Raw genomic sequence first — 72,089 nt, forward strand, 5'->3', positions numbered from 1 at the left:
ACATTATTAAACAGGCCTTTTCCGACATGGGAAGTCAAAAGTTGGGGGCTCCATCCAGTACATATGAATGCTCGCTAGCTGCATGGTCTAGAAGCAGACTAGAGTAAATCATCAATTCATCAAATCAATTGGTGTATATTTTTTTAGGAGCTAAGACGCCGGCATGAACCATTTTCAAGCGTTTAAATTCCTCCTACCTGAAAAATGATTCTTTAGATTGACATCAACAAGAGAACTCTTTTAGAAAGAGTGAGAGAAAGGGAGATATGATTGCATACACTATTCTTAGAAGGGAAATCATGTACTTGTTCATGGAGAGATACAAGTATATCGACTATCTACACTACAATTTTGAAATAAAAGAAACAAAATTGCAAATGTCTATTCTAACTAGATATGTTGATATTTCTAAATAGTACCAAAGCAATACTTATTCTAAGCTGGGCACTCAACTTCTGAAATGCGCGAGTATTCGTAGGTCGATTTTTTTTTTGTTTTTATTATTATTACTAGGCAGCACATGTGTTTGCCCGTCCAGTGAAACTCTTTCATTTCATTTTTCTTTTCCGCAAGGTTGGGAGTCGGAGGAAGAGGGATCACACGGGAGGAGACGAAGGGAGAGCAGTCACGGGGCCCCACTTATTTATGGTGTCTACATTTTTTCGGGTGATGCTGACTGTTGTGCAGGGTTTTCAGTGCGCAGGGGGTGCCCCAATTATCCAATTGTTGGATAATTGGAGAGATGGAGAGAGAGAGAGAGTTTTGATGCCTCTCTCTTGACAAAGAAGATGGCTGGGAGTTTGCCTACCTAGCGTACGTGACTTGTGCTCAGTGAAGTGTGGGACCTCACGCATGGGAACCACACGTAAGTGACATACTTGTTGCTCTAATAACTCGGGTGATTATTATATTGTATTAGTACATAGTTTCCTATGGATCCTTCTTAGTCACTCCAAAATGAAGCTTTTGGGAGGTTTTTGAAATTTCCATGTTTGAAACCAAAACGACTTCTCTTCATGCATGCTTGACTTCATAAGACAGAGTTTAGCTAGGGGTATGGGGTAGATACATGATTTTCCTGGTTTGAATATGTCTAGACCTTGTTTATCAACTTAATTGAACGCTTACTATATGACATAAGAAGACTATGTGCCTTGTTTTTTCATTTTTTTAATTTTTTTCTAAAATTTGTATACCCATTTGAATCTTGGTCAAATTCTAGGTTTCACCAAGATTTGAATAAGTTTAAAACATGAATATGAAAATGTAAGCATGTATGCTTCTTAGTCACTCCAAAATGAAGCTCTTGGGAGGGTTTTTGAAATTTCCATGTTCGAAACCAAAAACCACATATCTTCATGCCTGACTTCGTGAAACAGAGTTTAGGGTTAGGGGGAAGATACATGATTTTTCTTGTTTGAATATGTCTAGACCTTGTTTATCATCTTAATTGAATGCTTACTATATGACATAAGAAGACCTTCGTTTTTCATTTATTTTTTCTGAATTTTTATGCCCATTTGAATCTTGGTCAAATCCTAGGTTTAACCAAGATTTAAACAAGTTTAAGACATGAAAATGAAAAGGGAAGCCTGCATCCTTCTTAGTCACTCTAAAATGAATTTTTTAAGAGCTTTTGAAATTTCCATGTTTAATTTGAAACCCAAAACCACTTCTCTTCATGATTGACTTCATCAGACAGAGTTTAGGGTTAGGGGTAGATACGTACATACATGATTTTTTCTGGTTTGAATATGTCTAGACATTTTGTTTATCAACTTTAATGCTTTACTATATGATCGACATAAGAATGCTATGTGCTTTGGTTTTTCATTCTTTTGATTTTTTATGAATTTTTATGCCCATTTGAATCTTGGTCAAATCCTAGGTTTGACAATGATTTAAACAAGTTTAAAACATGAATATGAAAATTAAGCATCTATCCTTCTTAAGTCACTCCAAAATGTAACTCTTGGGAGGGTTTTTGAAATTTCCATGTTTGAAACCAAAAACCACTTCTCTTCATGCATGCTTGACTTCATAAGACAGAGTTTAGGGTTAGGGGTAGATATATACATGGTTTTCTAGTCTGAATATGTCTAGACCTTGTTTATCAACTTGAATGCTTACTATATATATGACATAAGAATGCTATGTCCTTTGTTTTTTCATTCTTTTGATTTTTTCCTGAAATTTTATGCCCATTTGAATCTTTTGGTCAAATCCTAGGTTTGACCAAGATTTAAACAAGTTTAAAACATGAAAATGAAAAGGGAAGCCTGCATCCTTCTTAGTCACTCTAAAATGAATTTTTAAGAGGTTTTTGAAATTTCCATGTTTAATTTGAAACCCAAAACCACTTCTCTTCATGATTGACTTCATAAGACAGAGTTTAGGGTTAGGGGTAGATACGTACATACATGATTTTTTCTGGTTTGAATATGTCTAGACATTTTGTTTATCAACTTTAATGCTTTACTATATGATCGACATAAGAATGCTATGTGCTTTGGTTTTTCATTCTTTTGATTTTTTATGAATTTTTATGCCCATTTGAATCTTGGTCAAATCCTAGGTTTGACAATGATTTAAACAAGTTTAAAACATGAATATGAAAATTAAGCATCTATCCTTCTTAAGTCACTCCAAAATGTAACTCTTGGGAGGGTTTTTGAAATTTCCATGTTTGAAACCAAAAACCACTTCTCTTCATGCATGCTCGACTTCATAAGACAGAGTTTAGGGTTAGGGGTAGATATATACATGATTTTCTAGTCTGAATATGTCTAGACCTTGTTTATCAACTTGAATGCTTACTATATATATGACATAAGAATGCTATGTCCTTTGTTTTTTCATTCTTTTGATTTTTTCCTGAAATTTTATGCCCATTTGAATCTTTTGGTCAAATCCTAGGTTTGACCAAGATTTAAACAAGTTTAAAACATGAAAATGAAAAGGGAAGCCTGCATCCTTCTTAGTCACTCTAAAATTAACTTAATTGAGAATGCTTACTATATGACATAAGAAGACTATGTGTGCCTTGGTTTTTCATTTTTTGATTTTTTTTAAATTCTTATGCCCATTTGAATCTTGGCCAAATCCTAGGTTTGACCATGGTTTAAACAAATTTAAATCACGAATATGAAAATTAAGCATCTATCCTTCTTATTAGTCACTCCAAAATGTAAATCTTGGGAGGGTTCTTGAAATTTGCATGTTTGAAACCAAAAACCACTTCTCTTCATGCATGCTTAACTTCATAAGACAGAGTTTAGGGTTAGGGGTAGATATATACATGATTTTCTAGTTTGAATATGTCTAGACCTTGTTTATCAACTTGAATGCTTACTATATATATATGACATAAGAATGCTATGTCCTTTGTTTTTTCATTCTTTTGATTTTTCCTGAAATTTTATGCCCATTTGAATCTTTTGGTCAAATCCTAGGTTTGACCAAGATTTAAACAAGTTTAAAACATGAAAATGAAAAGGGAAGCCTGCATCCTTCTTAGTCACTCTAAAATGATTTTTTTAAGAGGTTTTTGAAATTTCCATGTTTAATTTGAAACCCAAAACCACTTCTCTTCATGATTGACTAAGACAGAGTTTAGGGTTAGGGGTAGATACGTACATACATGATTTTTTTTGGTTTGAATATGTCTAGACATTTTGTTTATCAACTTTAATGCTTTACTATATGATCGACATAAGAATGCTATGTGCTTTGGTTTTTCATTCTTTTGATTTTTTATGAATTTTTATGCCCATTTGAATCTTGGTCAAATCCTAGGTTTGACAATGATTTAAACAAGTTTAAAACATGAATATGAAAATTAAGCATCTATCCTTCTTAAGTCACTCCAAAATGTAACTCTTGGGAGGGTTTTTGAAATTTCCATGTTTGAAACCAAAAACCACTTCTCTTCATGCATGCTTGACTTCATAAGACGGAGTTTAGGGTTAGGGGTAGATATATACATGATTTTCTAGTCTGAATATGTCTAGATCTTGTTTATCAACTTGAATGCTTACTATATATATGACATAAGAATGTTATGTCCTTTGTTTTTTCATTCTTTTGATTTTTTCCTGAAATTTTATGCCCATTTGAATCTTTTGGTCAAATCCTAGGTTTGACCAAGATTTAAACAAGTTTAAAACATGAAAATGAAAAGGGAAGCCTGCATCCTTCTTAGTCACCCTAAAATTAACTTAATTGAGAATGCTTACTATATGACATAAGAAGACTATGTGTGCCTTGGTTTTTTTTTGATTTTTTTCAAATTCTTATGCCCATTTGAATCCTGGCCAAATCCTAGGTTTGACCATGGTTTAAACAAATTTAAATCACGAATATGAAAATTAAGCATCTATCCTTCTTATTAGTCACTCCAAAATGTAAATCTTGGGAGGGTTCTTGAAATTTGCATGTTTGAAACCAAAAACCACTTCTCTTCATGCATGCTTGACTTCATAAGACAGAGTTTAGGGTTAGGGGTAGATATATACATGATTTTCTAGTTTGAATATGTCTAGACCTTGTTTATCAACTTGAATGCTTACTATATATATGACATAAGAATGCTATGTCCTTTGTTTTTTCATTCTTTTGATTTTTTCCTGAAATTTTATGCCCATTTGAATCTTTTGGTCAAATCCTAGGTTTGACCAAGATTTAAACAAGTTTAAAACATGAAAATGAAAAGGGAAGCCTGCATCCTTCTTAGTCACTCTAAAATCAACTTAATTGAGAATGCTTACTATATGACATAAGAAGACTATGTGTGCCTTGGTTTTTCATTTTTTCATTTTTTTAAATTCTTATGCCCATTTGAATCTTGGTCAAAACCTAGGTTTGACCATGGTTTTAACAAATTTAAATCATGAATATAAAAATTAAGCATCTATCGTTCTTAATTAGTCACTCCAAAATGTAAATCTTGGGAGTGTTCTTGAAATTTGCATGTTTGAAACCAAAAACCACTTCTCTTCATGCATGCTTGACTTCATAAGACAGAGTTTAGGGTTAGGGGTAGATATATACATGATTTTCTAGTCTGAATATATCTAGACCTTGTTTATCAACTTGAATGCTTACTATATATATTACATAAGAATGCTATGTCCTTTGTTTTTTCATTCTTTTGATTTTTTCCTGAAATTTTATGCCCATTTGAATCTTTTGGTCAAATCCTAGGTTTGACCAAGAGTTAAACAAGTTTAAAACATGAAAATGAAAAGGGAAGCCTGCATCCTTCTTAGTCACTCTAAAATCAACATAATTGAGAATGCTTACTATATGACATAAGAAGACTATATGTGCCTTGGTTTTTCATTTTTTGATTTTTTTTAAATTCTTATGCCCATTTGAATCTTGGCCAAATCCTAGGTTTGACCATGGTTTAAACAAATTTAAATCACGAATATAAAAATTAAGCATCTATCCTTCTTATTAGTCACTCCAAAATGTAAATCTTGGGAGGGTTCTTGAAATTTGCATGTTTGAAACCAAAAACCAATTCTCTTCATGCATGCTTGACATCATAAGACAGAGTTTAGGGTTAGGGGTAGATATATACATGATTTTCTGGTTTGAATATGTGCTTTGGTTTTTCATTTTTCTGATTTTTTTTAATTTTCCGCCCATTCGAATCTCTGTCAAATCGTAGGTTTGACCAAGATTTAGACAAGTTTAACACGTGAAAACGAATAAGTAAGCATGGATCCTTCTTAGTCACTCCAAAATGTACCAATTGATAGATGTGTTAACTTTGTTTCATGGAAAAATTAATGTCATGTAAATGAGTTAACTTGGATTTCCTACCCTTGAATCCATAGGAAACTTTGTTCTAATGCACTATAATAATCAACCGAGTTTTTACACCAACAGGTCTGTCACTTACGTGTGGTGCCCATGCGTGAGGTCCCGCACTTCAGTAACCACAAGTCACGTGCAATAGGTCCGCAAACTCCCAGCCATTTTCTTTGTCAAGAGAAGACGCATCAGGATGCGTATTGGAAGTCTCTTGGTCCTTCAGGATCCTTCGGTTGTCCCTCTCACAAAAAGAACAAATCTCTCTCATTCTCGGCCTCGCTCGACTCGCTCGCTCGCACCACCTGCTCACTGACAAACCCTGCACAACAGTCAACATCATCACCCGAAAAAGGGGAGACACCATAATGCTCTCCCTTCTTCTCTCCTTCCGAGTGATCCCTCTTCCTCCGAGTTTCACTCGACGGGCAAACACATATGTGCTGCATAGTAATAATAAAAAGGTAGAAAAATCGACCTACGAATCTATAATTAAATAGGTTAAACTAGGGTTTTGCCCAGTACTACAGATCAAGGTTCAAAAAAATCCAACTACGGGGTTCGAACAACCCCATTTCTAATCAAAGATTTTTTTCGACGTCATCCAAATGGCCTCAAACTATAGCATGGGCGGATCCAGACTATAGCCAAGGGGGGCAGCTGCCCCCACTCAATTTTCTGAAATCTTGTAATATGTTAAGCTAAAGGCTGGTTTGCCCGCACTTAGAAATGATATTTGCATCACTTATCATATGTTTTCCCATTTGAATCTTGTCAAATCCTAGGTTTGACCAAGATAATTTAAACAAGTTTAAAACATGAAAATGAAAATGGAAGCTTGTATCCTTCTTAGTCACTCTAAAATGAAGTTTTGGGAGGTTTTTGAAATTTCCATGTTTGAAACCCAAAACCACTTCTCTTCATGCTTGACTTCATAAACATGAAAATGAAGACTTTTGCTAACGGAGGGAGTAAGCACTCTTGCTATCAAAAGTACCAAACGATGCATACCAAAATGATTTTTTAGAGGAATACTAGTTCGGATTATATAATTTTATATTAGCAGGCCAAATCGAACCCCGTAGTTGGATTTTCAGAAATTGATCCATAGTACTGGGCAAAACCCTAGTTTTAAGCTTATTTAATAATAGATTTGTAGGTCGATTTTTTTACGTTATTATTATTATTACTAGGCAGCACATGTGTTTGCCCGTCCAGTGAAACTCTTTCATTTCATTTTTCTTTTCCGCAAGGTCGGGAGTCGGAGGAAGAGGGATCACACGGGAGGAGACGAAGGGAGAGCAGTCACGGGGCCCCACTTATTTATGGTGTCTACATTTTTTCGGGTGATGCTGACTGTTGTGCAGGGTTGTCAGTGCGCAGGGGGTGCGAGCGAGCGAGGCCGAGAATGAGAGAGAGATTTTTCACTACAAGAGAATTGGCCCGTAGAGACACTATTTTGGCCCCATAGAGACACTTATTTTGTCTCTACATAGTTTTAGGGACATTGTCCACAATGTCACAAAAGTGTCACTACGTGCAGTGTGTCTTAGACCGTAGAGTCACTTTGCAAAATGTCAATATATAACATAGGGTCACCTTGTAGAGACACCAAGTTGTGTATTTACACATATATAGGCACTTCAAAGATACACTTGGAATATGTGTGTACACGTATAGAGGCATTTTCATACCGCATTTTAACTTGTCTCTAAAATTATAGATACCTTTTGTTGTGACAATTTATCCATCTCTAAAATGTAGAGACATTTTAATGAGGCATTTATTTAGTCTCTAGAAATATATAAAGACATTGCATAGAGACATTCGTATTGTCCATTTCAATAATGTAGAGACACTTGTTATGGCGTTATATTATGTCTGCGTAAATATAAAGGCATTGCGTAGAGACATTCATAATGTCTCTTTCGATAATGTAGAGGCATTTGTTATGGCATCTTATTAAGTCTCCATAAATATAAAGGCATTGCGTAGAGACACTCATAATATCCCTTTCAATAATGTAGAGGCACTTGTTATGGCATTTTAATCTTATCCTGAGATATATAGTCCATGTAGAGGCATTTTGGCATGTCTGAAAAAGCAATATCATATAGGAGTTCTCTTGTGTCATCCTTAGATACTCTACAATGTATCATTCCAGTATGTTTTCTCTCTCAAAAATAGGAAGTATCAAAATTCACTAGAAACATAATACACATGTATACCAAATATATTACAACACATGAACAAAATACAATTGAGTACACATTTGATAATTTCAGTATAAATATACTGAGGGTTCAATGATTGATAAAAGAAACACAAATATTGAACTTAAAAACAGACCACAACACCTAAGTGTGAGCGCTAGATGTTCATGAAAGAAAAAACAGAAAACTAAACATGTTGTGAGCACGAGATAACCTCCCCTTGCTAGGCAACATCACACGAAAAACTAAATAGCATAGTATTTAAAATAATACACACTGCTCTTCCGCTCTTGTGAAATGATCAGCACTTCGAGTTCCCCTGATCTCTTGTCACACTACAATCACCAAACCAATGTAAGTATAGTCTAAAGAACAAATTGCTGATATAGATTGTTGTGTTGCTCCTATCACAAGTGAAAAAAACAAACAGATTACCTTTGTGAAATTTACTTGCATTGCAAGATCAGAAGACATGTTACCTTAGTTTGAAACATCTTTTACTCTCTTAACCTACAAAATGAATAGTTGTCCTTGAGACACTTGATATGCACAAACATCGATTTCTTTGCGAATAAGCAGTCATGATTTAATTACAAGTAATATTAATTAAAATGCATTAATTCAACTTACATGAGTAGATGGCCAAGCAATGCAATGACCAATAGCATCTTCTACAGTTTGGATATCTTCAAATGGTCGAGGCAGTTCTTCACATCCAAGTTTACTAACATTTAGAACACTGATTGCCCAAAATGAGTCACCCAATGTATCCCCTTGAACCATATATTTGCTATCTCTACTTTTTAAGATTCCTTTACCAACCACCAAGCCTTTAGTTCTTGGGGCCAATGAGAGCAAGATGACAATTTTTTGTTTCTACAAATAAACAGAAAAATTAATTTATATCAGGATGTGACTTATCTCTAAAATGTAAGGATACATCAAATTCGTGTACTTTGTCTGTTTAGATGATGAAGCAATCTAAAAATTACAAAATGTTCATGATCATAACCCTGTGCAACGATCAAACCTAGAGAATATAAGTGCACCACAACATGACCATAAACATATGCAACGATTGAACTAAATTGTTTTTCTGTGTTGGCTATTGCTACACATAGGTAGCTAAATATTTTACAGTGCAAACGACAAAAAAAATACTTGGCATAGTCTATCAAGAGGCGAAAGGCAGGGATCGTAATAAGAAGGCACCTCAAGAACATAGCATGGCACAAGCCCAAGTTTCAGGGGTGCAAATCTAAACAAATAACTGGGAAGTAAATATGATGCTAAAGTATTATTTTGCACACATAAATAGGTAAGTATGGTTATTTACCATTTCTAAAACCATCCTGGACACACGGCTGTAAAAGTCTAACAATGGAGTGGATGCATGCATAATTACACATAGGGCAAGGTGGATAAGCAATTTTTTACTATGATCTGCAAGCTATGGTTGTTACAGATGATAGAAACATGACAAAGACAGGATGCAGTGGACAGATGTTGTAAAACGAGCATTGTGGTTGGGTTATCTATCAAAAGAAAGTTCAGCTCCTAACTAATAATGACATGGATTGATACAATACTATGGAGACAAAAATCAGGTGTGTGCACATAAATCGCTCGACTCGCTATCGCTTCTTTAGACCCTTAGGTGGGGTGGCTGCCACACATTGAATATGAATTAAGTTGAGTGACTTATAAAACTACTTCATAGCGTGTTCAAGTTCTAATAATTAGGCCATCTGTACTGGTATGTAGTAGTACGATGCAAGTCCTCCCTTAAAGCTGTCACCAAGATTTTTGTAGAGCATGGGTATCTAACTAGTTCATGTAAAGTAGCAGTTTGCCCATAGGCATGTAGTGTTTTTGCATATTGTTTAGCTGCCTATGGTGTGTATGGGGAATAAAAGCTATCACATATGGCATGATCTGTTTTCAAGTTATGTAAAAGACCATGTCGCTAGAATTATGTCCATCTCGCCTAGTTAATGGTATACAATGTGTTAAAACTACTAAATGTAATGATTATTATACCTTTCGTGCAGTCTTATGTTTTGGTACTTCCTTTGTTGTGGATGTGGATGCCTATAGTAGACCAAACAAAATGAAAACAACAAAACAAGATTAGGTTATGCATAATAACATGATGGCAAATACATATGAAAACTTGTGAAAATAATTCCATAAAGCACCTTCACTGATCTTTGTTCATGTGGTGAGGATGAATTCTGGAAATGTTCTGTATCTTTAGCAGCACGCACACGCTGCATTATCAATAAAAATGCTTAGTAGGTTAGCCATTCCAAAGCATACAGTGTAATGAACCTACTTCTGCAGACATGTTCAGTGAGGAAGAATAATGTCCAAGCCAGAAAATATAATGATGTAGTGGATATAGCAGTACTATGAACTTACTAACAGAGAGTACATTAAAAGTGTATTTTACTAAAATCCAAATGACGAAAGGACAACCAGCAATACAACCTTTGTATTTTTGTTGGAAGTTTGAACAACTTCATTGGATTTAGCAGTCTCATTAACACTATGTTGGATAACATTGTTGAGTCTTTTCGAAATGCTCGCCTATGGGAGAAACATGATAAAAATAGCTTAAAATCAATGTTTTTTATTTCATTGAAAGAAGCATATATATTCATACAATACAACATGTAGAATCTCCAAAAAAAGGATACAAATACCGGATGTGAAGTTTCTTCAAGTGATTCCTTCCTTGTGGGTGCCTAGAATTTTGAGAAAAATGTAGTGGGGAATGATTTATGAAGTATTTGGTGAGGTACACCAAATAAGTTAGAACAACAATCCTAGAAGAAGTTGAGAATAGCGCACCTCCTCAGTTCCATTTCCAGGATTCTGAGATGTAGGTTCATTTGCAACTATTGCTTCCTGCAATTTATCAAATTTTCAAATATATTTACAATGTGTAATGAACCAAAATTTTAGTCAAACACACTAGGCGAGCATGAATAATTTGCATTTAAACAGAATTCCTAGTTGCAACCAGATGAAGCAGTTCTACTCCAGAGGTAAATGCAGCCGAACAATAACCAGTCGTAACACCCATTTATTATGATAAAAGTAGTGACATGGTCTGCAACGTAACCTTTGGATCACTTCCTGTAGTATGAATGTTGGCCATGGGTCTTTCAACACCATCAACCTCATAATCACCACCAAATCTATCTGAGATGTTCATCTATAAAAGAGTAAGAGAACTTTTTCTGAAATGACATATTAAGTGAAATGAAGCAAAGCAGACATGAATGTCAGCAATGAGAATAGTACTATAACCTTACAGCAAAGAGTCCACAAAAAAGAGTGAAAACTAGGGCTTTACCGTGATGTTATTGGACTGGAGCATGGGGGCTGGATCCTCCGGTTGGTTACCCTTCTTGATCTATCAAAGAATAACAAGAACAAGTTCTTGAAATGGTTGAACAAGCAAAGTAAATAGACATGAATGTCAGCATCAGAAGGTACTAACTTCATTTCCAGCAGTCATCACATCGTTCATCCAATCTTCACCGGGATGGTTTCGTGCCATAAAAGCACACATTCTTCCCATGAGTCCAGTAACATTCTTCAGATCAGCTTTCATTTCTTGAAGTTTGTTTTGAACCATGACTTCACTTGATGCCCCTGGAAAAGAAGTTGAGCCTCGACATAACCTTGCATCGCCCCAGTACTTCTCGTCATAGTATGTACCAATTGTTGAATCTTTTGCTATAACATCATCAAACACTTTGTCATAATCTTCTGGTGATAGCTTCCCATTTTTCTTCCTCTCAAGAATTGCTAACTCCTTCCGAGCTTTATGCTTCAAAATAAAAGGGAAGATCAGAAAATGACATAAATTAGCGGACAAGGATAGACTATGAGAGAAAAATGGTACCATCAGTTGTTGGACATTCTCATTTGTATATGTTCCATCCTTCTTCTTATGAGCTTCATCCCATAGATCAATTTTGCTGACAGGTCCTTTATTCTTGACTTCCTGTACAACAAAGTATAACTTAGAACTAACTAAAGATTAAAGTAATAATACGTTCAAAGAAAAATATACTACCATCTCTTTTTTCAATCTTGCGTGGCTTTTCCTTCCGGTGGTGTGTGAATGGCGTTGTTGCTTTCCAGCTTCAGAGTTCCTCTCACATGTTTTCTGGGCAAAGCAAGTTCAGTTAGCAAAAATAGAACTAAGCGTTTAGTTGATTCACTCGTAAAAAGGCAAACATATACATAACTGTGTGTTGCTCCTGGCACCAAGTCTCAAGTAGTGTTATCCACTGATGTTTATTAACACCGTCAGGAACTCGTCTCATGATTCGATCTAGTGACCACTTATTTGGCTTATAGTACTCTTTCTTCAAGGAAGACTTGTAATCTCTCCATCCTTTGTTGACAATCTTCAATATCCATCCTTCTGTAGTGTACTTTGTCTCCTCAGGGTACACAAATTTTGTCTAAAAATAAAAGCAATAGTTAGGACAAAAGCACTAATAAATTAAGGAAATCCTTTAGATAAATTGTACCTCAACATAAGTGATGAGATTCTTCTTTGGCTTTCGCATTAGCTTGTTGTCCCATCTTGGGATATGTAGTGGCACATGGGAAGAATTCTTGGCCAGACCACGAAGAAATGAACCAAGAAGGCCAGCTGACCTTTGGTTTGGAACGCCATTTTCATCAGTTTCAACAATTACCTTTCCACCAGATTTAATGTTCATCACATTAGATACTGTGAAACGACCCCTATACTCTTGAATAACTCCATTGGGCCCTACATATCAATGTGTAGAACATAAGCACCAACTTGCAAAATAATTGGAAAACTATGTGGAGTAATATGGAACCTACAGACTATTTTAATGGATCCAGATTCTGCAGAAACTCCAGAAATTGTAGTGTCAAGTTCTGCAAGATCTTGATACTCATTTTCTGAATCTACTAGGGGATCCTGCAAAATCTCCTCATCTTCATCCCCATTCTGTAGGGGTTCCAGAGGATCATCTAAATCCCCATGATCATGATCTTCCAAATTAGATACTGACTTCCTTGGCCGCTTGTGCTTCTTCTGCATTTCGTGTTAAAACAGAGTTACATGATCAATCAATAAAATCATTGTACTCTGGTGTGGTACGAGTTCTCTATAATGCAAGTTCCTTTATGATGCAATGTTCATATTAGATTCTTCTTCTCTTCGAAGATGAAAAACTATTCTAGCATAGATCCGTCCTATAACTTGCAATTATTTTTGGAAGAATAACTCATCAATGTGTAGGACACTATAACAATCTATTATATCCATCACCAACAGCTTATGTCTCGATGATCTATGCTCTATAGTATCTAGAGATAACCTCCATTACAATGCTCATTTATATAAAGAAAAGGAACAATGTGTATCTGAGAAGAAGAAATCATACTGGATGTACACTAGGGTCAGCCCAACGCCTCTTCATAGCTTCCGACTCATGATCTAATTCATCTCTATCTGTCTCATGGTCGCTTTCATTTGATGACTCAGTATCATATCCCTCCATTGCATCATCACTTGATCCAGTGTGGGTTGGTGCAGCAAAATGAACACCCGTGTTCAAACTAGCAGTACGCTTCTCGACAAAAAAGGTCAACTTCCGATCAGCTTCATGTTCAAGCAGCATCTTACCCACATCGTTGTCATTACTAATTTTAACCAAACATGCCTTATGACGTCCATGGCTATCTCTTTTGCAGTACAGAGCATCACTTGTTGTGTACCCATACTTCTCAACCATACCAAAAATGTCGAAATAGCATATCAGGTCTCTGTCCATTGTTTGTTCAACAAAATTCTGATGAGATGGAGCATCCTTCATGAACAAGTTCACGGTCCACGAGTCGTCCCCCATCCTGTCAAAGAGCATATATGTGCTTGTTAATCATTCCCGTGGATGAAAGTACGTCTTGCCTACTTCTTTCCTTAAGCAAACATATGTAGTTTTTAAAAGATTTCAGAAAAGGTTGAGCAATAGAGATCCTTCTGAGCTAATTATATATAGAGGTTCAACTATATTTTTTATGTTGCCACGGGAAAAAGTAATTAAGTGAATGTAGTCAAAGGTAACAAAACATGACTAATCGATAACATGGAGTATCAGGTGTCATCCTTGATTATCACAATGCCAAAAAAAATATTCTTCAAATAACCATATATGTTTAATCCCCATCAAATCTGAATTATTATGCTAGTTTGCATATTTAATTAGCAGGGAGACAAAGCATCACATCTAGCTGCAACAATTAGCATGATACTTCGCCAATCTTACTACGTCTTGTCCTATCTGAATACATCAATTAGGATTGATCGCTGCCCACCGGTGAGCGAAAACAATTAACCAACTCCCGGATAAATAGTCATCTAGAAATTGTAAAGCAACAAGCAAATACCGATGTGTTAAAAAAAGCTAGGTTTGGCTCTTGTCCAAGAACGACAAACGAGTCATATACAATCAAATTCATCGGTGCGACTTGAATTACCTGGCTAGCTCACTGTACAGATGCAGCTTCCAAGATAGAACAACAAAGGCACCCGCCACCAGAGGGGATTGAGGAAGATGATTAATGGAAGAGATGGATCAGGGGGAGACGCTCCAGTATTTGCAAGAGATGAATCGCGGGGAAGCGATGGGCTACCAGATGAAAAAAAACTTCAATAGAGATGGTACCGGCGAGGAGGGCATCTCTGCAGCCCGATTGCTAGATGATTTTGTGTGCTCTCTCAGCTGCCATCAATCGTGATTGTTTTGTGGAGGATGAGGTGGAAGTTACAGCGGATTGGGGGGCATGGTGCTAGTGGGTCGTGCAGCGGAAAAGGGAAACACCAAAATTGGTCGATTTGAGCGCCAGATTTTGGCGCCATCCCGCCCTATCTTTTAGCGAGGATTTGGAGTTTTGGACTGTAAGCACTATCGGTAGAGCAGGAGGAAGGTTACTGGTCTGGTGTCCGACGCAGGCTCGCAGCGGCGGGCGGCGACAGAGATGATGTTGGCCAGAAGAAGAAGGGGAATTTTATTATTTGCCCCACTTTACTTGGGTAGTATACGATTTGCCCTCTTTTACTTTGACTTCAACTTTTTGCCACTCTTTACTTTGGTAAATTTATTATTTGCCCTTTTCAATTATTTTCTTTGCTTTGAGGATTTAGGAAAAATGTCAAAGACAGAGCTACCCCTGTCGTTTAGATCAACGGGGAAGAACCCTAGTTAGATGTCGCCGCCGCCGCCGCCGCTCGCAGCACCTTGGCCGGCCTAGCTGCATTTACATGCCTGCCTCCTCCTCCCCGACCCCTCCTGCAGCGTACCTCGCTCATCTTCATCTATGTCCCTGTCCCTCCTCGTCACCGCCCACGGCGCCATCCCCGTGCGTGCGCCGCCGCTTGGAGCCTCGTCTCCGCGCTCCAACTGGATGAGGGAAGCTGGAGACCGGGGCAGGCGTTTATTGCGGTCAAGGCCCCGTTGTCGCCTCGCCTGCCACCGTTGTAAAATAAAGAGCGCCCCCTCCTTCCATCGCTTCCACATTCCAATCTCGTCGCCGTTCTCGACAATCGCCGCCTCCTTCCTCCCTCTCGCCACATTCCAATGTCGTCCTCCCGCAACCTTGGTGCCATGGTTTTTCCGAGTTGATTGTCGTTTAATGGTCACCCCATGATACGGAGGTGCAAAAACTATGGTTTTTGGGGCAGAACGAGGCAAACTTGGCCAAAAGATAGCAAACCACCATGGAATGTGCCAATTTTTGGCACACTTGTGCATGGTGGCATGGCACAACCTTGGTGGCTTGGTTTTCCAAGTTGGTTGTATGTTTCATGGTCACCAAGGTATGAAGATGCCGAAACAAGGGTTTTTGGGGCAGAACGAGGCAAACTTGGCTAAAAGATAGCAAACCACCATGGAATGTGCCAATTTTTGACACACTTGTGCATGGTGGCATGGAACAACCTTGGTGGCTACCATGTTAAGGCATTATCTAAAATGTCTTCTATAGTGTCTGTACATAATTGCTAAGAGACACCATAGGTAGTGTCTCTACGGACATGTCTCTGTACTTAAGGCATTTGCTAAATGTCTCATTTAATGTCTTCACATAATTGATAAGAGGCATAACCTGGAGTGCCTCTACGAATACGTCTCTACTGTTAAGACATTTTTAGAAATGTCTTTTTTAATGTATTTACAAAACTGTTAAGAGGCATAACATGGAGTGCCTCTACGAATACGTCTCTACTGCTAAGGCATTCTCTAAAATGTCTCTTTTAATGTCTTTACATAAGTGATAAGATACATAATACAAAGTGTCTCTATAAATACGTCTCTACTGTTAAGACACTCCCTACAACGCCTCTCATAGTGTCTTTACATAGTGATTGGATAAGTTGTTAAGAGACATAATAGATAGTGTCTCTAGGGATATGTCTCTACAGCATGTTTTTGTTGTAGTGTTTTTTAGAGGGACAACCGAATGATCCTGAAGGACCCAGATTTTCCAATACGCATCAGAGCACAGTTTACAGCAGGACACAAAATAAACAGGAAATTACGTCTAAATCCCTAACATTTACATGGTAGACCCCAGACTGAAGGCAAGAAATGCGATCGGGTCCTTAACAGCCACCGTCCGGATTGATCCTCGTCGGAGCCGGGCACGAACAACTTGGCGCGACCAAATCGGCATGGCTACAAAGCCTGCACACCATGGCCTCCGAGCTGAGCTAGAAACGCCCTGCCAAAACCGGAAGCCAACGGAGGTGCATAATTGGAGAGATGGAGAGAGAGAGAGAGAGTCTTGATGCCTCTCTCTTGACAAAGAAGATGGCTGGGAGTTTGCCTACCTAGCGTACGTGACTTGTGCTCACTGAAGTGTGGGACCTCACGCATGGGAACCACACGTAAGTGACAGACTTGTTGCTCTAATAACTCGGGTGATTATTATATTGTATTAGTACATAGTTTCCTATGGATCCTTCTTAGTCACTCCAAAATGAAGCTTTTGGGAGGTTTTTGAAATTTCCATGTTTGAAACCAAAACGACTTCTCTTCATGCATGCTTGACTTCATAAGACAGAGTTTAGCTAGGGGTATGGGGTAGATACATGATTTTCCTGGTTTGAATATGTCTAGACCTTGTTTATCAACTTAATTGAATGCTTACTATATGACATAAGAAGACTATGTGCCTTGTTTTTTCATTTTTTTAATTTTTTCCTAAAATTTGTATACCCATTTGAATCTTGGTCAAATCCTAGGTTTCACCAAGATTTGAATAAGTTTAAAACATGAATATGAAAATGTAAGCATGTATGCTTCTTAGTCACTCCAAAATGAAGCTCTTGGGAGGGTTTTTGAAATTTCCATGTTCGAAACCAAAAACCACATATCTTCATGCTTGACTTCGTGGAAATGTAGTTTAGGGTTAGGGGGAAGATACATGATTTTTCTTGTTTGGATATGTCTAGACCTTGTTTATCAACTTAATTGAATGCTTACTATATGACATAAGAAGACCTTTTTCATTTATTTATTTTTGAATTTTTATGCCCATTTGAATCTTTTGGTCAAATCCTAGGTTTAACCAAGATTTAAACAAGTTTAAGACATGAAAATGAAAAGGGAAGCCTGCATCCTTCTTAGTCACTCTAAAATGAATTTTTTAAGAGGTTTTTGAAATTTCCATGTTTAATTTGAAACCCAAAACCACTTCTCTTCATGATTGACTTCATAAGACAGAGTTTAGGGTTAGGGGTAGATACGTACATACATGATTTTTTCTGGTTTGAATATGTCTAGACATTTTGTTTATCAACTTTAATGCTTTACTATATGATCGACATAAGAATGCTATGTGCTTTGGTTTTTCATTCTTTTGATTTTTTATGAATTTTTATGCCCATTTGAATCTTGGTCAAATCCTAGGTTTGACAATGATTTAAACAAGTTTAAAACATGAATATGAAAATTAAGCATCTGTCCTTCTTAAGTCACTCCAAAATGTAACTCTTGGGAGGGTTTTTGAAATTTCCATGTTTGAAACCAAAAACCACTTCTCTTCATGCATGCTTGACTTCATAAGACAGAGTTTAGGGTTAGGGGTAGATATATACATGATTTTCTAGTCTGAATATGTCTAGACCTTGTTTATCAACTTGAATGCTTACTATATATATGACATAAGAATGCTATGTCCTTTGTTTTTTCATTCTTTTGATTTTTTCCTGAAATTGTATGCCCATTTGAATCTTTTGGTCAAATCCTAGGTTTGACCAAGATTTAAACAAGTTTAAAACATGAAAATGAAAAGGGAAGCCTGCATCCTTCTTAGTCACTCTAAAATTAACTTAATTGAGCTTGCTTACTATATGACATAAGAAGACTATGTGTGCCTTGGTTTTTCATTTTTTGATTTTTTTTAAATTCTTATGCCCATTTGAATCTTGGCAAAATCGTAGGTTTGACCATGGTTTAAACAAATTTAAATCACGAATATGAAAATTAAGCATCTATCCTTCTGATTAGTCACTCCAAAATGTAAATCTTGGGAGGGTTCTTGAAATTTGCATGTTTGAAACCAAAAACCACTTCTCTTCATGCATGCTTGACTTCATAAGACAGAGTTTAGGGTTAGGGGTAGATATATACATGATTTTCGAGTTTGAATATGTCTAGACCTTGTTTATCAACTTTAATGCTTACTATATATATGACATAAGAATGCTATGTCCTTTGTTTTTTCATTCTTTTGATTTTTTCCTGAAATTTTATGCCCATTTGAATCTTTTGGTCAAATCCTAGGTTTGACCAAGATTTAAACAAGTTTAAAACATGAAAATGAAAAGGGAAGCCTGCATCCTTCTTAGTCACTCTAAAATGAACTTAATTGAGAATGCTTACTATATGACATAAGAAGACTATGTGTGCCTTGGTTTTTCATTTTTTGATTTTTTTTAAATTCTCATGCCCATTTGAATCTTGGCCAAATCCTAGGTTTGACCATGGTTTAAACAAATTTAAATCACGAATATAAAAATTAAGCATCTATCCTTCTTATTAGTCACTCCAAAATGTAAATCTTGGGAGGGTTCTTGAAATTTGCATGTTTGAAACCAAAAACCACTTCTCTTCATGCATGCTTGACTTCATAAGACAGAGTTTAGGGTTAGGGGTAGATATACACATGATTTTCTAGTTTGAATATGTCTAGACCTTGTTTATCAACTTAAATGCTTACTATATATATGACATAAGAATGCTATGTCCTTTGTTTTTTCATTCTTTTGATTTTTTCCTGAAATTTTATGCCCATTTGAATCTTTTGGTCAAATCCTAGGTTTGACCAAGATTTAAACAAGTTTAAAACATGAAAATGAAAAGGGAAGCCTGCATCCTTCTTAGTCACTCTAAAATCAACTTAATTGAGAATGCTTACTATATGACATAAGAAGACTATGTGTGCCTTGGTTTTTCATTTTTTTATTTTTTTTAAATTCTTATGCCCATTTGAATCTTGGCCAAATCCTAGGTTTGACCATGGTTTAAACAAATTTAAATCACGAATATAAAAATTAAGCATCTATCCTTCTTAGTCACTCCAAAATGTAAATCTTGGGAGGATTCTTGAAATTTGCATGTTTGAAACCAAAAACCACTTCTCTTCATGCATGCTTGACTTCATAAGATAGAGTTTAGGGTTAGGGGTAGATATACACATGATTTTCTAGTTTGAATATGTCTATACCTTGTTTATCAACTTGAATGCTTACTATATATATGACATAAGAATGCTATGTCCTTTGTTTTTTCATTCTTTTGATTTTTTCCTGAAATTTTATGCCCATTTGAGTCCTTTGGTCAAATCCTAGGTTTGACCAAGATTTAAACAAGTTTAAAACATGAAAATGAAAAGGGAAGACTGCATCCTTCTTAGTCACTCTAAAATCAACTTAATTGAGAATGCTTACTATATGACATAAGAAGACTATATGTGCCTTGGTTTTTCATTTTTTGATTTTTTTTAATTCTTATGCCCATTTGAATCTTGGCCAAATCCTAGGTTTGACCATGGTTTAAACAAATTTAAATCACGAATATAAAAATTAAGCATCTATCCTTCTTAGTCACTCCAAAATGTAAATTTTGGGAGGGTTCTTGAAATTTGCATGTTTGAAACCAAAAACCACTTCTCTTCATGCATGCTTGACTTCATAAGACAGAGTTTAGGGTTAGGGGTAGATATATACATGATTTTCTAGTTTGAATATGTCTAGATCTTGTTTATCAACTTGAATGCTTACTATATATATGACATAAGAATGCTATGTCCTTTGTTTTTTCATTCTTTTGATTTTTTCCTGAAATTTTATGCCCATTTGAATCTTTTGGTCAAATCCCAGGTTTGACCAAGATTTAAACAAGTTTAAAACATGAAAATGAAAAGGGAAGCCTGCATCCTTCTTAGTCACTCTAAAATCAACTTAATTGAGAATGCTTACTATATGACATAAGAAGACTATATGTGCCTTGGTTTTTCATTTTTTGATTTTTTTCATTCTTATGCCCATTTGAATCTTGGCCAAATCCTAGGTTTGACCATGGTTTAAACAAATTTAAATCACGAATATAAAAATTAAGCATCTATCCTTCTTAGTCACTCCAAAATGTAAATCTTGGGAGGGTTCTTGAAATTTGCATGTTTGAAACCAAAAACCACTTCTCTTCATGCATGCTTGACTTCATAAGACAGAGTTTAGGGTTAGGGGTAGATATACACATGATTTTCTAGTTTGAATATGTCTAGACCTTGTTTATCAACTTGAATGCTTACTATATATATGACATAAGAATGCTATGTCCTTTGTTTTTTCATTCTTTTGATTTTTTCCTGAAATTGTATGCCCATTTGAATCTTTTGGTCAAATCCTAGGTTTGACCAAGATTTAAACAAGTTTAAAACATGAAAATGAAAAGGGAAGCCTGCATCCTTCTTAGTCACTCTAAAATTAACTTAATTGAGATTGCTTACTATATGACATAAGAAGACTATGTGTGCCTTGGTTTTTCATTTTTTGATTTTTTTTAAATTCTTATGCCCATTTGAATCTTGGACAAATCCTAGGTTTGACCATGGTTTAAACAAATTTAAATCACGAATATGAAAATTAAGCATCTATCCTTCTTATTAGTCACTCCAAATTGTAAATCTTGGGAGGGTTCTTGAAATTTGCATGTTTGAAACCAAAAACCACTTCTCTTCATGCATGCTTGACTTCATAAGACAGAGTTTAGGGTTAGGGGTAGATATACACATGATTTTCTAGTTTGAATATGTCTAGACCTTGTTTATCAACTTGAATGCTTACTATATATATGACATAAGAATGCTATGTCCTTTGTTTTTTTCATTCTTTTGATTTTTTCCTGAAATTTTATGCCCATTTGAATCTTTTGGTCAAATCCTAGGTTTGACCAAGATTTAAACAAGTTTAAAACATGAAAATGAAAAGGGAAGCCTGCATCCTTCTTAGTCACTCTAAAATGAACTTAATTGAGAATGCTTACTATATGACATAAGAAGACTATGTGTGCCTTGGTTTTTCATTTTTTTATTTTTTTAAAATTCTTATGCCCATTTGAATCTTGGCCAAATCCTAGGTTTGACCATGGTTTAAACAAATTTAAATCACGAATATAAAAATTAAGCATCTATCCTTCTTATTAGTCACTCCAAAATGTAAATCTTGGGAGGGTTCTTGAAATTTGCATGTTTGAAACCAAAAACCACTTCTCTTCATGCATGCTTGACTTCATAAGACAGAGTTTAGGGTTAGGGGTAGATATACACATGATTTTCTAGTTTGAATATGTCTAGACCTTGTTTATCAACTTGAATTCTTACTATATATATGACATAAGAATGCTATGTCCTTTGTTTTTTCATTCTTTTGATTTTTTCCTGAAATTTTATGCCCATTTGAATCTTTTGGTCAAATCCTAGGTTTGACCAAGATTTAAACAAGTTTAAAACATGAAAATGAAAAGGGAAGCCTGCATCCTTCTTAGTCACTCTAAAATCAACTTAATTGAGAATGCTTACTATATGACATAAGAAGACTATATGTGCCTTGGTTTTTCATTTTTTGATTTTTTTAATTCTTATGCCCATTTGAATCTTGGCCAAATCCTAGGTTTGACCATGGTTTAGACAAATTTAAATCACGAATATAAAAATTAAGCATCTATCCTTCTTAGTCACTCCAAAATGTAAATCTTGGGAGGGTTCTTGAAATTTGCATGTTTGAAACCAAAAACCACTTCTCTTCATGCATGCTTGACTTCATAAGACAGAGTTTAGGGTTAGGGGTAGATATACACATGATTTTCTAGTTTGAATATGTCTAGACCTTGTTTATCAACTTGAATGCTTACTATATATATGACATAAGAATGCTATGTCCTTTGTTTTTTCATTCTTTTGATTTTTTCCTGAAATTGTATGCCCATTTGAATCTTTTGGTCAAATCCTAGGTTTGACCAAGATTTAAACAAGTTTAAAACATGAAAATGAAAAGGGAAGCATGCATCCTTCTTAGTCACTCTAAAATTAACTTAATTGAGAATGCTTACTATATGACATAAGAAGACTATGTGTGCCTTGGTTTTTCATTTTTTGTTTTTTTTAAAATTCTTATGCCCATTTGAATCTTGGCCAAATCCTAGGTTTGACCATGGTTTAAACAAATTTAAATCACGAATATAAAAATTAAGCATCTATCCTTCTTATTAGTCACTCCAAAATGTAAATCTTGGGAGTGTTCTTGAAATTTGCATGTTTGAAACCAAAAACCACTTCTCTTCATGCATGCTTGACTTCATAAGACAGAGTTTAGGTTAGGGTTAGATATACACATGATTTTCTAGTTTGAATATGTCTAGACCTTGTTTATCAACTTGAATGCTTACTATATATATGACATAAGAATGGTATGTCCTTTGTTTTTTCATTCTTTTGATTTTTTCCTGAAATTTTATGCCCATTTGAGTCTTTTGGTCAAATCCTAGGTTTGACCAAGATTTAAACAAGTTTAAAACATGAAAATGAAAAGGGAAGCCTGCATCCTTCTTAGTCACTCTAAAATCAACTTAATTGAGAATGCTTACTATATGACATAAGAAGACTATATGTGCCTTGGTTTTTCATTTTTTGATTTTTTTAATTCTTATGCCCATTTGAATCTTGGCCAAATCCTAGGTTTGACCATGGTTTAAACAAATTTAAATCACGAATATAAAAATTAAGCATCTATCCTTCTTAGTCACTCCAAAATGTAAATCTTGGGAGGGTTCTTGAAATTTGCATGTTTCAAACCAAAAACCACTTCTCTTCATGCATGCTTGACTTCATAAGACAGAGTTTAGGGTTAGGGGTAGATATATACATGATTTTCTAGTTTGAATATGTCTAGATCTTGTTTATCAACTTGAATGCTTACTATATATATGACATAAGAATGCTATGTCCTTTGTTTTTTCATTCTTTTGATTTTTTCCTGAAATTTTATGCCCATTTGAATCTTTTGGTCAAATCCCAGGTTTGACCAAGATTTAAACAAGTTTAAAACATGAAAATGAAAAGGGAAGCCTGCATCCTTCTTAGTCACTCTAAAATCAACTTAATTGAGAATGCTTACTATATGACATAAGAAGACTATATGTGCCTTGGTTTTTCATTTTTTGATTTTTTTAATTCTTATGCCCATTTGAATCTTGGCCAAATCCTAGGTTTGACCATGGTTTAAACAAATTTAAATCACGAATATAAAAATTAAGCATCTATCCTTCTTAGTCACTCCAAAATGTAAATCTTGCGAGGGTTCTTGAAATTTGCATGTTTGAAACCAAAAACCACTTCTCTTCATGCATGCTTGACTTCATAAGACAGATTTTAGGGTTAGGGGTAGATATACACATGATTTTCTAGTTTGAATATGTCTAGACCTTGTTTATCAACTTGAATGCTTAGTATATATATGACATAAGAATGCTATGTCCTTTGTTTTTTAATTCTTTTGATTTTTTCCTGAAATTTTATGCCGATTTGAATCTTTTGGTCAAATCCTAGGTTTGACCAAGATTTAAACAAGTTTAAAACATGAAAATGAAAAGGGAAGCCTGCATCCTTCTTAGTCACTCTAAAATCAACTTAACTGAGAATGCTTACTATATGACATAAGAAGACTATATGTGCCTTGGTTTTTCATTTTTTGATTTTTTTTAATTCTTATGCCCATTTGAATCTTGGCCAAATCCTAGGTTTGACCATGGTTTAAACAAATTTAAATCACAAATATAAAAATTAAGCATCTATCCTTCTTAGTCACTCCAAAATGTAAATCTTGGGAGGGTTCTTGAAATTTGCATGTTTGAAACCAAAAACCACTTCTCTTCATGCATGCTTGACTTCATAAGACAGAGTTTAGCATTAGGGGTAGATATACACATGATTTTATAGTTTGAATATGTCTAGACCTTGTTTATCAACTTGAATGCTTACTATATATATGACATAAGAATGCTATGTCCTTTGTTTTTTCATTCTTTTGATTTTTTCCTGAAATTTTATGCCCATTTGAATCTTTTGGTCAAATCCTAGGTTTGACCAAGATTTAAACAAGTTTAAAACATGAAAATGAAAAGGGAAGCATGCATCCTTCTTAGTCACTCTAAAATTAACTTAATTGAGAATGCTTACTATATGACATAAGAAGACTATGTGTGCCTTGGTTTTTCATTTTTCGTTTTTTTAAAATTCTTATGCCCATTTGAATCTTGGCCAAATCCTAGGTTTGACCATGGTTTAAACAAATTTAAATCACGAATATAAAAATTAAGCATCTATCCTTCTTATTAGTCACTCCAAAATGTAAATCTTGGGAGTGTTCTTGAAATTTGCATGTTTGAAACCAAAAACCACTTCTCTTCATGCATGCTTGACTTCATAAGATAGAGTTTAGGTTAGGGTTAGATATACACATGATTTTCTAGTTTGAATATGTCTAGACCTTGTTTATCAACTTGAATGCTTACTATATATATGACATAAGAATGGTATGTCCTTTGTTTTTTCATTCTTTTGATTTTTTCCAGAAATTTTATGCCCATTTGAATCTTTTGGTCAAATCCTAGGTTTGACCAAGATTTAAATAAGTTTAAAACATGAAAATGAAAAGGGAAGCCTGCATCCTTCTTAGTCACTCTAAAATTAACTTAATTGAGAATGCTTACTATATGACATAAGAAGACTATGTGTGCCTTGGTTTTTCATTTTTTGATTTTTTTTAAATTCTTATATGCCCATTTGAATCTTGGCCAAATCCTAGGTTTGACCATGGTTTAAACAAATTTAAATCACGAATATAAAAATTAAGCATCTATCCTTCTTATTAGTCACTCCAAAATGTAAATCTTGGGAGGGTTCTTGAAATTTGCATGTTTGAAACCAAAAACCACTTCTCTTCATGCATGCTTGACTTCATAAGACAGAGTTTAGGGTTAGGGGTAGATATATACATGATTTTCTAGTTTGAATATGTCTAGACCTTGTTTATCAACTTGAATGCTTACTATATATATGACATAAGAATGCTATGTCCTTTGTTTTTTCATTCTTTTGATTTTTTCCTGAAATTTTATGCCCATTTGAATCTTGTCAAATCCTAGGTTTGACCAAGATAATTTAAACAAGTTTAAAACATGAAAATGAAAAGGGAATCTTGTATCCTTCTTAGTCACTCTAAAATGAAGTTTTGGGAGGTTTTTGAAATTTCCATGTTTGAAACCCAAAACCACTTCTCTTCATGCTTGACTTCATAAACATGAAAATGAAGACTTTTGCTAACGGAGGGAGTAAGCACTCTTGCTATCAAAAGTACCAAATGATGCATACCAAAATGATTTTTTAGAGGAATACTAGTTCGGATTATATAATTTTATATTAGCAGGCCAAATCGAACCCCGTAGTTGGATTTTCAGAAATTGATCCGTAGTACTGGGCAAAACCCTAGTTTAGCTTATTTAATAATAGATTCGTAGGTCGATTTTTTTACGTTATTATTATTATTACTAGGCAGCACATGTGTTTGCCCGTCCAGTGAAACTCTTTCATTTCATTTTTATTTTCCGCAAGGTCGGGAGTCGGAGGAAGAGGGATCACACGGGAGGAGACGGGAGGAGACGAAGGGAGAGCAGTCACGGGGCCCCACTTATTTATGGTGTCTACATTTTTTCGGGTGATGCTGACTGTTGTGCAGGGTTGTCAGTGCGCAGGAGGTGCGAGCGAGCGAGGCCGAGAATGAGAGAGAGATTTTTTTTAGAGGGACAACCGAACGATCCTGAAGGACCCAGATTTTCCAATACGCATCAGAGCACAGTTTACAGCAGGACACAAAATAAACAGGAAATTACGTCTAAATCCCTAAGATTTACATGGTAGACCCCAGGCTGAAGGCAAGAAATGCGATCGGGTCCTTAACAGCCACCGTCCGGATTGATCCTCGTCGGAGCCGGGCACGAACAACTTGGTGCGACCAAATCGGCATGGCTACAGAGCCTGCACACCATGGCCTCCGAGCTGAGCTAGAAAACCCTGCCAAAACCGGTATCCAACGGAGGTGGATAATTGGAGAGATGGAGAGAGAGAGAGTCTTGATGCCTCTCTCTAGACAAAGAAGATGGCTGGGAGTTTGCCTACCTAGCGTACGTGACTTGTGCTCACTGTAGTGTGGGATCTCACGCATGGGAACCACACGTAAGTGACAGACTTGTTGCTCTAATAACTCGGGTGATTATTATATTGTATTAGTACATAGTTTCCTATGGATCCTTCTTAGTCACTCCAAAATGAAGCTTTTGGGAGGTTTTTGAAATTTCCATGTTTGAAACCAAAAACGACTTCTCTTCATGCATGCTTGACTTCGTAAGACAAAGTTTAGCTACGGGTATGGGGTAGATACATGATTTTCCTGGTTTGAATATGTCTAGACCTTGTTTATCAACTTAATTGAATGCTTACTTTATGACATACGAAGACTATGTGCCTTGTTTTTCCATTTTTTTGAATTTTTTTCTAAAATTTGTATACCCATTTGAATCTTGGTCAAATCCTAGGTTTCACCAAGATTTGAATAAGTTTAAAACATGAATATGAAAATATAAGCATGTATGCTTCTTAGTCACTCCAAAATGAAGCTCTTGGGAGGGTTTTTGAAATTTCCATGTTCGAAACCAAAAACCACATATCTTCATGCTTGACTTCGTGAAACAGAGTTTAGGGTTAGGGGGAAGGTACATGATTTTTCTTGTTTGGATATGTCTAGACCTTGTTTATCAACTTAATTGAATGCTTACTATATGACATAAGAAGACCTTGGTTTTTCATTTATTTTTTTTGAATTTTTATGCCCATTTGAATCTTGGTCAAATCCTAGGTTTAACCAAGATTTAAACAAGTTTAAGACATGAAAATGAAAAGGGAAGCCTGCATCCTTCTTAGTCACTCTAAAATGAATTTTTTAAGAGGTTTTTGAAATTTCCATGTTTAATTTGAAACCCAAAACCACTTCTCTTCATGATTGACTTCATAAGGCAGAGTTTAGGGTTAGGGGTAGATACGTACATACATGATTTTTTCTGGTTTGAATATGTCTAGACATTTTGTTTATCAACTTTAATGCTTTACTATATGATCGACATAAGAATGCTATGTGCTTTGGTTTTTCATTCTTTTGATTTTTTATGAATTTTTATGCCCATTTGAATCTTGGTCAAATCCTAGGTTTGACAATGATTTAAACAAGTTTAAAACATGAATATGAAAATTAAGCATCTATCCTTCTTAAGTCACTCCAAAATGTAACTCTTGGGAGGGTTTTTGAAATTTCCATGTTTGAAACCAAAAACCACTTCTCTTCATGCATGCTTGACTTCATAAGACAGAGTTTAGGGTTAGGGGTAGATATATACATGATTTTCTAGTCTGAATATGTCTAGACCTTGTTTATCAACTTGAATGCTTACTATATATATGACATAAGAATGTTATGTCCTTTGTTTTTTCATTCTTTTGATTTTTTCCTGAAATTTTATGCCCATTTGAATCTTTTGGTCAAATCCTAGGTTTGACCAAGATTTAAACAAGTTTAAAACATGAAAATGAAAAGGGAAGCCTGCATCCTTCTTTGTCACTCTAAAATTAACTTAATTGAGAATGCTTACTATATGACATAAGAAGACTATGTGTGCCTTGGTTTTTCATTTTTTGATTTTTTTAAATTCTTATGCCGATTTGAATCTTGGCCAAATCCTAGGTTTGACCATGGTTTAAACAAATTTAAATCATGAATATAAAAATTAAGCATCTATCCTTCTTATTAGTCACTCCAAAATGTAAATCTTGGGAGGGTTCTTGAAATTTGCATGTTTGAAACCCAAAACCACTTCTCTTCATGCATGCTTGACTTCATAAGACAGAGTTTAGGGTTAGGGGTAGATACATACATGATTTTCTAGTTTGAATATGTCTAGACCTTGTTTATCAACTTGAATGCTTACTATATATATGACATAAGAATGATATGTCCTTTGTTTTCCATTCTTTTGATTTTTTCCTAAAATTTTATGCCCATTTGAATCTTTTGGTCTAATCCTAGGTTTGACCAAGATTTAAACAAGTTTAAAACTTGAAAATGAAAAGGGAAGCCTGCATCCTTCTTAGTCACTCTAAAATCAACTTAATTGAGAATTCTTACTATATGACATAAGAAGACTATGCGTGCATTGCTTTTTCATTTTTTCATTTTTTTTAAATTCTTATGCCCATTTGAATCTTGGTCAAATCCTAGGTTTGACCATGGTTTTAACAAATTTAAATCATGAATATAAAAATTAAGCATCTATCCTTCTTAATTAGTCACTCCAAAATGTAACTCTTGGGAGGGTTTTTGAAATTTGCATGTTTGAAACCAAAAACCACTTCTCTTCATGCATGCTTGAATTCATAAGACAGAGTTTAGGGTTAGGGGTAGCTAGATACATGATTTTTTTGGTTTGATAATGTATAGACCTTGTTTATCAACTTCATTGAATGCTTACTATATGACATAAGAATAATATGTGCACTGGTTTTTCATTTTATCGATTACTTTTTGAATTTTTATCCCCATTTGTTGAATCTTGGTCAAATCCTAGGTTTGACCAAGATTTAAACAAGTTTAAAATATGAATATGAAAAAGTAAGCCTGTATCGATCCTTCTTAGTCACTCCAAAATGAAGCTCGTGGGAGGTTTTTGAAATTTCCATTATTTTTCTTGTTTGAATATGTCTAGACCTTGTTTATCAACTTGAATGCTTACTATATGACATACAAAGACTATGTGCTTTGGTTTATGATTTTGTTGTTGAATTTTTATGCCCATTTAAATCTTGGTCAAATCCTAGGTTTGACCATGACTTAAACAAGTTTAAAACATGAATATGAAAAAGTAAGCATGTATCCTTCTTAGTCACTCCAAAATGAAGCTCTTAATTAGTAGGGTTTTTGAAATTTCCATGTTTGAAACCAAAAACCACTTATCTTCACCATGCATGCTTGACTTCATAAGACGGAGTTTAGGGTTAGAGGTAGATACATGATTTTTCAGGTTTAATATGTCTAGACCTTGTTTATCCATTTAATTGAATGCTTATTATATGACATATATAAGATGACCTTGGTTTTTCATTTTTTTTGAATTTTTATGCCCATTTGAATCTTGGTCAAATCCTAGGTTTGACCAAGATTTGAACAAGTTTTAAACATGAATATGAAAAGGTAAGCATGTATGCTTCTTAGTCACTCCAAAATGAAGCTCTTGGGAGGGTTTTTGAAATTTCCATGTTTGAAACCAAAAACCACATCTCTTCATGCTTGACTTCATAAGACAGAGTTTAGGGTTAGGGGTAGCCACATACATGATTTTTCTGGTTTGAATATGTCTAGACCTTGTTTATCAACTTAATTGTATGCTTATTATATGACATAAGAAGACTATGTGCATTGGTTTTTCATTTTATTGCTTTTTTTGAATTTTATCCCATTTGTTGAATCTTGGTCAAATCCTAGGTTTGACCAAGATTTAAACAAGTTTAAAACTTGAATATGAAAAGTAACATGCATCGATCCTTCTTAGTCACTCCAAAATGAAGCTCGTAGGAGGTTTTTGAAATTTCCATGATTTTTCTAGTTTGAGTATGTCTAGTCCTTGTTTATCAACTTGAATGCTTACTATATGACATACACAGACTATGTGCTTTGGTTTTTGATTTTTTTTTTGAATTTTTATGCCCATTTGAATCTTGGTCAAATCCTAGGTTTGACCATGACTTAAACAAGTTTAAAACATGAATATGACAAAGTAAGCATGTATCCTTCTTAGTCACTCCAAAATGAAGCTCTTGGGAGGGTTTTTGAAATTTCCATGTTTGAAACCAAAAACCACTTCTCTTCACCATTCATGCTTGACTTCATAAGACAGAGTTTAGGGTTAGGGGGTAGATACATGAATTTTCAGGTTTAATATGTCTAGACCTTGTTTATCAACTTAATTAAATGCTTACTATATGACATAAGAAGACCTTGGTTTTTCATTGTTTTTTTTTTTGAATTTTTATGCCCATTTGAATCTTGGTCAAATCCTAGGGTTGACCAAGATTTGAACAAGTTTAAAACATTAATATGAAAAGGTAAGCACGTATGCTTCTTAGTCACTCCAAAATGAAGCTCTTGGGAGGGTTTTCGAAATTTCCATGTTTGAAACCAAAAACCACATCTCTTCATGCTTGACTTCATATGACAGAGTTCAGGGTTACCGGGAGATACATGATTTTTCTGGTTTGAATATGTCTAGACCTTGTTTATCAACTTAATTGAATGCTTACTATATGACATAAGAAGACTATGTGCCTTGGTTTTTCATTTATTTCGATTTATTTTGAATTTTATGCCCATTTTTATGCCCATTTAAACAAGTTTAAATCATGAATATGAATAATTAGTCACTCCAAAATGTAGCTCTTGGGAGGGTTTTTGAAATTTCCATGTTTGAAACCAAAAACCACTTCTCTTCATGCATGCTTGACTTCATAAGACAGAGTTTAGGGTTTGGGGTACACAGCACGCGCCGACGCGTGGACGCAATTTATTCTCTGTCCCCCTGACATGCACTTGCCACTGTCTTCAACAGTATGACATGAGCAGTGAAGATTTTATTGGAGCCCAGCGGAGAGGGCCTCCATTTCTCGAGCGGTAGCGAGGTGACATGCACCCCGTGTGACATGCGGCCTAAATCCAAATTGAAACATTGCGAAAAAATCTGAAATAAATCATGCACGTTCACAGCACATATTAAGATAAACCCTTAAAATTTCAGATCAAAATTCAAAATATACATCGAGAAACAAAAAAGAGAAACTCAGATGTGAATAGTCTACATAGAAACTCAGATTTGAATTCGGGAACTATTCATGACAGATTTCTCTTTTTTTTCTCGATGTATGTTTCGAATTTTGATCTGAAATTTTTAGGGGTTATTTTAATATGTGCTGTGAACATGCATGATTTTTTCCAGATTTGTTCGCAATGTTTAAATTTGAATTTAAACCGCATGTCACACGGTGACATGCAATAGGTGCATGTCACCTGATCTGCGGTGACGCTTGGGCTAAAAAGAAGATTTTTTTTCTCCATCAAGTCAATGAAAAAAATATCCCTTTTTTCACCTTGCGCGACATGAGGAGCAGTTCGACCGGGGGGAGTACTGTTATCGGGTCTGGTCGTCGCCCTCCTCCTCCCCACCTCATTTCCTCCACTGTTTCACATATTTTAGCTTTTATTTATGCGGTGCCGTGGAGGTGGGGGTCTGGTCGTCACCCTCCTCCTCCCCACCTCATTTCCTCCACTGTCTCGCAACTCCTTTGATCTACTACTCCTATCCATATACATGCCACTCAAATGGATGTATTTGTAGATACATCCATTGTAGTGGCAGTTAATATGGACCGGAGGAAGTACAAATAATATGAGGCATGTTTTGGAGTTGGCCCTGTTTAGTAGAGTTTACATTGAAGAGTTTACATCTTTCTACCACCATTATTTTTGATTTAGCTTGTCTTTTGTGCCCACCATTTTATCGAGCAGGGTTAATGCAAGATCCATAGCAAACTAGCTTGTCACATTTTTTTGGCGGAGTGCATCGTCTCATGGCGAGCTAGCGACTTTGCCTACTAGAGTTTTTTTTTGTTGAACTACATTTTTTGGATTTTCCCATTTTATTTGTGCACAAGCTATGAGCCAATTCAGCACCATATATTGGCGGGATTTTCTAGTTCAATTGTTTTGTACTAGGATATTAGCAGGATGCTATCTCCTAGGGCTTTCATTTCCCCTATATCCAGCCACACCCACGGACAAGCAAGGGCCTCTCTCCCTACCTCGCTCCTAGTCCGTCTCGCTCCCTCTCAGTCCTCCATCCGTAGCCGACATCCACTGCGCCGGAGCCAGCCCAGCGACGCCATCAACCACACTCCGTCCGCTTCGTCGGATCTGCTTCCCCGACTCACTGGTTCATCGTACCGGCCGGCGAGATCGGTACACAAAGCGCCACCATGATCCACCGAACCAAACCGAACGGCCAACACGCCACCTCCCCAGTCGACCAAGGTTGAACACTTTGTCCGGCAGCTTTTTTTATGTATTTGATTTCCGAGACTAGTTTATTGCTTGCTTCCACTGCTTGTTATTAGCATCTGTTTTTTTTTGTAATGCCTGCTAGATATTCCACTCGAGAATGCCTACGAAGAATCTCGGAGGCAAAATATCTTGCAGAATAAGATAATTGCAGCCTCGATCGGCATACTGTGGAATGGGACAAAATCACTGCACCCCAAGTCGTTGCCGAAATTTTTCACCCGTGTGATGTGCCGCCAAAAGGACGATCCCGTGGGGCTGCTGCTGAAGAAGGTATTTAGCTGTACTGCTCAAATTTCATATGTGTTGTTTGCTGATTGATTTGATGAACTTTGATTTGTAGCAGCTAGCCACTGCTCATGTTCCTAACAAAGACAGTGAGCGCGCCAGTGATGCAGACATTGGTAGAAAGGAGGCGGGATTTGGTCCTATTATTCTAGCAAGCAATCATTTGAGGGGCCACCTAGGATCAGCACATCTGGATCCTCCTGAGCTCAACATTAAGGAGGTAATTTTATAATAGTGTTTTAAACATGACATAATCTAATGTACTGAAAGAGATCAAACTGTCAACAGGAGTGGAGTGGTATAGATGGTAGAGATATAGATATAGATTTCAGATTTCCTAATTTTTTCTTCAAAATAGGGTCGCCCCGGCCTCTGCATCCAAATGATGCACCCACCCTTTTATTGCAATGTTTTAGACTCCATTTAAGGCTTAGAAACTCATGGGTTGCTCAAAGTGGTGACATGAATCAACCAACATATTTCCTTTTAATCTGCTGATTGATTTAATGCATGGCAAATCGCAGAAGCAAGTGACTGCTCATGTCCCTGCCAAGCAGCATTGTAGCACAGATGTCCAGAGTTCCAGTGATGCAAACGTTTGTAGGAACAAAACAGAAGGATGTGGCACTGGGGAAGCTAAGATTAGGCGTCTTCAAAAGGACTTGGATGTGGCCACTTGGCGGAACAAAGAAATGAACCGAGGATGGAATTCTACAATTCAAGATGGCCTACATGCTGTTGCTGATCTGCAGAAGCTAGTGGCTGGCAACTTGGTTACCGCTTTGGCTGATGCAGATGTCCATGAGATCAACTGGACGATCTTGGAACAGGTGAAAGCACGAGCAGAAACTCTGCACTCATCTTTGCAGGTAGATGATTTTCAAAGGGTGATGCAAGAGCCGCTATATGAATAGATTGTTGTTTCAGTTGATGATGTCCCTGGTTCCTTTGTTTACTTATGTGCTGGTAGTACTTAGGGGAACTAGCTTGTACAAGTAATTATTTTTCCGATAAAATTGTACAAGTAAATGGCACATGCTTCGCATGTTTGACCAATTAAGTTAAAAAGCTTCACAAAATCCTGCTATCATGTAGGCGGGCTTGCATTGGCTTTCAACCCAAGTGACTGTTGACTGCAATCTGTAATATGTACCTCTCTGTTGCACTTAATGGTATCCAATCCCTTGGGCCCCCCTCCTTTGTTAAAAAAAGATCGAATTCTTATTGCATCGAAGTTGTTTCACTAAAAAAAGAGCTCTCACGTGCAAGGCACGTGCAATTTACTAGTATATACTACTACTAGTAGAGATGTTACACCTAGACATTAGAGATTTGTTTGTTTTAAAGATATTTTTAATTTTGTACAAGATGGAAAATATAACTTTAGCAAATTCCTAGTATTTTTCATGGTCGATGTAAAAAAAGTATTTTTCATGGTTGATGTAAAAAAACAAGTTTTTTTCATGGTCGATGTAAAAAAAGAGAGAAAACATGTCTCATAAAAAGCCTTATGGTTAGCACAATTTTTTTACGGAGTAACTCTTTTTTACATAGCCCAAATTACTATTCGATTTTCCATTGAAATATTTTATGTGTATATAGCAAGCGAAGAAGTACACATGCATTTTTCGTTTTATTCTTTCTTGACATTTCAAAATGTATAGAAGATGAATTTCGAAATAAAGAGATCATATGTACCCAAGAACCAACAAGCATGTCCCCTTGACCCCGAACCTACTCAGGGCCCTTTTGTTGTGGCTTTTTTTGGCTTTTTGGCTTTTGGATTTTGGAAGCCATAAACAAAGATCCTATTCTTTTGGCTTCTAAATAGGTGCTTTTTTGGCTTTTGCCAAAGCCAAAAAGCCAAAAAAAAGCCACAACAAAAGGGCCCTCGCCGCTTCAGGACACTGGATTTCGTAGGCTAGGGTTCCACAGTTTTCCACCAACCAGTAATAATTTCAACTCTGCCCCAAAATTCCCGCCGAAATCCCCCCCACTTCCAAATTTCAAAGCGATGTGAAATAAGTACAGTGCCGATCTTATCCCCCCGGACCGCTCAATTCAGACCTATCACCGGTGGCGCCGAACCCCGCATCTCTCTCTCACGCTTCCACCTTGCATGACCCACCGGATCATCTCACACGCCGGCGCCGGCGCCGGCCCACTGTCCCATTCCCACACCAGCACTACTGCCTTCTCATCGGCCACCGTAGTGACCGATGACGTTCCACCGTCTCCCTTGCTTTTTAGCAAGCCGGAGTAGCTTCCACCTCCCCCCACCCCCACCGACGACCACTGTACCATACGAGCTCCTCCGTAGCCGACTTCCACCGCCGCCTTGTCAGTGACATTCACCATCGCCGGGTTCTCGTATCTTAATCCCCGACTCCTTCCGTCCACCGGACTGGAGAGATGGGTACACAAAGCGCCTCCATTGTCCACGGCAGGAAAACAAAGCGTACACGCGCACACTCCCAAGAAGGTTGATATGGCCGCTTTCCTTATGCAGGTGATTTCGAAAAGTATTTTTTTGCTTACTTGCACCGCCATCTCATTAGCATTTTTTTTGTAATGCATGCTAGATATTATTGCACTACAGAATGAATTAAAAGAGAAACGGAGACGGAAGATATGTAGCAGATTTGCAAGCCGTGTGGGCACAAACATCTGTAACGCTATTGCCTCTAGTGCAAACCTGAACAAAATCGGAGAAGAACCCTTTCCCCTCCCCAAAGATAAAGAACAATGTTATGATTCACAATTTGATCCTGCTGAGCCTCTTGGAGAGCTGACTCAGGAAGATGCCTTGCCTGACCATTCTCCTCAACCCCACCAGGTGATTTCTATTTTTTTACTTGGAGATATCTGTTGCAACTTCCATGTGTTGTATACTTGTATCCTGAATCCCACCAAACATGTTCACATGCCACCTCTAGGTATCCTTAACGCATCATATATATGTTTCAGCATGCACGTCATCCTTTACTGTTCTTCATTCTATTCCATTTGCATATCATCATATATGGGACTTCTGTAGACTGAAATATCGTTTATGTGTGCTAGGAATCTGCAGCTTCAAGTAAGAATTTCGCAGGAACCACCAATGAGAGGAAGACCTTTCAACAGGTACCTGAATCGGTGATAGAACAGCTGCAACCAAAAAAGAAATCTGCTTCTGCTACTAGACAGTCTCAGCGATTCATGGCACTAGCTGAAGAAAATAACGCAAATGCTAAGAGTACTGAAATAAAAAAAAACGTGGTGAACACCCCAAGCGGTTGAATCAGCCACCTGTTACCAATCCATTCAACCAGCGACAATCGGCAGCAAAACCAGTTTCCACAGCAACTTCTCAGCCACAATTGGCAGCAGAACCAGTTTCCACAGCAACTTCTCAGCCACAATTGGCAGCAGAACCAGTTTCCACAGCAACTTCTCAACCACAATTGGCAGCAGAACCAGTTTCCATGGCAACTTCTCAGCCACAATTGGGATCAGCAGTAGTTGTGGTAGGAAATACTGCCCAAGGACACACTGTACCAGTCCCAGCTGACACAACCACAACTGGCCAAACACTGCTAGCACATCAACAAACTGTTGATGATCTCCCACTGACCCATATTAGTCCTGCCATAGACAACTCCCCTGAGGATGAGCCCCACACCGAAGAAGGTACATTTTCCAATGCTTATAGTTTCATTCTCCGTTATAAAGTTATACTTTATGATAGCTTGATGTAATGCTTAACTTTTTAGTTGCACCACGATCAAGAAAAACGAGGGGCCCAACAGTAGGGAAAATGTTCGTAGCTAAGCTTGCTGGGAAGGAATCAAGATTTCGCCGTTCATCTATCGTAGGTGGCAGAAGGCCACTGGACCCAGAAGAATCTTGTAAATTAGCATCGGATGTAGGAATTTTCGTCAGGAATGAAATTCCTATCTTCCCAACATGGAAAGAGCACGTAGACACCTCTGCACATTTTGAAAAATTAGTGCACAGGTTACACGTAAGTCATCTTTCTCTTGGTAATGTTACTCATACTAGTATACCACATTGGCACGTCCCGTTCCTTCTAGCTTGTTGTTGGCTCTATGTATATCGCACCAACGGTTTATATTGTTGTGAACAGTTAAAGTTCGAGTTCGATGAGGACCAAGAGGAAGTAAATCATGTTCTCAACAGTCTATTCTCAGACTATCTGCGCCAGTATCGCAGCAGGCTAAAGAAGAAATACTTCACTGGAAAGATTATTGGGAGTGTTCCAACTAGATCTCCTCTTAAGCAAATGACTGACAAACAGTGGGGAGATCTTGTGAAGCACTGGTCTGATCCAAAGAATATGGTATGATTTGTAAGACTGAGACCAGATCACATCTTGGATTCTTATTTATAGCAGTGTCTCACTAGTATCCTTTTTGCAGAATTTGGCTAAACAGAATCAGAAAAACCGCGGTAAACTACTTTTACCTAGCCGTACGGGATCTCGTAACCTTATAGTGCACATTCGTAAAAAAGTAAGGACATGTTGTTTTATACTGCTATTTAGAAATATTTTAGTAAAAGATCATGCAGGGTATATACACCAGTGTGCAGCTTATATTATGATCCTCCATTTCAACCACGTTATTCGATTTATAAATGGTAGTACTAAAATGCAGATGTTACATAATGCAAGCAAAAGGGAACCAAACAAAGAGATGACTCTGCCAGAGATTTTTGAAGTGTGCCAGAAGAACAAACTTGAAGTGATTGGAGAAGTCGCACAGAGTGTTCTTGTAAGTCTTCTCTAAGATTGAAATTTTGTGACGACTCACATCCCAAATTGTAGGAGTAGTAAAGTACATGTCAATATGATATTATAGATGTTTATTAAAATTCATGTGATGTGAATCAGACATGCCAAACTGTAGGAATAAATGTAGGTCATACACATGATAAATCTACTATCAACAAGTTTCTCTGTAGTAACTATCATGTTTACACATGTGTACGAACTGAATTTTTTGCAGGAAGATATGAAATTAGAGATGGCAAAACCCGGTAAAAACGGTCTGGAAAAAACCGATGAAGAATGTGTGAAGGCATTTTCCATGGCAATAAAAAAGAAAGGCATTGCCAAAAACACTTTCTTACGGAATGCTGGACTGGTGAAGTGCAAGTCCATGTCCAAGTCAAAGTATTTGCATGCTTAAGTTCTAGAGGAGCAACTCCAAGTAGAACGAGCTGCATCAGCTGCGCTAAGACTAGAAGTCGACAATTTTAGAACGATAGCAGCACAGAAGGAGGCCCTACTGGAGCAGGTTAGGAATGCTAGTAAGTAGTAAGAAGAGTATCTGCTAGATAATTGGAGATGAACGGGGACAGCGTGGCAGGTCAGTATCTTGGTCTTGTAAAATGGTTCCTTAGTCTGAGCATATTTCGTAGGTGCATTTATCTGCAATTGATATGATCTTGGTGGTCGTTTCCTTGTTGTGATGTAGATTTTTTTTGAACCGGAACCCTGCTGATTGTTAATATTATAAGTGGATTACCTAGCTCTTTCTATCAGTTCTGACTTGTGGTTCCGTTGGCTTGTGGATGAAGCTTTGACATGGTATCAGAGCCCATAGTCTCAAGTTCGAGTCATCGCTTTCGCAAACCTTCTCTTCTCTTCTCCCGGTCTAGCCCTTTCTGTCAGTTTGGACTTTTTGTTGCGTTGGCTATGTTGAGATGTATAAAGTGGATTGCCTAGCCCTTTCCATCAGTTCGTACTTTTGGTCACGTTGGCTAGTGCATTAAAGCTTGACACTGATGATTTTCTGTGATCCATTGATTTCCAGCTTTCTACATATAGCCCAGGTCTAGAAGCTTGTCAACTGGTCTAGTTCATTCATTGCTGTATTGAGTGCAATGAACGGAACAGTGGCTTCTCCTTTGTGTTGTGCTGCAACTCAACAGTTGTTCCTGCTTCTGTAGAGGCGAGTTGTGAACAGAGATACTTATGTATGCTACAGTACCAAATTTCGACTGCATATAATCAATAGCTTAACAACCGTCTAATTCACAATCTCGAAACTATAGCATTTAGTACCTCCTGCCTATCGAATACAATTATTTCACACACTGAAATATTTTGTACGCGTTTTGAATTGGAGAACATGGGAACCGACTTTGGTTCTGATTATGACTTGATGTGACCCTAGACTCGTTTTGGCGCGCGCAGTTCCCGAGCGAATCAAATGAATTTTGACCGTTCCATTAAAAAAGGGAACTTTGACCGTTGGATCAAGCGTTGGAGAACTGATGTGCCAACGGCCAATAATTGCTTGTGCATCATGGTGATGGCTTATCTGATTTCAAAAACTGAGATTTTTTCTATATATAGTGGATAGGTGGACAAATATAGATATAGATGGACAGATACAGATATAGCTTCGACTGTAGCCACACTCAAACTCAAAATCAGTTGAGCTGAAAAACCACTAGCCAATTAAGTCCGAAATATTTCAGAGGCATTTTTTAATTGCAGTTTGGAGGACATGGGAGTAACTGATTTTGTTTGTGATAATGGCATGATATGACCGCTGGGAATAAATGCCTGAGCAGAGCTACTTCGCATGGTCTACCATTTTTATATTAGACTAGTCATAGTGGTAAGTACTACCTCCGTCCCAAGGAATAAGGCCCACGCGTATTCCAAGACGAACTTTGACAATAAAAATTGAGCAACACAATCTTGATTATATTATATGTAATTAATATCGTTGGATTCGTATTGAAAAGCACTTTCTAATGATGCTAATTTCATACAAACAATCTTTATATATTTAAAGTAATTCTTTGTCAAACAAAAATCACTTTCTAATGATGCTAATTTCATACCCACTATAGGAATAGTATCATGTAGTAGTATCATAGTCATGCTATATTTATTATTTTTTAGAATCTCAATGCCAATTTGTGTACAAGATTTGTTTATCATTAACTTTTCTCGTTGTTTGCGCTATGATACACTATCTACATATGTTACTCTAATCTCCTCTCTCCTACTTAATTAGCTGCCACATGAGCATTTTTGTGAGACCAATGCGCATGATACTAGCACTATGGCTAGCCTTAGTATTACTACTCCTGGAGTAGTATATTTCTCTCGTGTACTTAGCTATTTTCGGGAATAAATAACAAACGGTGGGGTTTTCCCCTCCGACCACCTCCAAAAATAATATTAGTATTATATTACTTGGACCATAGTCATAATCAAAATCAAATTTCAGTTCGTCGGCAAAATGTCCCGCCAATCCTGAAATATTTCAGACGCGTTTTCAATGGGATTTTGAAGATAGATAGTGATCATTGTAACCGATATTCAAGGTGATGATGATTTGATGTGTAACTTGGCCTTCAACATAGTACTAGTACGGTCTTACAATTTATTGTTATTATATTTGGTCCTTAGCCAAATTCAATATCTCAATACTGCTGTAAAACTTCCTGCCCACTAAATACAAATGTTTCAGACGCTTCCAAATTCCCATTCTACCCTCGTAAAATGACATCAATGTCCATGTATAAGTCGGTTGGTGGGGGGTCTGCCCGTCATTTTTTCGATCACCGCATCCCTTGCCAAGGAAACTCCTCGAAAATCCAAAATTGAAAATCTCTGTCAAGCGCTACAATCTCCCGCCAATAAGTTTTTTTAGGAGATAGTACATGGGAACTGATTTAACTTGTGATTATGACTTGATGTGACCGTAGGCCTTGGATTCTTGAACAGAGGCACTACGCCGGTCTACCATTTTTCTAGTACTAATATTGCTTCTACTGTAGCAAAGTTCAAAGTTCAAAATCTCAGTCGAGAGGCAAAACCCCCCCCCCGCAAAATGAATCCGGAATATTTCAGACGCGTTTTTGGATTGAACTTTGAAAGAACTTGGGTGTAAATGATTTTATGATGATGGCTTGATGTGACCCCTGGCCTTTTTTTTGCTGAACGGGGCTACAAAGTAGCATGGTCTACCCCTGGCCTTATATATTACAATCACGAGTGTATTACTTGCACCATAGCCGTATTCAAAATCAATTTTCAGTCAAGCTGCAAAATCTCCAACCAATCCTGAAATAAAGGGCTTTTCAAAATGGATTTTCAAGATACATCATGATTATGATCGTGGTAACCGATTTTCAACGTGATGATGACTTGATGTGACATTTGGCCGTACTAGTACGGTCTCATATTTTTGTATTACTTGGACTGTAGCCAAATTCGAAATCTCATTCCAGCGGCAAAACTTCCCGCCCGAAAAATACAAATATTTCACACGCTTCTAACTTCCCATTCTACCCTCGTAAAGATGACAACAATGTCCATGTATAAGTCGGTTGGTGGGGGGTCTACCCGTCATTTTTTTCGATCACCACCTCCCTAGCCCCGGAAACTAACCGAAAAAAAATTCATTTCCCTCAGTCTCTCCCTGAGAACACACCCACCGGAACTTCCCAAGTCCCTCTCTCTCCCACCTCCACGACCACCGCACCGGAACATCCCCGCCGGACTTCCCTGGCCTACCCGAGGCCTCGCAATCCTCGTCATCCGGCTGCCTGCCGGAGCTGCTTCATCGACGCCGTCATCAACCGGACCGGAAAACCATATGCTCATCCAGCAGTCTACCGCAGTCGCTTCAGCTGAGGTATCGTCCACCCCACCGGAGCCGCTTCGCCGGATCCGTCGTCCACCGCATCGGATCTTGCTCACCGACACCGCTGTGCATGGACCGGATCTGCTTCACCGGCGCCGTGCAAGATCTAAACTCTTCTACTGTCGCTTTTCTATTGCTTGCCTGCAAGTTCTTGTTTAATCTTGGGGGAACCTGTTTCTGCTAACGACACGTCGTTACGTTTTTGCAGATGAGAGGAGTAACCATGAAGTGTAATGGCCGTCTCTCCAACCCCAAGTAGCACATGTAGCGTACTTCATCACCGGATCTATCAACCCCAGGAAGATCTGCTGTGACTCCCACAGAGTGCTTCTCCTAATGTAAGTCCCTTGTTTTAGCGCCCTGTTCTGGGTTCAGATGCTTGTTTGTCTGAAGCTCTTTTAGTTCATTCCTAGCTATGACCGTAACACCTTGCTATTTTCTAGTTCATTGCTAACTTTAAGCGATTGAACATTTTGGTTTGCATTCCCTGCTCTGTAGATGTAGCCATCATAACTTCTATCTTGCTCAGTCGTTGTTACAAAAATTATAGGTATTATAGTAACATCCTGCTATTATTTAGTTCATGGCCAATTTTAAGCAATTGCACATGTTGGTTCGCATTCCCTGCTCTATAGCTTTTGGCATCATAACTTCTATATTTGGTTTACATTGCCTGCTCTGTAGATCGAGCCATCATAACTTTATCTTGCTCAGTCGTTGTTACAAAAAATATGGCCTGCTACTATGTTGTTTGTGCCAATTTTTTACTCCATGAACATGTTGGCTTGCATTCCCTGTACTACAGGTGATGCCATTGTTTTGTATCTACTTCATTGTAAGCTAACAAAGTAAGGACTTAGTTTGGCATGCTATCACTCTGATATCTAGCCTGTAGTAAAAATAAACTTGTCATATTACTAGATAATAATTTTGCGTGCCATCTTGTTCTTCAAAAGCTGCATTATTGACTTGTTTCTCTGACTTGGCATGACGCTCACATATGGAATGCTGAACATATTGGTTTGCATTCCCTCTTATACAAGTTCACAGGTGATCCCACTATATTCTGTATCTGGTCCATCCTAAGCTCCAGCATTAACTATACTCTATGTGTTGCTCATTACAAGTTTATATCCCGAAACATCTTGATTTGCATCCCCTTCACTATAAGTTCAGGAGTATTATTTAGTTCACGGCCAAAATGAAGTAATTGCACTTGGCACATGTTGGTTCACATTCCCTCCTCTTTAGCTTTTGCCATCGTAACTTCTATTTTTGGTTTACATTCCCTGCTCTGTAGATGTAGCCATCATAACTTCATCTTGCTCAGTCGTTGTTACAAAATTTATAGCCTGCTACTATGTTGTTCATGCCAATTTTGTACTCCCTGAACATGTTGGTTTGCATGGGACTCGACAGTAGTAAGTCTGCTGTTTCATTCTAACATGCTTTGTTATATTGGCTGTTGATATGCGGCATGCACTCTTTGTTTGCTTATTGTGCGCATTACAATGATCTTGTTATAACGACGAAATGATGAGTTCCAAATTCTTTGGCAAACAATATTGTAGAGTCTTTGCCTTTCCATTGTTGCTGTCTTAACTTGTAATGTCTTTGTTTCAGATATAGGTGCTGCATGGACAACTTAAAAGATTGCCGGATCGCTTCATTGTATTGCTAGGTTTAATTACCATTCAATTTCTCTGGGTTCTGTAATATTTTTTCAAAGCCGTGCAGCTGATGTAATATTTAGTTAGTTTTTATAGTTTTTTCGCGCATTTTTCTTTTGTTGCTTGTGGTAAGTGAGGCTATCCGACGTAAATCATTCTTTGCGTAAATATTCTCAGTATCTAAATCACGAATTCCCATCCCTTAAACGGCCCAATTAACCGAAATCACATATGTGCCGGCCCGCAAAATCCCAAAGCGCCTATTATGCCGGCATATAAACAACAACTAAACGGGCTGGCCCACTTACTTATTGGGCCAGCCCACTTACTTATTGGGCCAGCCCACTTGATTTACGAAGGACCCCACACTCTAATTGGGCCGGCCCACTTGCTTTAAGGTGGACCCCACCCACTACTGGGCCGGCCCACTAACTAGTTGGGCCAGCCCAATTGCTTTTGTGGTGGATCCCACATACTAAATGGGCCGGCCCTTTAAGAGGAAAGTGGGACCCACCTGTACTTTTGGCCCGGCCCACTGTCTTATTGGGCCGGCCCACTTGCTACATGACAGACCCCACATACTAAATGGGCCGGCCCTTTAAGAGGAAAGTGGGACCCACCTGCGTTTTTGGCCCGGCCCACTAGCGTGTTGGGCCGGCCCACTTGCTATATCGTGGACCCCACATACTAAATGGGGCGGCCCTTTAACTGGAAAGTGGGACCCACCTGTGCTTTTGGCCCGGCACACTAGCTTGTTGGGCCGGCCCACTTGCTATATGGTAGACCCCACATACTAAATGGGCCGGCCCTTTAACTGGAAAGTGGGACCCACCTGTGTTTTTTGGCCCGGCCCACTGTCTTGTTGGGCCGGCCCACTTGCTATATGGTGGACCCCACATACTAAATGGGCTGGCCCATTAACAGGAAAGTGGGATCCACCTGTGCTTTTGGCCCGGCCCACTGGCTTGGTGGGCCGGCCGATTTGATCTAATGTGGACCCCACGCACTAAATGGGCCGGCCCGATTAGCAGGAAAGTGGGACCCACGTGCTAATTGGGCTGGCCCAATAACTTCTTGGGCCGGCCCACTTGCTTTAAGGTGGACCCCACTTGGTAAATGGGCCGGCCCGATAACATGAAAGTGGGTCCCACATGTTTTGTGGGCCGGCCCTTTTGCCTGTTAACCGGTCAAACGAGTGCATTCGGCCCGGCCCACATGCTTAGTGGGCTGGCCCATTAATGTTTTGACCAGTCAACCTTAGAGGTTAGGCCCGGCCCACGTAACTAATGGACCAGCCCAGCTATATAGTTGACCGGTCAAACTAAGTCAGCTGGCCCGGCCCGCAAACTTAATGGGCCGGCCCGCTTAAGACGTGGCAGGCCTCGTGTGGGCCTACCATCTACCACGGGGTTTCGGTGTTAACGCCGTTAACTGCCAGTTAACGGCGTCTGCCACGTGTCAGTTTGCATGACGTCAGCAGTCAACGGGCTCTCGGAAACACTTCTGCAACGGTCCGATTTTCCGTGGCGGAAGGGCACCCAAGCGCGACGGACCGGAAAAAACGTGGTAGGACTTTGCCTGACGCAGTTTCGACAACAGAACCCATATCATCGGGTTAGGCCCATAGGCGACGAAAAACACCCCTTAGCGGACGATTTTGGGACGTTGTCTATCAGAACTTTTCTTGTAGTGTTGGGAGCATTAAATAAATCTATTTGGTTTTGGCAAACTTAGCATTGGTCAATAGCAACAACACTTTGAGGTTTAAGTAGAAAAGAGAAATACATGTAGTTGTTTCATTGTCTTCCTTTCTTGATTTTTTTTTTTTTGAAGCAAGACTGTGAGGCAAAAAGCCCCACAGCAAATTTTATTAAAATATAATAAAAAGTTTATATACAAAAAAGGCTCCTAAAACTACAAAAGGCTAAACTAAAACAGTCTCTAAGGTAGGGACTTAAGCCAACTAAGAAGACTATCCTTATGCTTGGCCTTAATTCTATACTGTAGCCAAAACATATCCTGTACAAACTTGGCCTTCCACCTAGCAAAAGAAGCATTCTCCTGCCTGAAAATTCTACCATTTCGTATGAGCCAAATATTCCAGCAGGCAGTAATAATAACCTCCATGAAAAAAGGCTGCCGAAAACTTCTTTTGGCCTCACTAATTACCACCTGTAGATCATCATGTTGCTGCCAATCAATCTGCAAATAATTCCATATTCTAGCACTGAAATTACAGTGAAAGAACAAGTGAATCCTATCTTCATACACCCTGGCTGGACAAAGCACACAAGTATTATCCTCAGAAACATTCCAATGCCTCCTCCTGAGTAGGTCTCTAGTATTCAACCTATCCACTAGTAGCAACCATGCAAACACCTTTGTCTTCATCACACAGGAGGACTTCCAAAGCCAAGTATAAACCTTAGGAACCATAATGTGAGCATGAATATGATCATAGAACTGTTTAGCAGAGTAGCTCTCCCCCCAACAGTAATGCCATTCATCCTTTATCTCCAACAATTGATTTTGATCCATTAAACTCTGCAAAGTCTGAAGCTCTTGGAATGCCTGAGTAGACAAAGGTCTATAGAACAAATCTGATAAATTCTCTACACTATACACCTCCTTTGCAGACATTTTATCATTAAGCACATATGAAAATAATCTTGGAAATCTGAGCATAAATGGTCTAGCAAGTCCATCCACTTTCCAATTATCCTGCCAGAACATAAAAGTATCCCCAGTGCCCATAGAAATAACTGATATACCTCTAAAATTATCCACTTGTTTCATGACATCCTTCCACCAAAAAGAACCACACAACTGCTCCTCATGTGGGACTTTACCCTGATAGTGAGCAGACCAAACCAACTGAACCCAGGGAGTGTCCCTTTTATTGTAAAACTTATCCAGAAATTTTATCAACAAAGCAGCATTTTGCTTCTGAAAATTGACAATACCAAGCCCCCCCTTCAGTTTAGGCTTGCAAATCATTTCCCATGCTGCCAAGGACTGCTTAGGATGCCCCTCCTGATCCCTCCATAAACATTGCCTCAAGATCCTATCCAATTGCTTAGTGAGTCCAGGAGGAAGCTGCCGAGTACATAAAAAATGCAAAGGCATTGAAGCCAGAGCAGAATTAATCAGTTGCAGCCTTGCACCTTGTGAGAGAAAACTAGAACTAGCAGTAAGTTTTCTCTCCAATCTACACACTAAAGGTGACAACTCTGCAATAGTAGGTCTAGTTGTTCCCAGAGGAAGTCCTAAATATGTGAATGGCATAGAGCCAATTTGACATCCAAACACCTCAGCAAGATCATTCAGCAGTTCAGGAGGAACATTAATAGGCACCATCTGAGACTTATCATAGTTTATTTTTAATCATGTGGACAAGGTGAACTTATTCAGAGTTTCCTTCAAAGCCAACAATTGCTGCTTATCAGCTGGCAAGATCAACAATGTGTCATCAGCATACTGCACAATAGGAAAGTCCTCCTCATTTGTGTTAATAGGTGCATACAACAACCCCTGGACTACTAGATCATTAACAGCAGATTGCAACAAATCAGAGCCAAACAAGTAGAATAAAGGGGAGATAGGATCACCCTGCCTGACCCCCCTTTTACATTCAAACTGTTTACCAGGAATTCCATTCAACAAGATAGCTGAAGTGCCAGTAGAGAGAATTTCCTTTGCCCACCTCAACCATTTACTGTTAAACCCCTTATGATGCATCACTTGCAAAATAGCCTCATGCTCAATAGTATCAAATGCCTTAGCAAAATCAAGCTTGAGTATAATAATTGGTTTCCTAGAGGCATGGCATAAATAAAGATATTCAAAAGCCCAAGCCAGACAATCTTGAATGGATCTACCTCTGAGAAATCCATATTGATTCTTATGGATGCAAGACAAGATAACATCTTGCAGTCTATTAGCAGCTAGCTTGGTAAGGAACTTGACACAAACATTTGTCAATGAAATAGGCCTAAAATCATTCACATGCAGAGGAGCTTGCTTCTTTGGCACCAGAGTAATATATGACCCATTTATGTTCTTCAACTGAACAGACTCACTATGAAAATCAGCTGCCAATTTGTAAAAATCTGCTTTAATTAGTGACCAACATTTCTTCAAGAACAAACCATTAAATCCATCAGGACCAGGAGCACGGTCAGTTGGCATATACTTAATGACATCATCCATTTCCTTTTCCTCAAAAGGCCTTGTCAATGAATCCAAACCATCTACTTTATGAAGCAGCACACTCAAATCAAACTGCATATTAATTGGTTCAGTCTGTCCCAATCTTCCTTTATATTCTTTAAGAAGCATGCTAGCCATCAACTGATGATCATTCACTTCATTTCCTTCAGCATCATGCAACAAAGCAATGGAGTTTCTTCTGTACCTTTCAGTTGCCATAGCATGAAAAAATTTAGTATTATCCTCCCCTTGCTTAATCCACCTAATGGTGCACCTCTTCCTCCAATAATTGCATTCCACTAGCAGCAACTCATCAAGATGCAATTTCACAATGCACCTAAAATTGAACTCCACATTGTATAATGGCCTTTTTTCCTCCAAAGAATCTAGAATAAGTATGACCTCATTACATCTCTTCATTATCTCCTTAAGCTTAGACAGACTAGTATGCCATTTCCTCAAATCATATCTTAGCTTCTTCAATTTATCTGCCAACACTGCAGAACTATACTTCTTATGAGAAATCTGACTCCAAGAAGTATCCACACATTCTTTAAACCCTGGGAGATCCACCCAATAATTATCAAACCTGAAAATTTTAGCCTTTGGGATAGTTGTATCAATATTAATCACACATGGTACATGATCCGACCCAGTTTTAGCAAGAGGAAGCACAATTGAATTAGGATAATCTGAAATCCAATGAGCACTAGTAAAAAACCAATCCAGCTGCTCAAGCAAAGGATCTCTCTGCATATTAGACCAAGTGTATGCTCTTCCTTTTATGGGCAACTCCAACAAACCAAGGTGTCCAATTATCTCATTGAACAAAAACATATCATTAACATCCCCACCAGGTTTGTTCCTATTATCCTGGGCTCTGATGAAATTAAAGTCCCCCACTATAAGCCAATTATCTTCTGGAACAATTTGTAAGTTATATAACCAAGATACAAAATTATCCCTCTCAATTCCATGACAAGGCCCATACACACACACCAGATACCAGAACTCATTATTATGGACAGAAGTAAATTTGATTACCAGTCCAAACTTCTCTGACTGTGTCAACACTCATTGGAATATAGCAGAATTCCAAATAATAATTATACCACCAGAAGCACCAACAGAGGGAGCATAGGCAAAAGAGTCAAATTTTTTGGGACAGAATTTCCTGATTAATCTCCAATCAAACACTTCACATTTAGTTTCTTGGAGACAAATGATATCACATTCACTTTCATCAATCTTAGCTCTAACTTCCCTTTGTCTGTTATCAGCATTAAGTCCACGCACATTCCAACACAACACACGCCACTTCCTCATAAAGATCTTACTCATAATAAAGATAAATAAAGTAAGATAAGACCAAGCTGACATGCAATACCAACTCATTACTGTAGCACAAAATATACATCATGGACAATAAAGTATACCAACTGTGTGGAATTCCATGATCAGCAAACACAAGAGCTAAAACTCCCACAAAATAAATCTCCTCAGTAGGGTAGAACAGAGCACCCACCCCACACACTAAATCAAGCCCCACAAAAGCTTTCACAAAGACTATAAGACCAGACCAGGCCCCCACACACACTTTGCCCATCAGACTACACATTATCTGCTTGCTTTGTATTCCCCTTCACAGGTTCAGCCTCAAGCTGCTCCCTTGTAAGCTTCTCTGGTGCAATCCCTAAAGCAATCCCCACAGATTGAAGCATAGGTAGAGGAGTCACAGGAATATCTGCAGTATTTTCATCAGTCTCTTCCTCCCTTGTGTCCCCATTATGCAGATTGTGTTGTTGCTCTTCATCATATTCTGCAGCTCTAACTAACAATAGCTTAGCCCTTGACTTCTTCTTGATTTTTGGCTGAGTGTCCAGAACAGGCATGGGTCTATAACCCTCCTTATTGAGACAACTCCTAGTGAACCTCCTCTCAGAATTCTCTACAAGTGGGGCCATTTTCTTCCTTTGCCTCCTCTTCTTAGGTGTCTAGAGTGACAACTGCACAGAGAGCAGATCCTCCTCCTCAACAAACCTACAACCCTTGCTCACCCCATCATGACCTTGGTATGTAGACAAGCACCCCTCTTTCCCCAACAACACTGCATCAGACTTCAGAAATATAAAAGGAGAAGAACCCAACTTACTGAACTGCAGCACAGGGGTAGCTGTAGGAAGCACTGCAGCCAACCACCTATGCCTCAACATCTCAGGAGGGGGAGAGGGACCAATGAACATCTCCACCATGGCAAACACCTGCAAATTCTGCTGAACTGGTGCAGCCCCATCCAGAACCATATTCACTGAAGAATCAGAGCCATCAGAAATATTCAGAACCATGGAAACAGGTAACTCCTCCTGTTGCCCTTGCACTTCATTCTGTAAATCCCATAAAGGATGGTTGTGCTGACCAGCCTCATTGCCCAAGTGATTCTCATCATTACCAAATGGCTCTTGCACTGCATCCCAACCCACTTCTGGATATTGAGGGTTAACAAACAAATTCATATTTGGCATCAGGTGCCCAGGAAGAGGGTGGGGATTACCATCAGGTGGCATTGGATCTTCATCTGCTGGCAGAGCATCAGCAAAATCAGCAGTGAGGATGTACACAGGAGCTGTCCAGGTTTCCTTTACCCCACCCACAGATGCATATTTACCAAACACCACATCTCTAGGAACTAGCTGTGGTGAAGTGAAAGTAGCATACACCAGAACTCTGTCCTTAACAGGATCATTGCTGTTCCAATAATGAAATTGCCCAAATGTGGCTACAGCATTTGCAATATCCAGATCATTGCGATAGTCAGGATTGACCCCCAAAAACATCAACCAGCCCCTTCGACAACCCAAAATAGCTCGATGATTCTGAGTTTCATCCACATGCAGGAAGCGAAGGGAACGATTATGCAGCTGAAACTGACCATGCTGGACCAGAGCACTAGCAGAGTTTGGACTACTCATCTCGAACAAACCTACCCCAAACAAGCTTGGCTGAACAGAAAGCACATTACGCTGCAAGGGGCCAACGAGGAATTCATTCACCTGATGCCTCCAGTGAGCAGCCGCATGCGGTGGCGGCGGCGGATCAACCATGGCGACACAGAAAGAACGATGCTGAGGCGGCGGATCCTGAGGGGCATTGTAGTATGTCCTGGGCAGCCGCGTCGGACCCCCATCAATGATTTGATGCCCCCATGGGAGCCAAGGCGTTGGATCAACCTCAAACACCGCCATAGCCGACGATGAGGAAGCCGGCGGAGGAGGAGCTGCAGACGGAAGATGGGTTTCTCGAGGCAAAGACAGAGGACCTTTACTTGACGACAGACAAGAAGGATTAAATGAGGGAGGTGTCGTGGGAAGCGAACCGGTGTTGGACACAGATTCTCTCTGGTCATTAATAACTGTCCGAACCGCCGACTTGTCCTTTGGCACCCAAACCTTATGCATACTCCGATTAAGACAGTTTTTCCTAATATGACCATAATTGAAACAAGCCCTGCAACGAATATCAGACGTACAGTCTTTGGACTCATGTTTCAAACTAAGACATCGTCCACATTTCCAAACTTTAAAAGCCATGTCATCAATCATATTCTCAAAATCTTTCTGTCCTTCTTCCAAAGAGTCAACAGAAGGCTGCAAATTCTTGTCAAGGCCTTTTCCCATATCTGAAGAAGTGGAACATTCTCCCTTTTCAAAAGTAGTAGTAGGAGGATTTGGATGTTTATATCCTGAACAAGCCACATATGCAATAGAATCAGCAAACTGTAATTTGTTTTTAACATGTTGACCTGTGGCCAAACTAGAATGCTGAGCCTTTTTCTTCAAAGCTTCCAAGCCCTTAAGCATGGCTCTCTTAGAAGGGCTAACAAGAATCCAGTCATCATCACACTGCTTCTTCCAATTAGAGAATTCCCATTTCCAATTAGGGCCTCCCCTACCCCAAAGATAAAAATAGCATTTAAACTGCTGGCAAATGAACCTTCTTAGCTTTAAAATATGAAATCCCACATTCTTATTAGCCACACAGAATGAAAAGACCCTATCCTTGATCAAAGAAACCTTGAGATTACCACAAGAGCCACCAATAGCTGCTTCAAGAGCAATGCTAACCAGATCCTCCTCCATTCGAAAGTTTGCTCTACCAAAAGCTACTACCATCAAAAAATGGCCAGTATGGGAGGAAGGATGCACCTCAGAATTAAACTTGTCTTTGACATCTTTTGCAAAGTTGATACCATGAGAAAAGCTAAGCCCACGAAATAACGCAGCATGCACCGAGTCTGCAAATGAGGTTGAGTCTTTCGAGAGCTGTGGATTATCTACCTTAGGAGGTTCCTCAATAACTGTGCTAACCCTCTCCTTAGTACATGCAGAAACCATCTGAGAGAGTTCATCCTGAGAATTCACAGGAATGACCTGAGGCAACAAAGGCCGACCCAGACGTATGACATGATTAGGAAAAGAGATTTTAGCACCAAGACTTAGCGCATCCGAAGATTTAAGACCTCGACGTCCAATCATGGCACCCTTAGCATTTTTAAGGCGCAGCAAATTATCGTTGACAGATAACATCAAAGATCCATCATAAGCCTTCATACGGCCTCTAGCCAGATCAACATGCGTAGAGTAGGTTACCTTCCAACATCGATCTGCCGAACGAGGATCAGAGACCATCATGTTCAGTAGATCTTGATCCGAAGCAATAAGATCCTCATTAGGTGAAAGAACACATCCGATCACCTTAACATGAAAAGCCGAGAACTCAATCTCAGATCCTATATCCACGGTATCACCAGCCTGCAAGTACTTCCCCACTATGGACGTGCCCTTGCTATTCATCAACACTAACCAATCCGTGGCAGGCCACAGATGTAACTCCCCTGCCTGACTACCACGAACTTCCGAACCCAGATCTTGAACTTCTGAGTATGAGACACACCATTTCCACGTCGGAGGAGACATGGCAAGAGAGAGGAGAGGTGAAAAGACCTAATACCTTGCGCGGAATACGACCTGATCCCAATGAGCGGTAAACCAAGTCTTGATTACCGGAGATGGAGAAGATCGCCGGTGCTAGGGTTTAGAGGGTGGGTGGACGCCAGAGCCATTCTATGTATTATGTTTCTTTCTTGATTAGCTCATAGCTTATTATTCTAAAGTTAAAATTGTTTGTGCTTACAAGGAAGATGCATGATTGTTTCTATCACATGTATATTTGTTTGTTTCCCTCGACTCTTATGCTTGCTAATTAACCTTGCTAGCCAAAGACCTGTACTGAGAGGGAATACTTCTCGTACATCCAAACCTCAACCCAAAACCTATGCCATTTGTGTCCACCATAACTACCTACTACATGGTATTTCTTGCCATTCCAAGTAAATACTTCGTGTGCTACCTTTAAACAATTCAAAATTTACTATCTCTTATTTGTGTCAATGTTTTATAGCTCATGAGGAAGTATGTGGTGTTTTATCTTTCAATCTTGTTGGGCAACTTTCAACAATGGACTAGTGGCTTCATCCGCTTATCCAATAATTTTGCAAAAAGAGCTGGCAATGGGATTCCCAGTCCCAAATTAATTAACCTAAATAGACACTCCTCCATGGTATGTGATTGTTGGACGGCACCTGAAGGATTCGGTTAGCCATGGCTTGAGAAAGCAAAGGTGGGGAGGAGTGTCATCATAATAAAACTAAAATAAAAAGGCACTCCTTCATGGTATGAGATTGTTGGCAGGCACCCGAGGATTCGGTTAGCCATGGTTTGTGAAAGAAAGGTTGGAAGGAGTGCCACACAAAAATAAAAATAAAATGGGAGCCGCTCTTTGAAGGTTTTTCTGGCAAGGGGGTTAGATTACCCGCTACCAGTCGTTGACAACAACAAACACCTCTCAAAATGTTACTTTCATTCTCTTTATATGATTTCAAAACTGAAAAAGCTCTAGCACATGATTTAATCCCTGCTTCCCTCTGCGAAGGGCCTGTCTTTTACTTTATGTTGAGTCAGTAAACCTATTTCCCTCTTTCTCAAGCAAGCATTTGAGTTGTTGTGATCAAACCATTATATTGTGATTTGCTTCATCATGTCTTTACTCTTCCCTGTTTAGTACAAGTTTTATCTGAATGAATATAGCTTTGAAAGTTATCAATGATATTGAGGAAACTATTATGATTGAGTATGCAAGTTGTGCCATATAAACTTTAACATGAGAGCGCTGCTCAATAAGATAAGTATAACCTGTTAATTGTTCTCTGACCAAGAACGAAGTTTGCCATCACCAACTATGATTTCTTATGCACCTTTATTTGTGATTACCTTATACTTGTCTCAAGTTGAATTATATGAGGAAGTTGTTTACTAGAATGTCTTGTGTGAATGGATATGATGCTTCTTGTCCGTATTTTATTTATCGACTCTTCACTCCATAAACATGTGGTCCTGTTTACCGAGTTCAGTTTCGCTTGGGGACAAGCGAAGTCTAAGCTTGGGGGGAGTTGATATGTCCAATTTGCATCACTATTTTATATCATAATTTGCTGTTATTCATTGATATATTTCATATTTGGGGATAGTACTTATGTTATTTCATCTATTTTGCATGTTTCATGATTATTGGAGGATCGCGCACTGGAGTCAGGATTCTGCTGGAAAAAGCGCCGTCAGAATGCAATATTTCGGAAGATCAGCAGTTGACGGAAATTATATGAAAAATTCTATTTTTCCAGAAGATGAAGGGAGCCAGAAGGGGGAGCCGAGGGGACCCGAGGTGGGCCCACCCCATAGGCCGGCGCGGCCCAAGGCCTGGCCGCGCCGCCCTGTGAGGAGGGGGCCCACAGCCCCCTCTCGCCTCCTTTTCTTCGCGTATTTCTTAGTCCCGAAGACCTAAGCTCTGGGGGATAGGTCGCGAAGAGTCACAGCCGCCACTGCGGGGCGGAGAACACCAGAGAGAAAAGAGCTCTCCGGCAGGCTGAGATCCGCCGGGGAAATTCCCTCCCGGAGGGGGAAATCGACGCCATCGTCACCGCCATCGAGTTGGACATCATCTCCATCACCATCATCATCATCTCCATCATCATCACCGCCGTCTCCACCGCTGCACATCGTCACCGCTGTAACAATTTGGGTTTGATCTTGATTGTTTGATAGGGGAAACTCTCCCGGTGTTGATTTCTACTTGTTATTGATGCTATTGAGTGAAACCGTTGAACCAAGGTTTATGTTCAGATTGTTATTCATCATCATATCACCTCTGATCATGTTCCATATGATGTCTCGTGAGTAGTTCATTTAGTTCTTGAGGACATGGGTGAAGTCTAAATGTTAGTAGTGAAGTATGGTTGAGTAATATTCAATGTTATGATATTTAAGTTGTGGTGTTATTCTTCTAGTGGTGTCGTGTGAACGTCGACTACACGACACTTCACCTTTATGGGCCTAGGGGAATGCATCTTGTACTCGTTTGCCAATTGCGGGGTTGCCGGAGTGACAGAAACCTAAACCCCCGTTGGTATATCGATGCAGGAGGGATAGCAGGATCTCAGAGTTTAAGGCTGTGGTTAGATTTATCTTAATTACTTTCTTGTAGTTGCGGATGCTTGCAAGGGGTATAATCACAAGTATGTATTAGTCCTAGGAAGGGCAGTACATTAGCATAGGTTCACCCACACAACACTTATCAAAACAATGAAGATTAATTAGCCGTATGTAGCGAAAGCACTAGACTGAAATCCCGTGTGTCCTCGAGAACGTTTGGTCATTATAAGTAAACAAACCGGCTTGTCCTTTGTGCTAAAAAGGATTGGGCCACTCGCTGCAATTGTTACTCTCGCATTTTACTTACTCGTACTTTATTCATCTGCTACATCAAAACCCCCTGAATACTTGTCTGTGAGCATTTACAGTGAATCCTTCATCGAAACTGCTTGTCAACACCTTCTGCTCCTCGTTGGGATCGACATTCTTACTTATCGAAGATACTACGATACACCCCCTATACTTGTGGGTCATCAACATCTCGAAGATGACACTCGTTGCGGTGCTGATCGGATTGGATCGCAAGGAGAATGACTACATCAAGCATGTTGTTAAACGTTTCGGCCCGTGTTCTTCAAGGATATGAAGATCCAATCTCTCTCGTTACTTGCATCGTCCTCGATTAGATCTTGTCTATTCCTAGATTTGATTTTGGTTTTATTCGCATCTCGTAAGAATTTTTGTTTTACTTGTCGTGAATCGCATCGGTGGTATCAGAGCAAGATCTATGCGTAGATGTTGGTATGAGTACAACACTTTTCGTAGTGGAAGTTGATCTTATTATTTCTACCCCACCCATGTGTATTGATTTGTTTTGTGGGATAGCAAGATGCATCGGCCCAAACCAACTTTACAGTCTTCGAACTAAGACTATTCATATGCTGCAGGTGGGTGTCATAGCTCTTTCTATAGTTGAAACCATCTTTGCAAAGAGGGATTTTAAAAATTAATAAGAAACTTGCATTATCAACATTGTTGTTTTTTATGTGTAGGTAAGAATGGTTCTTATGCAAACATAGAAGCCACATAAAACTTGCAAACAATAAGGAGAGGCACCTAACTTGTTTTTACAAGACATATGATGTGGTATGGCTAAGATGTGATCTATGATATGATCATATTTTGTAATATTTGTCACTATTTGCCTGACGATCAATAAGGAAACCATGATGAGCCATATGGTTGTCACTTTTACTGTATGGCCTGTGTGCCATTCTTAAACGCCATGTAATTGTTTTACTTTATTGTTGTGAGCTAGATATAGTTGTAATAGCAATACGTGGTGGATACAACCATGGGCCGGGCCTTGGAGATAGGCACTATGTTGGTGGTACGATGGAGATCACACTAGTGCGTTGGAGATCGAGATCAAAGGCGCAAGAAAATTCTATACCATGTCACATTATATTGTGTGTGATATTTATCCAATATGCATCTTGTTTTGCATAAGATGATCCCTCACTTAAATATCAAGATAAAATGTGGTCTCTCTTAATATGCACTGTCACGAATAGTGGTGGAGAACGAGCAAGAATTATGGTATGGCTGATGTCGATAGCTTACAGGAAAAAGTCATACCTCAAAACGAGATTGGGCAATGGTTCTAGCTTAAATTTTGGTTAAGTGATAGGCTATAGTATTGAAAACAAAATTTAGTTATGGAAGATGCCCATAGCTCGCCATAATGGGAGCTCTGCCACTCGTCGCAAAATTTTGTACTTTTGAAGCACCTCATGATGATCGAGTTTATAAACTCTACGTAAGTTTGCATACAACAGGTGTAACCTAGTTTTACATATCCGGAAATATTTGGTTAAACCTGACGAGCTTAACATGTAGATACATGATCTTAGAATATACCGACATAAAAGGTCAAACATGGGTTGTATGAATGATATGATCAACATGATGATGTTCACCATTAAAACTACACCTTACATGACGATCGGACTTGGTGTAGTGAATTTGGATCATGTATCACTACACAACTTTGAGGTATGTTGAATTTAGTGGCAGTTTATTAACTTGAACTATTATCATGAACCACTAATCAGCAAATTTGGATAATGCATAGTAGTTATTGGCATCCATTATCTACCATAGACTTAGCTTGTTAACTTGAGATATAAAATTAAATGATTTGGTAGTAATTATACGGACTGGTACCGTATTAGTGCCAAGTTAAGACTAAGTCATATTGCACACTTTCGGTAACCCTACCTAGCTCAATATGATTTAATAAATTGATTAATCTAAGAGTGATGATTCCAATTAGTAATCTAGTGTCATGCTTATCTCCGTAGAACTTGATCTTCAAAAGCTGTTTACAGAATCAAGATGATTATGAAGATAATATAGGAGTTGAAAGGCTTGTTTCTAGAACCTTGTTTGAATACAAGATGGTCGAGTATAATTTAGTGATAAACATATGCTCATATTGTATGAAAATATGTGGAAGATTAAAGGTGTTAGGTGTCCAAATCTCCCAAATAGTTGGGCACTAAAATAATACTCAAATTCCTCCCTCTAAGTTATAGTAACTTCATCGTGAAGTGGCCATGATGGGAAGGAAATAAATATGGATAACTTTTTTATCATATTTAAATACTACTAATAGTGGAATCTGGAAGAACGCTAATCATATAATGATAGTGAATAAAACACATCAATTTCAAAGTGCAAATGTGAGGGTGCTAGTAAATTACTACCACAACTAGGAAAGGGTGCTTTATGCACATGGCGCCACTTCTGATGCTGAGTGATTCTTTTATAAAGAAAGGGAATACTAAAAGATAAACTATGTATATGGCAGAAAAGAAAAGACTAGAAAAGTCCAACTAAAGTATATAGATGATATATATGTTGTAGATGCATCCTTTGCTAGTCAAACAGTTTAATTCTTGGGTATTTAATACCGGATTGATTGGCATACGAATCAGCTCCACACAAGAACTACAATGACCTAAGAGTTCAGAAAAGAATATGGTGACGATGCACATCGAGCATAAAAAATAAAAGGTTATTACATTCATCATTAGAATTTTACCTAGCAATTGAGATTTTTAGTAAAGAACTTAGAAAATTAGTACATAGTTTCGGCTTCATGGGAACAATGGTAGTTCGACTTAAGACTATGCTCCATAGTGGATGGAACGTTTATTATAAATCTTGATGATGATATCAACATCCATAACACTGACTAAGGCTAATGATTTGAATTTCACTTAGTTATGATAACTTCATTTAAGTTATGTTGGAAAGAGATGCGTGAAGAAGCTCCATCTCCATGAATTTTTTGAGTCATTTGATTTTGGATCATTTGACACTTGAAAATCTTACCTTAAAGGAAGATGACTGATAGGGCAAAGATGGCCGATCTTTCGATGAGACATGGATAAATCGATTTGTTGGTGGAGTTCGTGCTTGAGGATCCGACTACACGTGGAAAGCTCGTGCGCCAATGCATTCGCTAGGACAATCTTCGAGAGTTACTGATCTTGCGGATGCACGATCAGACTGACCAGCGAGGGTCTTAATTCCTACCTAAAATCGAGAACAAGTAAGAACTAATATTGCAATCAGAATATTGCGGATGAAAGATGAAAACTTTATTAAATAAGGTGGGATTCCGAATTGTCGGTCTTGTTATGGGCGTTGGCCTCAAAAGAAGTACACGAGAGTTGCAGCAATGGCTAACTTTTAGTCTAATCAAAATCCGAGTCTAAATGTGACAGCTCTGGGGGAATTTAAATGAGGAAAAGGTGGGGTTTCGGCCAGCCATATGTATGGTGGCCGAACCAAACCCTAGAAGGCCTTTCCCCCTTCAATACGGACTCTAAAAATTGGTTGACTTAATTCCTGCGAAAATAACATGGGCCTGGCCAAAACTAAAAGTGACGCAGCACCATATCATGCTATGGACGAAATTATGAAGTGGAAAACACCATATTTTGTCCATGTCTTCATCTCTTCTTATGGTGGCTTCAAAGTTCTGAAATCTCCACTTGCGGCGTCCTCTTCAATCCTCAAATGCTTGCTGCCATCTCCTCCATGTGTGATCATGCTCCAATGCTTGTCCTCCTCATCCATGCTAGGTCCATCATTCCTAAGAGTAACAAACATATCTGATTTAGGCAGCATCATATTCTCATGTATGTGAGGAATAGTTCCAAGAAGCGAAAGTACCTAATAGTTAAGTTGTTTGGTACGAGCTCGAGTGATTGATCCTTGTATTTGTGTGGCTATAGGTACAGCGGTTGTATCAATAGATGAGATGTCCTCATCAATGACTAAAATAAAGAGGGTTCATAAGCCAAGACAAATAGGCGACTAACTTATTGAGATTATACATAGTGATGTATGTAGTCCGATATATGTAGCCGTATGTGGTGGATTTTTCTATTTCATAAACTTTCACCAATGATTTGAGTGGATATACATGGGTATACCTACTTGAGGAGAAATAAGTCAGAAGTACTTTAAAAAGTACATAGAATTTCAACATAAATTAGAAGATAATCGTAACAAGAAAATCAAGTATTTATGATTGGATTATAGAGGATAATATTTGAGTTACGACTTCATTGAACGTGTGGAGAGTTGCAAAATTGTTCCACAACATACGCATCCTGGAACACCACAAATATGATGGAGTGTTAGAGAGACGTAATCCAAACCTTGATGGATCGATGATAATACCTTTATTATATTTTGTTGATTATACTTTAGAGGTTACCGCGTTTACACAAAAAATAGAGCACCATCGTAATCCGTTAAAATGATACCATATAAGTTATGGAATTGGTAGAAACCCAACTTATCTTTTCTTAAATTTTGACATGTATAGCATATGTAAAGTGTTTGTAACCAAAGTCTAATTGATGCTTCTTCAATGGTTATCCGTCCTCGAAATAAAATGTCGGATATTTCTCTTATCACCAAACCAAAGACAAAAGTGTCGGTCTAGGCATTTGGGTTACACGAAATATTTGGGTCGCGTAATTCGGGTAAAGTAGAATTCGGGTTTTGAAAAATGACACCCGATATTTACCTAAAGATTACACTACCCTACTATTCGGGTCCCGCAAAATCCGGTTCAGGTTCAGGTAATCCTGAATTGCCCGAAATACAACATCGGTGGTGTCGTCTTACTGTGTCGAGTAGGGGAGTTAGGAAGATGGAGGAGTTGGGAGCCTGGGCAGGTGTCGGCCGTTGGCGTTGGACTCGTTGCAGACGGTGCCGAAGTACCTGTAGCATGCGGTGTCGAGGCTAGATTTGCGTTGTCTTGGGCCTCGATTTGCTGGCGCGAGGTGTTGTCGAGTGTCGACTGGCAGGTAGAGGCTGCAAGACGACTAGTCTTTTCCCTGCGCACTGCAGCAGGGCGCCCGCACTCCGCGGTGGTGCTTTGGCCGTGTGGCGGCTAGTTTGGGATAGGGTTGGAATGGCCGACTGGGGTAAGTGACGGGATTAAGTTTGCCCCTGTCACTTTTTTTTGCATCCTTGTCCAGTTGTCCATGTCACATACGTGAGAGGCTTTTGTTGCTGTTCGGCTGGGCCTTAGCCACAAGAAGCAATTATGTACAGGCCCTTCTACAAATTTCGGGTAAATCGGGCAGTTCCGGTGTTGTAACTATGAACCCGAAATTTCCAACTAGATTTCGGGTATCTCAAACTGCTACCTGAAAATATGTTTAGGTTTTTGGAGTTCAGAATATACAGATTCAGGTTCGGGTTTCGGGTTTTATGCCCACCATGAGTGCAACCACAATGCTAGGAAACAATGCAGCACCTTCTGATCGGGGGTGTGTAGCTATGGAGGCATGGACCTTCAGGATGTGGGATAAACCGAGTGGATACTAGTTGGTGACGAGAACTTGTTGCACTGGTGGACGCCGAGGGATTACCCACCCAAACTCCGTGGAGACATGTGGACAGCGGTCATTTTGGTGTACTGGTGCATTTGGCGACATTGCAATGATGTAGTCTTCAACAGAGTGGCACCAACGGTGATCACCATCAAGGCCAAATCAACGAAGATTATGAGAGATGGTGCGTAGCTAGGTTGTTTCGATCAGAGTCATTTGTCTTTCAGGAGCCATTTCATGTTTTAGAGGAGCTGGCACCTCATGTTTGATACGTCTCCAACGTATCTATAATTTCTGATGTTCCATGCTTGTTTTATGACAATACCTACATGTTTTGCTCACACTTTATAATGTTTTTATGCGTTTTCCGGAACTAACATATTAACAAGATGCCGAAGTGCCAGTTCCTGTTTTCTGCTGTTTTTGGTTCCAGAAAGGCTGTTCGGGCAATATTCTCAGAATTCGACGAAACGAAGACCAAACATCATAATTCACCGAGACGGACCAGGACACCGAAGGGGAGACGGAGAGGAGGCCCAGGGCCCCCACACCACAGGACCGCGCGGGCAGGCCCCTGGCCGCGCCGGCCTATGGGGAGGGCGCCCTGGTGCCCCTCCTGCGCCGCCTCTTCGCCTATAAGACCCCTTTCGACCTAAAAACGCGATATGAATTGACGAAACTCCAGAAAGACTCCAGGGGCGCCACCGCCATCGTGAAACTCCAATTCGGGGGACAGAATCTCTGTTCCGGCACCCTGCCGGGACGGGGAAGTGCCCCCGGAAGCCATCTCCATCGACGCCACCGCCTCCATCATGCTCCGTGAGTAGTTCCCCCATGGACTACGGGTTCTAGTAGTAGCTAGTTGGTGCTCTCTATACCATGTACTTCAATACAATGATCTCATGAGCTGCCTTACATGATTGAGATCCATCTGATGTAATCGGTGTTGTGTTTGTTGGGATCCGATGGATGATACATTATGATTAGTCTATCTATAAAGTTTGTGAAGTTATTGTTGCTGCAATCTTGTTATGCTTAATGCTTGTCACTAGGGCCCGAGTGTCATGATCTTAGATTTAAGCTCTATAATTATTGCTTAGATTGTATCTACAAGTTGTTTGCACATATTGCTGTCCGGAACCCGAGGCCCCAAAGTGACAGAAATTGGGACAACCAGAGGGGAAGGCTGTGATATGAGGATCACATGTTTTCACCAAGTGTTAATTCTTTTCTCCGGTGCTCTATTAAAAGGAGTACCTTAATAGCCAGTAGATTCCCTTGAGGCCCGGCTGCCACTGGCTGGTAGGACAAAAGATGTCATGCAAGTTTCTCCTTGCGAGCACGTATGACTATATATGGAAAACATGCCTACATGATTAATAATCTTGATGTTCTGTCTTAATGCTTTCGATCATATCAATTGCCCACCTGTAATTTGTTCACCCAACACTTGTCACTTGTTATTGGAGAGTTACCACTAGTGTAGATCGTTGGGAACCCCGGTCCATCTCTCATCATCATATACTCGTTCTATATGTCATTGGAAGTAGTATCAACTATTTTCTGGTGCCATTGCCTCTGTGTTACTGTTACAGCTGCGGTGTTACTATTACTATTGCTCTCATATTACTGCTGCTTTCACATCACCCCTGTTACTAGTGCTTTTCCAGGTGCAGCTAAATTGACAACTCAGTTGTTAAGGCTTATAAGTATTCTTTACCTCCCCTTGTGTCGAATCAATAAATTTGGGATTTACTTCCCTCGAAGACTGTTGCGATCCCCTATACTTGTGGGTTATCATGACTATTTTCTGGCGCCGTTGCCGGGGAGGCATAGCTCTACTCATAAGTTCACCTGGGGAGTACACTCTACCTCTCTCTGTTTTTATTTTATTTTATTTTGTTTTGCTTAGTTTACTGTTGTCTAGTTTATTTGTGCTTAGTTTATTTTTGTCTAGTATTATTTTGCTTAGTTTCTTTTTGTCTTGTTTTATTTTTCTCATATACCCAAAAATCCATAAAAATTTGAAAAATCGAAAAATTAAAAACTGTTGTTATGGAAGAACGCATAACCATGTTGGAGCTTATAGAATTTTATAATAATTATAGAGAATCAAGAATGGATAAAGTCATGAGTGATGTGATAGAAAAATTGAATACAATTGCTAAAATCTTGCTTAAACGCCATGATATAAACTGTTGTTCTCAACAGGATACTAAACATCTTAAATTCCAATGTGGCTTTAGTGAAGAAGTTTTAATTAAGAACTATAATTGGAATAGCTATATTCATCTTGGGTTCGAAGAGGTAGAACAATTTGTTTTATTTATGGGAGCTTCTGAGATCGAATCCTTCATGGTTAAGAATTATGAAACTTGTGTTGTTTGTAAGGACCTTAAAGATTATGTCTCTTCTATCCTTAATTTTTGCATAGAAAGTTACAGTGATAATCCTTATATCATTGATTATAAAGAGAGACTCATTAATGCACAAGAATTCACTCACAATTTGCAGGAACCTGTGGAAGAAGAAATTGATGAACCTGAAAGCTCATTGGATGAAAAAGAGGAGGAAATTAATGAACCTGAAAGCTCATTGGATGAAAAAGAAGAGGAGAGTGATGAACAAAAGGAGGAAGAATGGATTAGCTACCCATGCCAGCCTTCTAATGAGAGTAACTCTTTATCTCTTACACTATTTGATTGTCCTCCATGCTTACCGAAAGAGGTTGAATGTTATGTTCATGCGGATTCTCTTGAAATAGTATCTATGAGTAAAACTTGTGAGAATAATTATGCTACTGTTATCTATGATAATCCATGCTATTTTGATAAATCTTATGATAATGCTTTGTTTGTGCCTGATGTCGAAATGCATGGTACTAAAGAGTCTTGTGTAGCAAATGTTTATGATAAAGCTCTAGATGATGGTCCTATGTTACTTGATAATATTAATTGTACAACTAATGAAAATGGGATTGGAGAGTTCTTGACTTTATCTATGAGTCCCATATCTCTTGAGATTGATCAATCATCTTGTTATATTATTGATAAAAGTGGGTTTGAAAGTTTTAATCCCACTATTTTTGAGCTTGATAAAAATTATATGTTTGTGGATCATGAAAAGCATGCTTTATGTGATAGTTATATTGTTGAGTTTGTTCATGAAGCTACTGAAAATTATTATGAGAGAGGAAAATATGGTGGTTGAAATTTTCATGGTACCAAAACACCTCTCTATATGCTGAAATTTTTGAAGTTACTCTTGTTTTATCTTCTTATGCTTGTTACTTTGTTCTTCATAAATTTATTTGTGTACAAGATTCCTATGCATAGGAATTGGTTTAGACTTAAATGTGTTTCAAATTTGCTTCTTGATGCTTTCTTTTGCTTCAACTCTTATTTCTTGCGAGAGCATCATTAAAATTGCCGAACCCATCTTAATGGCTATAAAGAAAGCACTTCTTGGGAGATAACCCATGTCTTTATTTTGCTACTGTTTTGTTGTGTCTTGGAAGTTGTTACTACTGTAGCAACATCTCCTTATCTTTATTTTATTGCATTGTTGTGCCAAGTGAAGTCTCTAATAGAAGGTTGATACTAGATTTGGATTTCTGCGCAGAAACAGATTTCTATCTGTCACGAATTTGGGCAGGGTTCCCTGTAGGTAACTCAGAAAAATCTGCCAATTTACGCGCGTGTTCCCCAGATATGTACGCAACTTTCATTGGTTTTGAGTTTTCTGATTTGAGCAACGGAAGTACCTCTTAAAAATTCGTCTTTACTAGCTGTTCTGTTTTGGCAGATTCTGTCTCTGTTTTTTGCATTGTCTGTTGTGGACTTTAAGCAAGAATTTCTAGACGTCGAGAGCTGTAGCTAATGTTTTATTGAGTTCTTGCAATGTGTCACTACAGGACCAAGGTGGATTTTAAAAAAAATTGAGTACTAACCCCTCTAATGAAGTTTATGAGAAGTTTGGTGTGAAGGAAGTTTTCAAGGGTCAAAAGAGGAGGATGATATATGATCAAGAAGAGTGAAAAGTCTAAGCTTGGGGATGCCCCCGTGGTTCATCCCTGCATATTTCAAGAAGACTCAAGCGTCTAAGCTTGGGGATGCCCAAGGCATCCCCTTCTTCATCAACAACTTATCAGGTCACTTCTATTGAAACTATATTTTTATTCGGTCACATCTTATATGCTTTACTTGGAGCGTCTGTGTGCTTTTATTTTCGTTTTGTTTGAATAAATTTGGATCCTAGAAATCCTTGTGTGGGAGAGAGACACGCTCCGCTTTTTCATATGAACACTTGTGTTCTTCGCTTTTACTTCTAATGTTCAATGGTAAAAGTTGGAAGCTATTGCATTTATTGTTATTTGGTTGGAAAGAGAAAATGCTTCATATTGTATCGGATAATTTGATAATTGGCAATTGTTTTGAGCTCTCAAGTAGATCAAGTTTAAGCTCTTGCATCATGTAGTTTGAACCTATTAGTGGAGAACTACCGTAGAGCTTGTTGAAATTGGTTTGCATGATTGGTCTCTCTAAGGTCTAGATATTTTCTGGTAAAAGTGTTTGAGCAACTAGGAAGACAGTGTAGAGTCTTATAATGCTTGCAATATGTTTTTATGTAAGTTTTGCTGTACCGGTTCATACTTGTGTTTGCTTCAAACAACCTTGCTAGCCAAAGCCTTGTACTGAGAGGGAATGCTTCTCGTGCATCCAAAACCTTGAGCCAAAATCTATTCCATGTGTGTCCACCATACCTACCTACTATGTGGTATTTCCTGCCATTCCAAGTAAATACTTCATGTGCTACCTTTAAACAATTCAAAATTTATCATCTCTTATTTGTGTCAATGTTTTATAGCTCATGAGAAAGTATGTGGTGTTTTATGTTTCAATCTTGTTGGGCAGCTTTCACCAATGGACTAGTGGCTTCATCCGCTTATCCAATAATTTTGCAAAAAGAGCTGGCAACGGGGTTCCCAGCCCCAATTAATCACAAATAGACACTCCTCCATGGTATGTGAAATGTTGGAAGGCACCCGAGGATTCGGTTAGCCATGGCTTGAGAAAGCAAAGGTGGGGAGGAGTGTCATCTCTAAATAAAACTAAAATAAATAGACACTCCTTCATGGTATGTGATTGTTGGAAGGCACCCGAGGATTCGGTTAGCCATGGCTTGTGAAAGCAAAGGTTGGAAGGAGTGTCACCCAAAAATAAAAATAAACTACATCATGGGAGCCGCTCTTTGAAAGTCTGTCTGGCAAGGGGGTTAGAGTGCCCACTACCATTCGTTGACAACAACAAACACCTCTCAAAATTTTACTTTTATGCTCTCTACGTGATTTCAAAACATAAAAAGCTCTAGCACATGATTTAATCCCTGCTTCCCTCTGCGAAGGGCCTTTCTTTTACTTTATGTTGAGTCAGTTTACCTACTTCCTTCCATCTTAGAAGCAAACACTTGTGTTAACTGTGCATTGATTCTTACATACTTGCTTATTTGCATTCATCATATTACTTTGTGTTGACAATTATCCATGAGATATGTATGTTGAAAGTTGAAAGCAACTGCTGAAACTTGTATCTTCCTTTGTGTTGCTTCGATGCATTTACTTTGAAGTTATTCCTTTATGAGTTAACTCTTATGCAAGACTTTTGATGCTTGTCTTCAAAGTACTATTCATGAAAAGTTTTGCTATATGTTATCTATTTGTTAGCAACTATAGATCATTGCCTTGAGTCACTGCATTCATCTCATATGCTTTACAATAGTATGATCAAGATTATGTAAGTAGCATGTCACTACAGAAATTATTCTTTTTATCGTTTACCTACTCGAGGATGAGTAGGAACTAAGCTTGGGGATGCTGATACGTCTCCAATGTATCTATAATTTCTGATGTTCCATGCTTGTTTTATGACAATACCTACATGTTTTGCTCACACTTTATAATGTTTTTATGCGTTTTCCAGAACTAACCTATTAACAAGATACCGAAGTGCCAGTTCCTGTTTTCTGCTGTTTTTGGTTCCAGAAAGGCTGTTCGGGCAATATTCTCGGAATTCGACGAAACGAAGACCAAACATCATAATTCACCGAGACGGACCAGGACACCGAAGGGGAGACGGAGAGGAGGCCCAGGGCCCCCACACCACAGGACCGCGCGGGCAGGCCCCTGGCCGCGCCGGCCTATGGGGAGGGCGCCCTGGTGCCCCTCCTGCGCCGCCTCTTCGCCTATAAGACCCCTTTCGACCTAAAAACGCGATACGAATTGACGAAACTCCAGAAAGACTCCAGGGGCGCCGCCGCCATCGCGAAACTCCAATTCGGGGGACAGAATCTCTGTTCCCGCACCCTGCCGGGACGGGGAAGTGCCCCCGGAAGCCATCTCCATCGACGCCACCGCCTCCATCATGCTCCGTGAGTAGTTCCCCCATGGACTACGGGTTCTAGCAGTAGCTAGTTGGTACTCTCTATCCCATGTACTTCAATACAATGATCTCATGAGCTGCCTTACATGATTGAGATCCATCTGATGTAATCGGTGTTGTGTTTGTTGGGATCCGATGGATGATACATTATGATTAGTCTATCTATAAAGTTTGTGAAGTTATTGTTGCTGCAATCTTGTTATGCTTAATGCTTGTCACTAGGGCCCGAGTGCCATGATCTTAGATTTAAGCTCTATAATTATTGCTTAGATTGTATCTACAAGCTGTTTGCACATATTGCTGTCCGGAACCCGAGGCCCCAAAGTGACAGAAATTGGGACAACCGGAGGGGAAGGCTGTGAAATGAGGATCACATGTTTTCACCAAGTGTTAATGCTTTGCTCCGGTGCTCTATTAAAAGGAGTACCTTAATAGTCAGTAGATTCCCTTGAGGCCCGGCTGCCACCGGCTGGTAGGACAAAAGATGTCATGCAAGTTTCTCATTGCGAGCACGTATGACTATATATGGAAAACATGCCTACATGATTACTAATCTTGATGTTCTGTCTTAATGCTTTCAATCCTATCAATTGCTCAACTGTAATTTGTTCACCCAACACTTGTCACTTGTTATTGGAGAGTTACCACTAGTGTAGATCGCTGGGAACCCCGGTCCATCTCTCATCATCATATACTCGTTCTATATGTCATTGGAAGTAGTATCAACTATTTTCTGGTGCCATTGCCTCTGTGTTACTGTTACCGCTGCTGTGTTACTATTACTATTGCTCTCATATTACTGCTGCTTTCACATCACCCCTGTTACTAGTGCTTTTCCAGGTGCAGCTGAATTGACAACTCAGTTGTTAAGGCTTATAAGTATTCTTTACCTCCCCTTGTGTCGAATCAATAAATTTGGGTTTTACTTCCCTCGAAGACTGTTGTGATCCCCTATACTTGTGGGTTATCAATGTTGACGGTAAAACTTTCCTCTTTGTGGCATTGTAGTGTCACTTGAGACTTTCTATGTGATAATAGACCTCTAAGGGTGTATTCTATATATATAAAAAATGTAAGGACCAAGTGAAAAATTGATCATGATGATGATGATGATGAAATTTCGTCCTCAATAGCATTTCTGACTTTTTTGGCTCATATTGATGTCATTGTCACTTGTTTATGTCTCCCATGTTTCTCGAAAATTCCATAACTGATGGGATACGGACATAGGTGCTCTTACTTGATTATATGATGTATTACCTATGTTCCATAATATATTACGTTTGGCAAACTAAATTATGTGTTTTAGGAGGTAGTATTTAGGGTGGAAATCATGATTGTTTAGGTGATGGGCAACTGCGTTTAGATATGGATATTCTGTGTTTTAGGAGATCTTATATTCAATTGTTCACTTTTGCTTTAACTCGTTCTTACTTGATTATACATTCGTGAGGAGGTCAAACCTTGTTCGTGAGCGACCTTCACCATAGGGAAGCTGTACAAACCCCTACTCATATTGTGGTGTGACTACCCTCGAGAAGACACATGTCGTTGTTTTTACGATAACGACGCGTGAAATCTTAATGGTTCAAATTAGATGTATGGCGTGCATCCAAACTTTAGTCCCACATACTAATGGATGCATTTTTCATAGTTACATGTTTGAAGGTGGTCACAATTTTAAAATACATAATTATAATTATTGTTAGATGGAGAGTCAACCACCAAAACTATGTCTAGAAAAAAATCTGGCTAAGAAATAAGGGTCCTTTTGGGGGGCAGCCTTAGCTAGCCTCACCCGCCAGGGAGAGAAGGAGAGGTCAGTTTTCCACCAATTTTTCTTTCCATTTTAGAAAAAATTTGGACTGTAGTGTAGGCTATTGAGGGAAAGTTCTGCATGCATGCACAAATAGACGAATTTTGATATCAACAGAAATCTTTCCCAATTTCGTATATTCAAAATGTTTTATCTCCGAGATGACAACTTAGATTTAAGATTTGTTTTCACCAATAAATCGGTTTCGACGAGATCTACAAAACTACCACACATATTGATATGTTTCGAGAAATTATTTTTTTCGGGCTAAAAGTTATCAACCATCTTTGTTTAAATAATCAACCCTCCGTACTTGAGTGATCAACGGTAAATGTATAGAATTATCAACCCCAAAGTTAATTTTATTTGAAACATTCTGATGGATTTTTTTACCTCACATGTTATTAGCCGATATTTCCTTTTCTAATAATTGTTTGATGGAATTTGCTATTTATGGAAAAAAATTGCATGCATCCGCTACGAGACGAAAAAATAATATCAGCTAGAATCTTTCCTAATTCTAAAATTCAAAATGTTTTATCTCTCAAATGGAAATTCCAATTTAAGATACGTTTTCACTAATGAACTCGTCTCGACGAGATCTTCAAAACTATCACCGATGTTAACATGTTTTGACAACTTTTTTTCGGGCGAAAAGTTATCAACCTTGAAATACGAAATTTATCAACCGTAAATTTAAAAACTTACCAACCCAAAAATTTAATTCCATGTAAATTATTTTGAGAATTTTATTTTAGTTTACAAGCTATCAACCCGATACCTCGTTATTTATCAATGGTAAATATAAATAACTACCAACCATCAAAAGCTAATTTCATTTAGAATATTTTAGCGAATCTTTTTTTCATTTACAAGCTATCAACCCGGTGTCCCGTTATAAATCAATGGAAAATATAAAATAACTACCAGCCCTCAAAAGCTAATTTCATTTAGAAAATTTTAGCGAATATTTTTTAGTTTAGAAGCTATCAACCCGGTGTCCTGTTGTGACGCCCCGGAACCGGTACCATGAGGATTCCAGCGATCCCGCCAAAATCTGCACGATATCGATCCAGAGACGCCCTCCAACACGACGTGCGCAACGAATCACACACGTGATGCCAGAGGAATTACCACGAGTAGTAACATTACAACAGGTTTACAATAGAGCCTACAAGATACATATATTACCACAACAACTCCAACGAGTCAAGATATAAATATACAATACAACGATCCAAATCATACAGAAGATCAAATACGTCCGAGTACGGACAAGATACAAATTGGACTAAGAGTCCTAAAAATAACCAGTGGCGTCCATAACCCTGCCCAGGCCAAGCCGGAAGGGTAACTTTGCTAATATCGTCTTCATCGAACATAACTTCATACCTGCCCGGTTATATCCCAAATAAGCAGCAATAAGTACGGGTTCGTACTTAACAAGACTTCAAGACATATAAGCATCCGTCAACCAGTCGTCCTTTGTACTTGAGGCACACAGGGGACTTAGAGGACGCAAGAGGAACGTCATAGGCAATATGGTGGGGTTAAGCGGCGGCGCGCAAGCACTAAAAACCTATAGAGACACTCTACAACAGTCGTCTAATCAGAGAAGATGAGAGAGCACATAAACTAGTAGTTCTATACTCTGCAAACATAACACAACCGATGTGTTACCCCTCGCAAGGAAGTACTTACAAAGGCCCTCACACGGTGGAAAAGTTTTATTAGGTAATCATTGTAGTAATGCTAAATTACTACACAAGTTATTAACAAATTATTAGCATCACCATAAAGGTGTAAGTTGTTCTATGATCAAACCATACAGCTCCAAGTCGTTCATAACCGTGGACACGGCTTATCGATAAGATGTACACCCTTCAGGGGTTGCCCAAATGTAACCATACGCATGCTCGAACCCACTTGCTACAGGTGGAGTCTCACAACAACACCGTTCCCAATGCAAGAGAAAGTTTAATGGGAGCCGACGAAGTTCGGCCGTACTCTGATACGGACCCAGAGGTTGCGATGGTGTCCAAGGCGGGCACTAACGACCGGCCAAGGATAAGTCGGCACGCAATATGAGTACAGTACAAAATATAAACACCCGAAGGCAACAAGAAGTAAATCGTTCATATGAGCAAATAAAACCAAGGTTGTGGCTCCCAATAAACAGACTCGAGGAAAGGTAGTGGGTGATGGGGGTCCCACTCCCCCCACGTACGGGTAGAGCGCTCAATCTCGGAACATATAACAAGAACTCGGGTCCTAGGGGACATTAGCAAGTCAAAGTTCTGATGCTTTCGCAAAGGGGCTCACAGATGTCTCTTCTTACGATTTTAGTTGTTAACCATAAAGTAAAGCATGTGTATCTCCAACAGATGTATCCATAAACCATGTCTCATGATTCCCAACAGATAACCCGATAAGATAACCGGTAACGAGATATAAACAACACTAGCATGCACTACGACTCGCAAGGCATACCCGATAACCAAACAACAGCTGTAGGGGGTGGTGGTGGAAATATGGGCTGCTTGAGGTAACAAGTGGATAGGACACGTGACAAGAATGCAACTCAAGGCTAGCATAAGAGAGAAGGCGAAATAAAATAGGTGAGCGGCTCCTGCAGAGACAGGAGTATAGGAAATGTTTGCCTGTTAAAGATTGCAGAAGGACATCCGGAGGACTTGTCGTATGTCACAACACCACTTCGTGATCCTA

General features: G+C 38.7%; 1 protein-coding gene across 1 annotated transcript; it reads right to left on the reverse strand.

Moving 5' to 3' along the window:
* Window positions 1–8,032: 8,032 nt before the first annotated feature.
* LOC127342357 (uncharacterized) lies at window positions 8,033–15,012 on the reverse strand. The gene is made up of 18 exons (XM_051368293.2): window positions 14,571–15,012; window positions 13,478–13,943; window positions 12,909–13,125; window positions 12,584–12,831; window positions 12,296–12,514; window positions 12,121–12,213; window positions 11,947–12,048; window positions 11,539–11,871; window positions 11,392–11,451; window positions 11,158–11,250; window positions 10,884–10,940; window positions 10,736–10,777; window positions 10,521–10,619; window positions 10,229–10,300; window positions 10,071–10,121; window positions 8,661–8,906; window positions 8,466–8,540; window positions 8,033–8,365 (listed from the first exon to the last, which is right to left on the reverse strand). Exons 2-17 carry the CDS (start codon window positions 13,940–13,942, stop codon window positions 8,511–8,513), a joined length of 2,427 nt encoding a protein of 808 aa, XP_051224253.2. The 5' UTR covers window position 13,943; window positions 14,571–15,012; the 3' UTR covers window positions 8,033–8,365; window positions 8,466–8,510.
* Window positions 15,013–72,089: the final 57,077 nt, after the last annotated feature.

The sequence above is a fragment of the Lolium perenne genome, chromosome 3 (assembly GCF_019359855.2).
Source record: "Lolium perenne isolate Kyuss_39 chromosome 3, Kyuss_2.0, whole genome shotgun sequence".
Classification (NCBI taxonomy): domain Eukaryota; kingdom Viridiplantae; phylum Streptophyta; class Magnoliopsida; order Poales; family Poaceae; genus Lolium; species Lolium perenne.

Coding starts and splice junctions, on each gene's coding strand:
- LOC127342357 (XM_051368293.2), bottom strand. CDS start 13,942: ATGGGGGACGACTCGTGGACCGTGAACTTGTTCATGAAGGATGCTCCA. Junction 13,126..13,477: donor CTGACCCTAGTGTACATCCA/GTATGATTTCTT, acceptor CACGAAATGCAG/AAGAAGCACAAGCGGCCAAG. Junction 11,251..11,391: donor TCCAGTCCAATAACATCACG/GTAAAGCCCTAG, acceptor ACTCTTTTATAG/ATGAACATCTCAGATAGATT.